This window comes from Rhyacophila brunnea, unplaced genomic scaffold (assembly GCF_057557595.1).
Source record: "Rhyacophila brunnea isolate RB1 unplaced genomic scaffold, BYU_Rbru_1.0 scaffold_1, whole genome shotgun sequence".
Taxonomy (NCBI): Eukaryota; Metazoa; Arthropoda; class Insecta; order Trichoptera; family Rhyacophilidae; genus Rhyacophila; species Rhyacophila brunnea.
The window spans coordinates 42929252-43001340 of record NW_028232751.1 but is presented as its reverse complement, the minus strand read 5'-3'; the positions used below and the strand labels follow the sequence as shown (position 1 = coordinate 43001340).

At 33.1% G+C, this 72089-nt stretch overlaps 2 protein-coding genes across 3 annotated transcripts in view; one reads left to right on the top strand and one right to left on the bottom strand.

Annotated features, from left to right (window-relative positions):
* The window catches only part of LOC147079807 (homeobox protein caupolican-like), a 263779-nt gene extending 249679 nt beyond the window's left edge, over positions 1-14100 (top strand). Inside the window, exons 5-7 of one of the 2 annotated variants that reach the window (XM_085944413.1) lie at positions 243-1005; positions 2300-2375; positions 13082-14100. In XM_085944413.1, the coding sequence (XP_085800539.1) occupies positions 243-1005; positions 2300-2339 (803 nt within the window). In that variant the 3' untranslated portion in view covers positions 2340-2375; positions 13082-14100. The remainder of the gene's footprint in view (positions 1-242; positions 1006-2299; positions 2376-13081) is intronic. The other variant, XM_085944401.1, reaches the window with a different exon arrangement.
* An 18524-nt stretch (positions 14101-32624) lies between these two features.
* LOC147079806 (uncharacterized) lies at positions 32625-70750 on the bottom strand. The gene is made up of 2 exons (XM_085945661.1): positions 69004-70750; positions 32625-32779 (listed from the first exon to the last, which is right to left on the bottom strand). The coding sequence occupies exons 1-2, from the start codon at positions 70748-70750 to the stop codon at positions 32625-32627; spliced, it is 1902 nt and encodes a 633-aa protein (XP_085801787.1).
* Positions 70751-72089: the final 1339 nt, after the last annotated feature.

The following is a 72089-nucleotide window of genomic DNA, read 5'->3' as shown; positions in this document are numbered from 1 at the left end:
TGCATATTTGAAATATTTTAATATTAGAAATAAAGTAATGGTTATTATTTTTTCAGATGCAAATAATATATTTTAATATTGTGTTATAAATTGAATTGCGCACTGCAAATACAATATAAATATAATTCGAATTTAATGATATCTACCAAAATGGTACTGAAGACTTACAATTTTCATGTCTGTGTGCGCGCGCTATTTTTGTAGTATAAAACATCCAATGTATGTTTTAATTCTCGATCCAGATACGATGCACCACGTCAAGTCTGAGCATCAGCAGCACAGCAGCAAGCATCTGGACGACGACGACGACCTGACTGATGACGAGCGCAAGTCCGACCACGACATGATGAGCCATCACGCCCACTCCCACGCGCACCCCATGCATCACCATCATCATCATCAGATGCTCGGCGGCTATGGCATGAAAGACGAGATGAAGCCCGGCGGGTCCGACTGCGGAGTCCCAATCCCCGCCACCAAACCGAAGATATGGTCCTTGGCAGACACCGCAGCCTGCAAAACGCCACCACCCCCTGTCGCTCAACAGGGATGGTCGCCGCACGCGGCAGCTCACTACCAGAGCCAAATGAACAGTGTAAACATAAACAATTTTGCGCTCCCTTCCGCCTCCATGAGCCCCAGCGCCGGAGGAGGTTACGGGAGGTACAGCTCGGGTCAGTTCCTCGGCGGTCAGTATCACTCTGTCCACCAGGGAAACGGGCAGCAGTCCTGCGCGCAAGTGGCGGGTTTTCCGGAGGTCCAGACGGATACCCCACCCCAGACGCCACCGAATATGAAACTGGCGAGCGTAGCGGGGAGCCTGGTGGTGCCCCACTCGTTCGGCAGCGGTGGCAGTAGCTCGCAGGGCTCTTCCTCTTCCTACGGATCACCCGCGCCCCCGCACCACCACCCCCTCCCGCCCCATTCGCATCCGCCCGCCAACGCAGGCCACTACAACACGCACCACCATGCCAACGATGCTGCCTTCAAACCCTTCTACAAGAGGTGCGTATAACACTTTTTCTCATTAACGATACTAACACAAAGATGTTATAGATAACTTTAATATTTTGTAAAAATGAAATTAAGGCAAATGTAGTCCTAGCAACTTATTGTAGGCAGTGCTCTAGCACACTCTCATTGTCATTCTTTGTATTTGGCAGAGGAAAGTAATGTGTTAGAAATTATACAACAACACTATGGCATTCAACACAACAAAGAAAATATATATCCAATCTCCTATCCATCGTGAAAATTACAAGTGTTGGAAGTATCCTCCAACAGCGCAAATAGTGTACTGCGTAACGGCTGGGGGGTTTTCCTCCTCAGCTTAAAGCGCGGGGATTTATGTTCTTTTTTCCTCACTGCTCGTGGTTAATTTTAACGACTTTCACATTCGCCGATTAGGCAAATAAAAATAGTAATGGTTATTGAAATCATATTATTATTTATTATCACTATTGAATATACTTACACATTTTTTTCAAATATATTTTAATGACTAATATCCATAAAACGATCGACGCGTTGGACATGTCTATCTAGTCCTTGTTAAAATGAATCCAAGTTATATATTCACATTTAAAAAAAAATATATATAGGTACCTATTTATAATGATATAGATACTTAGCATTTTTTTAAATGCTAAGTACATAGGTACTTTTCATAATATTTAGATTTTAAATTGACTTCCAACAGCTAGTCCTCATTTCCTGTAAGAAAATGAGGCATGTGTCATTTCGCTAACAATAATTATAAAAAATGTAGTGTCATTTTGAGAACATACCTACAATATATCTTGTCTTTACGTATATTCACTTCCACAATTTGATATATACCCTACCTACCGAAAATTATGAGTTGTAAAACACAGTAACTACCAAATTGTACTTAATAGATTTTTTAGAAATATTTTTATTACTTATCTGTTAATTTAACAGAAAACTCATTCATATTATTTTAAAAAAGCCGTGTTTCGGCTATCAACACTTTAGTTGTTGATGGATGGTCTTATTTATGGTTATATTAAATATTTTTGTTCAAACTAAGTTAGATTTTCTTTTACGTTTATTATTTCGCTTGTTATTTTTATTCACATTCAGCTGTTTTATCTGTTTATTTAAAACATGTTTTGAAATGCTTTAAATATTTCAATAATTTATTGTGATATAAGTCTGAGAATTTTGTTAACACGGAATTTACTTTTTTCAACAGCTCTTAATGATTTATGTCTGTGCGTCCGAATTAAAAATAATAAAATAATTCAAATTAATAATACAAAAATATTTTTACTTTCAGTTCCACACAGCTAACCAACGGTTTCGTATCGCCGGTCTGAACCAGTCGATCTAACTCTGAACCGATGTTTTCTAAGGTGAGATATCATGATAATAATATATTAACCCCTTATTACAAATAACGGTACAAGTATGTTTACTGAAAGCCAGGCGAGAACAGCGGCAATTTTCATGGCCGTTTTAGGCAAAATTTATGAATTCAAGAATGATAAATTAACCTACCCAATAATCCAGTATTTCAAAATGTGTTTACTGCTGGCTTCCAGTAAATAGACAAGAACTCAAATAACACATTCCCCCCATAAAATCAAATAAAAATATAAAAAAAACGAGTGTGTGTTGCGACAACTGCGACAGAAGTGAAACGTTTTGTTTTGCTCCCCATTGACGATTATTAGTAACTAGCCACTATAGTAAGCTGCTTATTATATTTATAGAACAAATCATAGTAAGTGCAATCTGTATTTTTATTTAAAAAATCCTTAATATATATCTACTGCTACATATTAATGCCTGTATAATATTTTTTTATATTGTCATCTGTTAATACTAACACAGCTTAAAAAATATAAGTATTTACTTAATTTTTTTTTTGTTTTCGTCTGCAATAATAGTTTTATTGTACGTTGTTGTGAAAGAAAATTAGACAGGTAAAATTGTCATTCACACGATAGTCGGAATAGCTTAATTGGCAGCGCGCGCGCTTCCTAAAAGTAAGGTGTATGAATCGATCCTTTGCTTTTTTCTTAGTTAATTGAGTAAAAACATATGGGTTATTATGAAAACTCAGCACGATTCTCTCTCGTGGTATTTACGGGAGATTACTCCAGGAGGATTTTCGTGACACTGTTCACTACAATAACTAAATTACTATTATTTTTTGAACCGATATATGTATATTATATCAATGAGTTACTCATGTTAGTCATGGTGCACATCTTTCCATATGATCCATGTGATCCTTAATTTGATTTATATATATATTCTGATCCATATAATGGAATTTATCCCAATATACTTTCATAGTGTGGGGTTCATGTGTTACGATTCGCATGGATAAGATTAAAAAATATGCCTGGCTAATTTATTTTTTATTAATATTAATTATTCTACTTCTCCACTGTGAAAAACTGCCAGTCTGGTTTGATTCTAAACGTCACAAAAGTAAAATTCTTCTAAGTATATTTTGTGTCTACATCCGTAAGAGAAAATAATATTATAGAAAAGCCAATAATTTAGATTTCTTTTAAATAGATTTATTCTATGGATGTGAAAACACGGTATTTCAGTCAGGATTGCAATAAAACCGGGGAAAATTAAAAGCGATCTGTAACAAAATGTGGCATCGGGAAAATAAGCATGTCAGCGACTCGCCTAATGAACACATCCTCTCCATACATTTTAATGCCACTCATTAGAGCCGAGAGACTCCACGATCGTTTCTTTGGAGAATAAAAATAAATACAATAAAAAAACTTTTAAAAAAAAACCAAGAGAGGAGTTTTTTGTAGACCCGCGTGAAGTTATTGTTTCCTGTTCTGCTCCAAAACTGGTACCATTATTTTACTCCGGCGTAAGAAATGGTGTCAGATTTTGTGTGTGTATAATCAGGGTTACCAACAATATATTGGAAAATTCTTCTCACACCCTATGAATGATTTTGCAATATTTTTTTCCTTATATACACTAATTGCACATATCATTACTAAAGTATTAATAAATTTAACAAAATCACTTTGGAAATTGACATATTCCACTTACGTGAGGATATATTTAGTTTGACGTTATTTTGTAATGGATATTATTAAAAAAGGTCTACTTAGCTCATTCGGCGTACCTACCTACTTTCATGTACCCTTTATACTGTCTTAATACTATTTATTTGTTTTTCGATCTCATATCTTTTATTATTTTTTTTTATTTAAATTATATCTATATTCAATGACTTATACCAAAATTTTTATTTATAATTATCTTATTAAAATGTCTCTTCTGTTTTCTTCTCTGCCACATTCGTTATGGATGTTGGCAATTATTTTACTGCAATTTTTCTTATAAACATGAATGGATGTAGTGCTAACCTCAAATCAGTCTCTTTCATAAGCTAAGGCTAAGTAATTCTGTAATTCTGGCACCAGAAATCTTCCCTTGAATTGATATCAATCACGAGTTGTTATCTGTACCCCTTTCATTTGAACGAAAGATTAATTACATTAATGTGATCTCCCAGAATGTAGGATACCGAAATAGCTACTCAAAAATGGTGTAGTTATATTTTGACACTTTATTGAATAGTAATTTGAACTAACATTCTTATTCGTTTCTTGTAACTAACTAGCACACTAAAAATAATAAATTGTAACTTCATCACGGAATAAATCTTGCTAAAACACTTTTGGGACACTCAGGATAAAATTATAAATAATCACAATGAAATAACGTTAAATTGTATACATACTCTTCCACCCACAAATAAATGCTCTCACTGTAGTGGGTACGGCGATGTTTGAAGAAAAAAATATATTTATGTAAAATAAATAGAAGAATATTATTATTATTTGCGACAACCCTGAGTAGCAGTCGAGAGGTACGAGCCCAGTTTGACCGGTCCGAGATTTCCTTCGAGATAAATCGCGTCGGTGCCTCACCTTCAAAATCATCACGCTCTTTCAAACCTTACTGAAAATTTACACAGTCTCTCAATAGTATCTACAAATTGTTTCAAACGCATTATTCTATTCGAAACGCAATAGAATCAGTTGTAGGTACTGTTTAATCTTACGGAAAAAACATGCTTTTATGAAAATATATATTTTTTATATTATGTATGTACCTACCTACTAAATACATAGGTATACTTATAGGTACATAGTATTAATTGATAAAATTCGTGTACATATTAGTGTTACATATCTAATTACATTGAACATCGTTATCCCTGGATAACTATCTAATGCAATATTATAATCGATACAATGTTATGTATAACGTATGACGTGTACTATTGGACTAATTTTGACGAGGCTTTACTGAAATGCAAAATAAAAATAAAACATTGAATTTCGAGCCACTTTTTACACATAACAAACGTTTAATGAATTAAACAATTAATTATACCTACTGAAAGATACTTTACTAAAATTAAAAAAATATTGCTAATTAGGTAGGTATCAAATTTAAAAGCAATGTCAAACGAAATATTAATAGTTTGAAGAAATTAAACCGGTAATCGACCTCTTATGAATGATGATCGTGTACATTCTGGTAAGGTACTGAATTGTACATTTTCCATATCTCTTGCAAGTCTTTGTGGTAGATCAGACGCGCACATAGAAAAATGGTGCGGGGAGAGCATTTTCAAAAAAATATCCATAATAATAATAATAAGGCGGGATTGCAGATGCCACTGACTCTACATTTACCACACCAATTGGATTCTCTTCACTTCAACCGCGGAATACCACACTTATATGTGTATATTCTCCATACCCTAGCACTGCACACTTTAAGTCTAGCGTTAAAAACCTGGCCTGCGGGTATAACTAAGGCTGTTTACCTACGAATTATTGCGAGCTGTCGCATCCATAAGTGGTTGTCAAAATAATTATTAGGATCGTTAGTGTCCATTTGTTTATTGTCTTTAACTCATTTAGTGCTAACAACGCGACTGGCGCGTTTGGAGTCGTTGGCCATTATATATAATTAACGTGTTATTTAAATGTGGTAATTAAAAGGTTGGCAATGATTGTGTTAAGACATACCATCGTATTATTAAAGCAAACGTTAGATGTTACAGACAGTCGCAAAACATTCTGAGTGCCACAGGTTTTCCAATGGCCGCAGGCTTTGCGTGTCGTAGAATGCCGAGAGGAGTGAGGGTCAACACGAATTTAGCTTAAGAATTTTGTTACATAATATTATTATGTTAAAGTATATTTTTTGCAGGCTAATTAGATGGAAGGTACTCCTCTACTACTTAATGATTAATTCAGTTAATTTTGAAACCTTCACTTGTTCCTTAGTGTTTTAATTTTATGTTATTCATTTTTAAAAATATAGACCCTCATAAGTGAGCATTTAAAAATATAGTTTATAATTAATATCTACAATCTAGGAAAAATTCAACATTATTGGTTTAGTAGTTTTTGAGTAATGGAATAAACAAACATAATGTCAAATCATGCTTGATAAAAAAAAAATATTTTTAAATCTTAGAGATACTTAAATTATTTATTATAAGTATACAAATTAAATATCTACATACTATTATTACGTAGTTTAAAGGCTTTTAAGTAGAGTCATATTCTACTCTTATTTTGTGTAGGTGTAATTTATAATTCGAAATGGCTAAAACATAATATGTAGATATAATGCGTTAATGTAAAGATAAAATATAGTTATTTTGATTAATATTTAGGTATGTTTAAATTCATGTCAAATGGTTAACAAGAATTCAAGATACAAGCCTTGATAGACTTAGGTAGGTATACACACTAGCGTCATATTTTTTTATCATGAATGAAAACAAGTTTGGGTGAGAAAATGCGGCGTATTAAAATGTGCTTCATTAACGATGGGTCCTCCATTCATGGACGTGTTCATTCATCCTCTCAAAATTGTCTCACAGATACTTGGATATTTCTTGGGGCGGGATCTGGCAAAACGACTGTCGCATTTAATCTTACGTTCTAAAATATTTAAATTTATTTACTGTAAAGATTTGCTTAATATTATTTGCTTTCATACCGGTCATTCATCAAGCCTTTGTGCTTCTGTGATTGTTTCACTGCTACTACTTGTTATAATACTAATTGACTATCGCTTGCTATGGATTGCCTGCTGTAGTGCTAAAAAGAAAAAGAAATGTTAGTTGATTTATTTTCCAGTATTTCAACTAAATATTCTAGATTTATACTGTAATTTAATATAACTCAAACGGGTATAACAATTATTATAAATAACTTCCTTAACATGTTTCAAACAGTAATATTTAAGTATGCATATTATATGCACTGTATAGATATAGGAATCACTAATTAATCTACTAAAAACTAAGTTTAGTGATTAAAACCAATATAGTTCTAGGAACGAACATTTTAATGTGGTCGAGAACCACTAGTGTTCTTTACGTGTGTGACCGTTGGAAATTTACTTAAAACAACGACTTGGTCGATACGATAGGGCGAAAGTGTCATCTTCACCTTTAAATTAACCTTACCTGGAATATATTATTATTGACAACGAACCGAGGGATAATCATAATTATCTAGCCAGGCATGTAATCGATTACTAAATTTTGCTCAATAGAGAGGTATTTTCTATCATTTCAATTAGGTATAATTTGAATTGGAATACATATAAGAAGTAATTTTTATGCAAGACTGGATTAATATCTCGCAGAACCAACATAAGTCCGCAAACTTTTTTTTTATTTTCATTTTATTTTATTACAATTATATGAAATCTGGATTAACATAAGCGTGAATTTCTCTTTTATCTATAAACAGACAAACAAATATTAGGGAATTTTACTGACGGATGCTTAGGTTTAGTCAGCTGTTATAAAGTATTATTAATATTATAAAGTATTATATAGATAAAGATAGGTACCTCTAAAGTATTTTTATAATAATATTTCTACAAATTTAATACTTTATTTGAATCCGATCTTTTTCATTCACAAGAATGACTTTCGAATAATATAAGAAATTTTTGTCAAAAATTAGGTATTTTTAACGACTATTTTTGTCGATCTAGAATACCTATTATGTTTTCTAAAGGTTTTAAAGGTCTAAAAGTGTATAAAATTAGTTCACTGCACACAGAAGATTTATTAATTTGGTAAAGTGGACACGTTAGTAGAATCAGTCATGAACGCGAATTAGTAATAAATAAAAATATTTCAACCCACATATAATTTGCAATGTGGGACATCTTATCTTTCGATATAATATGTACGTATAGCAGTCACATAAAATAGTGTAAAAATATGAATACAGATATTCAATATAGTCTCTTATTGCAATGTAGGTGGGGTTAATTATTTTCCCATCTGTTTCCGAAAGAATGAAATTTGTATGAGCACAATCATGAAATCTATGACCAGGGCCGTATACACTGGTCTTTATTCGGTTTACAATGCCCATAAGTCAAAGCATATTATTCTAATCAGTATTAATAAAATTAGTTTATAATGTATGAGACGTTCACGGTTGTTTGTCATCATAATAGATTTTTTGGTTTTCATCCCGTGTATTTCTTCCTTCTTTCCTCGACGTTTTGGGCTCTAAGAATGCCAATTTTAGCCAAGAATGCCATTCATACATCTACACTACACTATACTTCATCATAACATAATATCTTTTGATAATCACCTCTGTAAAGAGCTCTAAACGTCGAGGAAAGATGGAAGAAGTAGGTACACGCGGTGAAAACCTAAAAATCTATTATGAGAACAATTATTAGTGTCTGTACCATTTGAACTAGATCCATATTATGTAAGTCAATGCGGTAAACTGATTATTATTGATTGATTGATAGAACGTAGTTTGGCATAAATATGTACATCCACGTAAGTACGTGGTAACAAAAAAATAAGGACATAGTAAGTAGTCAAGTACCCATTATTTTATTTTATTATTTATATCTGAATTTGATGGCTTGATATTTTTTTTCAATTATCCTAAATTCGGGCTGAATAATATATAATTTTGTTTTAATTAATTATTTATTATGCGACATGTAGGTATGGGTAGGTACTGACTGTCCCAGTGGACCTAAAACCGAGTCGCGCAAATTGCGATGGTGTGTTGTTGTGGAAAGGAGTAAAGTCAGTAATGTTGCCTTTTATTCGGGCGGATGTTTCTCAGGTCGTTCCACGAGAGATCGAATCACCATCCATTTGTCATTGTCACCGAGGTGGCGATAGCTGGCCGAACACAACGCACATACAGGGTGGCGGGCCACATCACTCAAAACGCCTATTTTTTGTTGCGTTAGTTTTTTTATATCACAGAGCTTAAAAACGGATAAGCTGGAATATTGTTATTACCTCGTGATTAACAGCCCGAATAGAATCTTTTTATCGACGATAAATATTTTATTACGTAATAATTAATTAAAATATTCAAACTATGTATAATAAGCAATATTAAAAGCTTATTTTTATTATAATATGTAATTATATTATAAAACACATTTAACATTTTCAATCCTAAGCGGCGCATATGAATGTATTATTAACTGACTTTTATAATATATGGAAGAGTATATTAGCCATTATCCTCAATCCATCGCTTTGGATCTAACACACATAAAAAACTACATTTAATTACCTATTTCCTGCCGCAGGATTCTAATTTGTACTCTATTATATAGACAGGTAGGTACTATATTATGATATTAGTATTATTAAGCATCTTATATATAGCACACACTATGTTTGGTAGGTACATAATATAACACGAATTTAATTTAATAAAACGCAATATTTTTTGGTAGTACTTTTTCCACTTTTAATCAATAAATTAGGACCGGTTTCGTCGGCCTCAGAGGGACATTTTCAACTAAGCAGTTCCACCATGAATTGACAGTTAACAAAATAAAATGAATTTAATAATGATCATGACCAGTTTCGTCAGCTGAAGCAGATTTTTTTTGCTGACAAATACTGATAACTAATAAAAACCGATACTCATAGGTTCTAATAAATTTTAATTCATTTTTATTACAATATATAAATGTAAGTACATAATTAAATAGGTACTTATATAAATTATAAACGATATATATGGTTAAAAGTATGGGATGTAAATTATAATAATTACTGTATTTGACCAATCTAATAAGTTAATTTCTGCAAAACGTTGTCAGTTATATTAATATATTAACATTGGAGAAAAAATATTCTGTTATTATCATGGCAGGCTTGCAAATTATGTAAACCAATATTAAAGTTATTTTTTAGCTGGTCCCTTCATCTTATCAAAAAAATTCAAATGAAAATCTACGTTCTGTAATTTGAAATTAATTATTTAAAAAATTATAAAAAATATAGACAGATTTAACTATCACACAATGTTAAATGGATAGCCGTTAACATAAGTACTAAATTTTATTTTCATATAATAAATTTCTTCTTTTCGTAACACCTTTTATGCTCCGCAAAAAAAGACCACAATTCGTTCTTCGCGCGTTTTTTGTGTCTGAATAACTATTAATGCCATTTCGGTGGACTTAACCCTTTTTAGCTGTGAGCACTGTCAACACAGAAATGCATATTAGTCCACTTCTGAGAACGTCTGTCGAAGCTTTTCTCAGATTTGTGAACACTTTTCTGAGAAGTCGGCAATAATATCGCTTACGTTGTAATTAAGGAATTTTTATTGTTATATCCGGCACATCAACATATTATTGTTTTAATAACCTATCAACGAAACCGGTATTTTGAACTGTCGTCGTTTATTACTCCAGGTATTCAGTTTAGATACATATTAACTTAATATTGGTAATATACGATAAATTATGCATATGAGATAACTCCTTACTATCGACACTTTAGTCATTATGTTTTATGACTAATATTTAAATACCTATTGAAAGACAACATATAAATCCATTCAATTATTATTGTTAGCTTTGTCAAGTCTACCAGTTTTGATGTATGTAGTACATAGAGCGGTCGTCTTTAGATAAATACGAAGCAGTTCAAATAGTGTAAGTTGTCAATGTATCTAGTACAAGGATGAAGGCGTTTTACGTTTTACGAATGTTTGACAACTATTCATCGTATAAAATCTGTTGTTTCAACTTCCACTCTGTAGAGGCAAATGTACAATAATCATTAAAATGTGCATAACTTGAAATCGTTTTTATTTATAGTGATTATACTGCCCCAAAGCTCGATTTGATGTAAATTAAAAGAAAAGTTATATTTCCCTACACGTTTTTATTTTTTAATCAAATAAACTTAAAACTATATTTTTTTTTTAAAATCTTCTAAAGAATTTATCAAACTATATTTCAATAATAAAATTAGTCATATTATAATAGGGACGATTAAAATACTAATAAAAATCTGACATCCAAAAAGGCACATGTAAGTTGATGTTAACAAAAAATATACTTCCTAATATTTTTAGATGAGTTTTGATTATTCGAAATCAAAGTTATTCCAATTGCACTGTTTGCTAAAAATATTTATCTCATTTTAAATATCGATTTGGACCATAAATGCTTATCTGACTATCACTATTATCAAATTAGGTTACAAATCAATGTCAAATGATCCTCCTTAATCCTTATAGGACATTACTGTCTACAATACAAATAAACGGTACCCATGTGTTTTTAAATTAGTACAAATTACCGCTTAAAAAATAGTTCAAGAAGAAACTGTTAATACGGTTTCAATGTTTTCTGGTATCTGGGACGCTTGCAAATATTTTCGGCCTTAACGTATTCGTACATTTTACAGAATAGGTATTCTGAGTACATATTTTAAAATAATTGATATTTATTTTCATAATACTCTAAAACAAAAATAATTAGACCCGAAAAGTAAACAAGCTTTGAGGTGTGTTACCAGAGCTAACAGTTAATATAAACATATAGGTAGATATAGTTAAGCAGGTAGGTAGTGAAGTAGGCAAAGCAATATTTTACCGCAGGTGTGTACACTGACACTTTGGAGGCCCTTTATAAAAGAGAACATAATAAATTGGTCCTTCCACATGGAAAATGCTAATTTTAAGGTATTTTAAGAAGGTATAAAAGTTTCTCGTTTCCCGACGGTATCTGACCCGTAACTGGCTTAGTAATTTATTTTGAATAAATCTCACAGGACGAGATATAATGATATATATTGTAAAGGTAGCTCCCTTCTGGTCAAGAAACACCGTGCTTTGACCGCTATATTATAACTTATTACAAGCATAAATAATCATGATTCTTATTTTATATTATTATTATTGATATATCAAATACACTTTCATCCTTATTGTCACAACCAGTTTTGTTTATTTGTTTTTTTTATATTACTATTTATTTATAATACAGGTCGTACGTTGTTAATTTATATATATCGAGGGTTAATTTCTTAATTTTAATGTTATTATTATAAATATCACCTCACCTCCCACAATTATTGTTATCTCTTTTCTCTTTTCGTGCGTTATTTCCGGTTTGATTTTTCTATCCTATATAGGTACTTTGCATTTGGCTGCCTTTGAAAGATGTTTATTAGACGATGTTAGCCATTCAATTAATATCCGACTACTAGATCCATGGTTTAGGGTACAAACAGAAAATGCATTTATTTGAAGCCACGGCCAACTGCTTTACAACCGGATATTCTGTCAAGACAGACCAAAGCGGAATTTATTTATATTCGGATTGTAGCACGTGTCCGAATTTTTTTCAATTGATTCAAATATAATCAGAACACAATCAATTTTATCCCTGCACTTTTTTACAGTTACATTATTTATAATTAATGAAATATATAAGTAGGTACTATGTAGAAATAACATTTCTATTAGAACATGGTTATTATATTGTTTTATTGTTGGTTCAGTCAATTATATTAAAGCAATTAAAACTGAGTATGCTTTATTAAGTATCAATCGATTTATTCAGTATAAATTAAATAAAAACTAATGCTAATAAATTATTCCAAGTTTGATTACTACCATGTAGTTTTTTACATGTTATAACACTAAGTGTATTTTGTAAATTTAATATTATTTAAATCGTGTAATAATGTTATTATTTTTCTTTGTTACAGATTGAAAGTGCTCTCCAATGAATTCTTCGCGGTACAACCTAACTGGACCATTTACCTAACGCGGGAAACTTCCGCGAAGGAACATGGAGTAACCTGAACCTTTAATCAATTGAGGATCCTCGAAGAAAATGTTTTAAATGAACTCTGTTTTATTTGACAATTTATCTCCTATGTGTAATAATAAAATAGATGATATGTGCAATTCATCGTTTATAGAAATATTATATACCTACCTATATTAAAAAAATAATTTTTGATTTTAGTAGAAGTTATCAGTATTCACATAATAAAATGATTATCTATTGTAATTACGATCACAGAAATGAAATCATACGTATAGTTGAATTTTGGTCACGAAATGCTTATAGTTGTTAGTCTTAAGATGATTGTAAAAAGATAATGCCATGTTTTGAGAATGAAAGAGAGAGAGAGATGCATTAACATCGCAGAGACGATGAAATTTAAGTTAACATTATGTTGAAGTAATATTAATTGAAGTTTCATGTTTAGAATAAATTTTATTTTAGGCAACAATAAAGATATAATAATGAAACGATACGTAAATCGGCTGTTAGTTTTCATATTGCCGAACGTGAAGTGATTTTATTGAATAAAATTATGTAGTTAAATTAAAATTTAAGTGTTAAAATTAACGCATAAGCCGAGGCGTGTTACATCCCCCTCTTTATATGAATACAAAAAGCACACAAATAATGAAGTTATAGCTAAGATAGAATTAATACAATAGATAGGCTCGGTACTTACTTTAGAAACACATATTTATACAAAACATCCATAGGTACTGAATGTCTTCAAGCTTTCTGGTTCACAGTATTATTTGGCAATGCTATTCAAATTTTCTCAATGAAATTACAAATTAAAATTTGAACAAATTGATCAAAATAACTCATTAAGTTTCAGTTCGTTTGAGGCAAAGTTTAGTTAAAATTCTTTCATTTTTATTTTGAGGGGGCCGAGTTATCACTTAACCACTGAATTTGCGCCATCAAAATAATTCGAAACAAAAAAGATGAAAACCAAAATAGCATCGCCAAATAATATCGTCAATAATAATTTTGTGAATTATAATATAGAATAGTCTGATATATTGTGATCTTTTCATTTTTGTTTGTTTCATATTATTATATTTAAAAAAAATAATTGTTTTATTTACCAACGCTCTTTTAATTTTTTAAATATTATTTTAAAATGCCTAAAATATTATTTGAATAACGCTCATGTCATATTTTTTTTTATCAATTGACAGATAATAATTTTAATAAGTACATGTATGCAGTTCCCAGTATTTTTTTCTAAAATATATTTTTTACGTAAGTTCTTTGTGTTTTAATATGGTTTTCTATATAATTTTTTATTATTTTTTTCCAATTACAATTCCAACTTAACAAGTATGCCAATATTTTTACATAACTGTTGTTTTTTTTATTGTTAAAAAATGGTTTTATAAATTATATTTTGGTCATTAAATTAAATTTCATAATTTTTAGACACTTTAGGTATGTACAAAATGTAAGTTAAATAAATAATTGGTAAAAAATTACAAATTTTCGACTTGATATAGAGAAAATACGACTTACATTATAAAACATTATGAAATTAACATAAATGAGTCATACCTACATACATGGTTTTTGTGAAATTGGTAAATGATAATACTTAACAATTAATAATATTATTGTAAAATGAAGAAAAAATATGATTATACGTATTGGAAGGAAAAAATAATCGATCCATTTATTTTTCAAAACTGCTCAAATATTTGTAGATACTATGAATAGAGAAATCAATAAAAACATACATTGTTCATACACATAATAATATTATTATCAAAAATGACTTCTTAAAATATCATTTTTTCAAAGGATCTTATTAATCATAAATAAATCAAGATATACAAAGCCAACTCTGAATATATACATTCTGTGAATACTTTCGACCATTATTTTGTATGTCATTAGAGATACTGCTTATTACCTACATACGATTTTATAGTTTGAAAAAAACCTATGTATCTCTTGATTATGTAGTTGAAATTATATCTATTATAATTCTATATAGATATGTTTACAATTATTGCGTAAATAAAATAAAATATAATGAAGATTGAAGACGCTGTACGAAATAATATAAGTAAATATAGGGAAATTATATGGAAACAGGAATTATATTTTATTTAAAACCTTTGTGTACTAAAACTAAACCACATGTTTTGCTGTAAATTTTTTTTTTTCATGCAGTAACTTAATGTTATTTAATGGAAGATTACGTTCAGAGATTCAGAGAAAATTAAATAAGTATTTATGGATAAAAATAAATGTTTTGATTAATAACTAAACACAATTGTTGTCAATGTCAATTGTAAGCCCTTATACTAAGATATCATAAATTAAAAAAAAAATCAAAATTTTCTGGGACACAAAGGGTTAAACAATTTCTTTTTTTTATGATATTACAAGAATAATATTTTTATTTTAGATAGCAGATTATTTTATTGATGCAATTCTCTCAATCGACTTATTTTTCGTCTTTGTAAAAAGGTTAAAATTTATTATAAACTATTAATTAGAATTAACAGTGTTTTTAAAATGACAATGATGTATGTATCTACGTATTCTTGGAAAGCCGTTATGTATTTATAGAATATCACAAAAATTATGATTAAATACTATTATTTCTCGTTAATTGTTTTATTTTTTATTCACTACCAGATGACCCCCCTTAAGTGTAATAATATGCACCGGCTCTATTTAGCTATGTTGAAGGGTGGTGTGAGGCTGCGGAGATTCGACCTAAATAATGCACATGTAGCATTATCAAGACGTACTTATTTGTTTTCATTGAACTAAGAATACAAATTGAATATGATTTTGGTTAGTTTTTTAAATTTAAATAAACCTTATGCAAACCAAACTACACTACATGAAGAATATTTGTTATCTCTCATTTATTATAGTTTGGTTAGGCAGGGATTGTTTATTGGAAGCCAGTAGCAAACAAATATCCGATATATTGGATTATTTTGTTAGGTTAGATTATCATTCTTGAATTCATGAATTCTGCTAATAAATCGGCAATATAGATTGCTCAAAAACAACTAGCCAATGCCATCAACAGTTTGTTCAATGAAAACAAATCAGTACCTATCTATGATCAAGTTAAGTGAACAATATTTATGTCAGATTTCCACAGCTTACTTCCATCCTTCGCCACTGCTATTTAGGTACTTACTTTGACTTTGAAGTTTTATTCACAACACGATTTATTAAGTTTAAATTAATTTATTACAGGTAATTATAAAAATACATAATAATGGTAGTTTATATAAATGTGAAAAACACTTTTACAGTCACAGACTTTTATGTTGTCTCTATTGCAATTTGAATACAGTGTGAGTGATCATAAATATATTCGGTATGATGGAGCCAAAAATACTGACCTATGGTGGCTAGATGGATATATTTGCATTACTAAAAAAACTTTACAGAACCACATTCCATATGACGAATTCTTATCTGGTATGAGTCACTTATTAAAATTCTACATTTATGTATAATATAAAACTTGGAGACATCAAAATATTAACAAAAGAAATTAAAAACATGTTTGCAGACCTATAAAAATAAAACAGCCATCAAGTTAAAACTACTGCTAAAATCATTTGTCTATCAGAAGCATTTGATTAAAAGCTTTATTTATTATTTATATTTAATATTAAAACATAGGTATCTTTATTACAGTTTTCAAATATCTAACAAAACATTGAAGGGTAAGTAGGTATACAAAACTTCTTAAATTTAATATTGACTCCCCTATTAATTCTATTAGAGGTGTCAAACTCAGATGGGTCTACCAGATGCTCCCCTCGTTTACCCTTTAGCGGGAATTAGAAGTTTCCATTTTAATAGTTTATGCAAATGTAATTTATAGGAGCAGTTAGCAGTTGATTAATTTTATATTGGGGAAGTTAATATTTACAACTTTCGATTCAGAGTCTTGGTGCAGTTTGCTTAATCATGCTAATTCAAAAACAGTTGGAAGTAGTTATGAATATTCGCCTGTATTAAAATTGTAATTATTATTATTCAGGAGTCAAAACTTTAATTATCGTTTATTCGATTCTAATTTATTGTAAGGGAAGAATCACGTTTTTGTGAAAAATGCGTGTAGTTTTGGTCTGTCTTCAGTAGGCATTGTCATATTATTATCAGCTGACCTTAATCTTTGCTATCGATTGCTGTTGAAGAAAATCTTCTTCTATGAAAAAGATGCCTATCACACCGCAACTTGATTCGGCGATTTTAATACGAATACTAGTGAAGACAACATCTTCGGCGCATATATTTTGATTCCATCTACAACCTCCATTAACTCCAAACTAATAAATCTCATCTTCATAAGGAACCAACGTAACATATAATGCACCTATATAAGATGAATCAGTATTTAATGTATTTTTTTTACAGTAGTAGTACATAATATAGGTACCTACTTATTTTTTATTAAAATTCAATTCAATTCTATAATATAGTTACTTTTCGTATAACCATATTATTACAACAATAATTTAAAAGTTGTACATAATTATAATGTATATAATTATATATTTTGAATAAAAATTTAAAATGTACCTAACTTAAATGATTCACTATTAAAATTATTGGGAAAGAAAAATGTAAAGAATAGAAACACGCCACATGAATTTGGTTGATTTATAAGACGTTCTACTTTTATCTTGATGGACATTTTCAATTATGCTAAGTGTTTGTTTTTTTTATGAAGTATACACGTTGAAAAAAATCATTATAATTAGCCTATTTCAATCGACTTCTGGAAGAGGGCCTTCTTAATCTCTCCACTGTTCAAATTTCCTTGTTTCTTCCTGGCATGTTATTCCGTCGATCTTTAATATACATACAATCCAACTTACCTTGGAGTGGTCTTTCGGTCGTTTTATGTCCCTTGGATACCACTGGATTATTGCATTTTATGAATGTGAAAAAAAATAATATTGTTAAAAACATTCATGGCCTCCAAGAATCTCTATTGCTTTTGCTTGCAATTATTTTTGTGTCATTACACTATAGTTTAGCATAGCTTAGTCGTATGGCTGGTATTTAGGAACGCCGGTATCAGGTTGGTTTGAATTAAAGATACTCCAGGTTGAGTTTGTCTTTTGGTATCCTTAGCAGATGGTCTAACGTTGCATTATACGTGAGTAGATGCTACATGATCCTGCACGGTATAGAAACAGGTAAGTTATCAATTAAATTCACACTTAGGTAATTATAATATTAGTGATTTATAAATATACGAGCAGACCGTACTGGAAAAAAAATCCAGGTGACACTGACACCTGTCAACATTCTCAGTAATTTATCAAAGCAGGCGCGCATACAAGGGGAGGGTTATCGGGACCGTACGAGGGACGGAGAAAATACAAATTGCCGAGATGAATGGAATAATATATTATCTTCATCAGGACCTCATAACTGAGGACCGTGACCTGATTTATTTGGTTGTTGAACAGCCTTCTCAAAGAGTTGACTCCATTCTCCTTGGCACGCAAGGATTGTGTCAATAGAAGACCCTCGGCACTCATGATTGGTGCAATCATCAGGGGGTATCAACTGTTTGCTTTAATACTCTGACGCAGCGTGTCTGAAAGATAAGTCAGCGTGGACAATGAATGGACATTAACGATAACAAAACTCATAACTGTTTGGCCAAGTGCATTCGATAACTAATTGGTAGATGTGACAGGTTAAAATAACTCATATAGCAAGACTTGAAGTACGAAGAGTCTGGGTATGGGGTAAGTATGTACCCAGAAAATTGCGAAAGTGCGCAATATGGTCGGGTAATATGGATATTTTTTTCGAAATGGACCCCCTACCCATACTATTTTTCTATGTGTGCACCTGTGTCAAACTATTATGAGAGTGTCCTACCATTTGTTTTCTTTCATGACCCGATTAAAATAAATGATTCTTTTATTTTTCAAATTTAGAATTTCTGTTTATGTATAAGTTTTCTCTAACCTGATCTCTTTTAGTACGACTTCTTCCTGTCTCAATCTCTCGTACACATTTAAGTACATAAGATTTATCTCTGTGTTATGTTACAGTTATATACAAATATGTAAGTATTTAAAAAAATAGTATTCTAAGCGATTTTCAATTTTTATTATTTTTCCTTTGTGTGAAATCAGTAATTTTATTCAGGTTATCAAGGTTTCACCTACCTGAATCTCGATTCTTGATTGAACAAACAAAAAAAAATGTCGTTCCCGCCCACTCTCCTAATGACGTAAAGAATCAAGTTGTTCTTTTGATCGTGTATGAACTGCTCGATTAGATGCAAGGGATGCGTAATTAAAATTAAATTGGCTCTAAAAGTGAATATACCAAACAATAAAAAGAACACTTTGATAAGATGCTCATAATAAATAGCCGTAAATATCGCCATATTCATCATCATCAGCCTATTTCAATCCACTGCTAGATAGTTATAAAAATATGATAGACTTAAACAATAACTACCTTCTTATTTGTGTTCCACGACTAAATTCAGTGACGTCCCGAGGCAAAATGCCACCCCATTTTTTATACAGTATTGTTTATCATCTTTTCATGACTCAAATATCCAAAAAACATGTTGTATGGATACATTACTAACAAAATGTGTATGTATATACCTACCATTAAGACATACAAAATTAAATTTAGATATAAAAAGCGAATTAATATATTATAAGAATAAGTTAGACACTTATTTAAATCACCAGAGTTTGAGGTCCTATTTAGTTGATATTTCTGACACTTTACGTTAGTACCATTATGCAGTTTGTACATTTTGTTTCCAACCAGTGAGCTGATTTTTTAATGGAAAAATATTGTCGTTCTTACTTAAGTTTGGGTAGCTATTTATATATATATACCAAATGATTCTCCTCGATTTGCCACCCTTCGAGTAACTGCCGCCCCCAAGCGACGCTCACTCTGCCTACCCCCACGGGACGTCACTGACTAAATTGCAGCATCTACCTACATCTCCCCATCCTGAACCAGTTGTAACAGATCAACAATGCCTTGAACATTCACCGATGTTAAGTAGCCAAGAGAATCTTCTTCTGTCTACTCGTCTGCCGCCTTCTAAATTTCCCAGTATTATCATCATCACCATAAGCCTGTTTCAATCGACTGTTAGAGACCGAGAGTTAGACAATACCTTCTTATTTGGCTTTCGTCATCTAGGCTGGAGACTAAATTGCAGTATCTACCGACATCTCCCTATCCTTGGCCAGTTGTAACAAATCAACAACGCCTTGAACATTCACATAAGTTGGGTGTCAATAGAATCATCTTCTGTCTTCTACACCTATGCTGCTTTCAACATTACCCAGCATTATCATCATCATCAGCCTGTTTCATACCACTTTTGCCTCCTCAAGCTTTCTTATTTTTCGCTACCATGTAAGTCCACCTAATCTTATTATTTTGTCAATCCAGCATACCTCAGGGTTTCGGTCATCTTATATCCCTCGAGTACTGAATTGCATTATCGTACAGTGGCTATCCGGTGTGTTCGAATTAATTATGTATTGATTACGTCGCCTCGATCAATTCGATCCTTTTTCTATCTTTAAATATGATGTCTACCAAGAAAATCTAGCTAGCTATTTATTTTTAGTTTGCTCTAATAGATCAAGTTTATCATGCATACGTGAGCACATGAAGCACACATTGGTAAAACATCGTTAAATAAACGGTCAATATTTTTAAAATACGTACAAATAACGTGTCATCCTGCATCGCTAATCCGTCATAATATGTCATTAGATTATTCATGGCTATATAATGTATAGTACGTACAATTTACCGGACATGTCTTGGATTATCGACTAATCGGTATTTGAAAATAAACTCTTCGTATAAGTGTGATATTTGCATTCTATCACTGGGAAGGTTATATTCTGTTTAATTATATTTCTTGGGGGCCGTCCACATGGACTAATTAACATTTCGTTTGTGAGAAAGAGATACAAATGAAATAACACTCGTGTAAAGCCGGAAACCGCTTTTGAATAATTTAAATAAATCCTCTTTTAACAAGCTGCGCTCAGAAATAGCAAGTTTCCGCGTGACTCCATATTTGTCGGCAACAGACAATGCACTTCTTGTATGGGACTAAGCTCATACCACTTTATATAGTAGGTATCATATCAGCTAACGTTTATTAGCGTCCTGTAACTAAAATTCATCCTCGGTACAACAGGAAAAATCCAGGTAGGCAGAAGCATAATTGTAAATGAGAGAAATGAGTTTATATTACAAATCATAAGTGACGCCTGATTTAGGACAAGCTTAAAATCAAAAGAGATATTCATGGTATCTTGCCGTATTATGTTTATTATTTTTTTATTTCCATTTTAGCCGTCCAATATTCGATAAGATGATGCATTCAGTTTAATGTTTATTTGCATAATATAGGTATATGCAAATCGATCTGATCTTGCGCCACAGAAAGATTTAGGACTATATAATATGTACTTAAAGATTCATAGTCACGTCTCGGCAAACCGTGACTTCTAGTTAACTTATATATTATGTACCTAGGTATGCTGTTCTATTATTTACAATTTGATTGTTTTAAATGAGCTTGGACTTTTGTCACCCAACTAACGTTTCCATGTGTCGGAGAATTACAGGTAACAACCATGACTACTGTGAATGTATGAAAATGTATATAGAATGAGAAGAAATTCTCAAATCGGTCCAATGAGCTGTTGGGCCCGACAAACGCCACAAAGGCCAACTTGTATTTTGTATTTATTAATTGAAGCAAATTATGTTTTGTTAAATTACCGTACTCATCTCTCTCATGAGCACTTTTTATTAGAATGAGTTACAGTAAAATCAGTCAAAGCCCATTTGAGTTTGTGGCGACTCAGTCTTAAAAAGTTTTAAAGGGCGAAAAAACTGATGATGTTTCACACCAAAAGTAGGGCCTCGTAATACTCTCGACTAAGACCGAGTCTTAAGGGCGAGTTGTTATGGAGCGGTCTATGTTTGTGTTGTTCTAAGCAACTATGCACCAACGATGGTTGCGCAGCTTAAGTGTCGGCCTATAGCGTCGTGGGTCCCAGGTTCGAATCCTGGGTCTGGTAAATATACATATTATTTTTTGACATCCATTTCTCTCCAAAATCTGTTAATACAAACCTCCACCCTGTGGAGGCCCATATTATGGTCTTATTAGGATCGGACATGGTCGGGAAACAATGATGGTTAATATAAATTAAATAAAACTTATTTAATAGTTTTAACACGAGCGCATAAATCGTTTTTCCTTTTTTCGTGCAGTTTTTGTACATGTATTTTAAAGCATAAATCATGATGTTTCCTAAAATTAAAAAAAAAACAATCTAATCGATTAAACGCTTTGTCATGCCATTGTGGTATTATCAAGGGAGTGTAATAATATGTCAGTATTCAGAATGTTTCAGTGTAGTATGGCACTTTTAAACTTTATCTGGTAATATATACCATAATTTGGTTTTCATGCTTGATGTTAATCTACTGGTGGAGTATGCCAAGAAATGCAACTCGACTGAGAAACATTTTCCTTCATCGCACACTTGTAGAGCCCCGGTTAAATCAAAGACAGCGTCGATTCGTGCAATAGATAGGTACTATAAGATAGCCGATTGAATGAGTAGGTATGGTAAACCGTGGGTATCTTTTGCGTATAGTCGAGCGCAGGATGATAAAAACATCGATGTTCTTAGGAGTAACCATCTCATCTTCTGGTTCCACCATCGAGCAGCAGAAAGGTTCCACAACGTTGGTAAGTCATTTTTTTTTTAAAGAATATCGGAAATTCTGGTTGATAAGTAGGTATAACTTGAAGAGGTATTTTTTATGTAATGTAAGAAAAAAAAATTGTCCATATTTCTAGTAACTGACGCATTATTTCAGTGGTGGTTTTAGGTACCTATCAAGGTAGGTACTTATAGAGAGAGCTTGTGATTTCTCGACTTTTTCATTTTGAAAATACACGCCTCGTAGAATAATTGATATGTTGCCCCAAAAGTACACCATTTTCCGATTTTCGTTCATTGAAAAGATCTCAACAATAGTTTTATAGAATACATAATGAAAAGTGGGAAAAATACAATAAATCACGGTACAGTTTGCATACGTACAATTTTCCGGATACGGTGTACCTAGTAGGTAGTAAAAATGAAACTCGTAAATATGATCAGTAAAAATAGACATTGTTAACACAGGCTTTGCGAAAATTACATAAATGTGATATTATCTCACCGGCTCGAACCCGGAGCCCTCGAATAAGGAGCCATTCCAATACATACTGGACTAGTGGACTACGAGGGACATCCAATGTTGATGGCATTTTATATAGTATTCTCAATTAGTCATGATATTTAGCCACTAATACCTAGAGTATTTTTTCGGAATAATTGTCACTGTCTGGATAGAATGAGTTAAGTCATGCTAATAATACTAAATAAAAGTTATCTAATCTAGGTTGTTAAGGAATTCTTTCTTCTGTGACTGTCAGCATTATGAACGTTGAAAACAATTGATCGATAGTCAAAAAATATATGGGGGTTGTATTTACGTTGTAACATATTACCTCCTAGAAGTTTGCCAAAGAGGACGGTGGGGCTGGAGGGAAACGCGTGCCAGCGTCGCTAGCTGGCGCCTTCCCAACCCATTGTACGCAAATTAGTGAGACTTATAAGGAGGTCGGCAGGGCGGTTTCGGATCACCGATGTATCCTCATGCAGAGGTTTCGAATCAGAACCCAAAATATAAAAATAAAAAACCAAATATATTAAGTAGGTACACAATGATAATAGAGAGAGTCGTAGGTATAAAGGTAATATTATTACGACATTCGATAGCGATTCTAGAATATGTTTAGTATGGTTGAATTTGGTAACTATAGAAAAAAAAATTGTGTAAGTTAGCAGTATTGAATGCATTATTACTAAAAACTAGAAAAAATACCGGGTCGCAGTGCCACCTGTCAAATTTTTTGATATGGCTTAGTTCTGCGGCATAAATTATTTTTATTAACCAACGCCACCAGATACCATAATTCTTTATACCTTTCCGTCAATCTGTTACAAGTAATGTAGTTTAATACTTTCTATCAATGACATTAATATGGACGAAGCATCTAGAAAATAAAATGACACTCACTTTGTGTCGGGTCTGCCGGATGGCGAAATTCATATTTTAATATCGGTATCCTACGCTCAAATGAACATTCTGCTTGCAAGCGGTCTGGCGACACCGCTGGGTCTGCCCATACAAAATTTCTGACTGTCACGTTTCGACTCCACCGTTATTATTGTGTTACAAAATGCCAATGTGCCTAGTTAAAAATTGTAAAAAAAATCTACTAAACACTCCAAGAAAGATGGGATATCACTTTGCATGTGTTAGTATTATTTATTATTTATAAAATGCTATTTTAAGATAATGTTTATTCAATGCAATTGAATGACAGAAACCATTGGACAGTCGCCTGTGATGCGCTGGGCTCACTTGCGTCTAATCTCCGAGAAGTCGTAAGTAACCGAGAATCTGTTTCTAACGCAATGAGTCATGACACTAATACGCCAATACGAAGCTTGTATCGCATAATGGAAATGGATACGTCATATGGTCACGTGACATCTACCTATACATCTGTGAATGACTTTCATGCACAATTTCTCGTGCGCGCCGGTATGAAGTGAGTTGTCCATTTAATATGTCATTGCTTTCAATACACTTTGGCGCCACACCACAGACTGGACACTAAGCAACTAGAAAACGGGTAACTGGGCACCATAAAAATCAATGTAATGCGCGTATACCTCGGTATGGTACATAGTCTGATTTTATATTATAATATTGCACTGGACCACAGCAATATTGCGCTATAACCGATATCTAGAACCAAAACAATATTCTACGACCGTATTTCAACCAACTTTTGATTGGCTCAAATATTGCAAGAATTAAAAAAATATTACGCAATATTTTGATATTGACTCTAGACTGCAGAAAAAAACAACGTTATTTACAAAAGAAGAAAAGAGTATACATTTTGATATAGGTATGAGGTTGAAAAACACAGAAATTTGTCGTTTGTATGATACCTATATTATCTTCTCCACTCTGCCTGGTGGTGCGACGATATTCTGTGTGATGTCTATCAAACCATCTTATTAACATAAGTCTTGTTCCCCTAGTGGGTGTAAATTAGACTGCACCTTGCAGACCATTTGTTAAAAATATAATGACAGTACTATTAAGAAACCGCCAATCGTAATAATAATAATAATAATAGGTACATGAATTACCTATTGATAGTTTCTGAAAACCGATTAATTGTATCAGAAAGATGGTAGAGGTAGACATATAATAGTGTTCCTTTCAATTTAATTGGACCGTCCATATGAAATAAGAGTTAAAACAACTCAGTCAATTTGTGTTGGACTAATTTTTTGACAATGTGGCTGGTTTATATGGGGTCTAGGACGATTCGGCGCCGGGACAAATGTGTGCCTAGCAATCGAATGAAATTCGAAAATAAATAGACGTTGGTTAATTATAGCTATCTTTTTATGTTAGTTTATTTTTGTTAATTATAGCTATAAGTATTAAATTATCATATATTATTATTTAATACTTCGTGAGAATTAGAATGTGCACACGTAAATAATGATTTAATTATGAATATGTTTAAGTTCCAACGAGAAGAGAGTTCTTTTATTTTTATATAAAGCCTCACTCATGATAATTCTCAATCTACAATAAAAAATGAATTATATATATGAATTTAATTAAATAAAACGCAAATTTTTATCGTACTTCTTCCACTTTTATTTAAAATTTAGACCGGTTTCTTCCGCCTCAGAGGGAGATTTTCAACTCTTTTTAACTTTTAGTTTTCTACTTTTCAACTTGCAATGTCCATTCTTCTCGGTCTTTAGTCATGCATTGCCAGTAAAGTACCTTGGGGTAGGCAGGTCATGCGTTGCATAGGGATGGTAAATGAAGGAACGAATAGACAGATAAAACAATTTTTGAGAGCAGTTGCGGTTTTCAATGAAGCAGACGATACGGTCGCTTCATTATCGTATCGACATCATAGTTTAAAAATAATCAAAGTTTAAGAAAATCCGTCAATACAGGCTTTTGTTATATTGTACCTAGTACCCATTCATTGTAATACATACCTAATATCGTGATGGTTTATCGCACAGGATTTTTTTTCAAAATTTTCCAAATCTGTCAACGCCAGAGATCTCTATGTACCTAACACCACCACTATTTGAGAGTCGGTTTAGTATTTTTTTTTCTTATTTTTAGCATATGGTGCGTATCTATGTAAATTTAGAATCGTGATGTAGGTATATGTCTGTTTAAGATAAGTAGCCGAAAATAAATAACACTTACCACAGACCAACAAGCCCAATGAGAGCAGTGTATTTGGTAATAGAAGTGAAATAATCACAGATACCCAGGCTTTAATAAACATCACATAAATGTATTGTGACCTCACCGGAATCGAACCTGGAGCTCCCGGATTAAAGGCCAGCGCGTTACTCACTGCACCACGAGAGGCGCTTATAATAGGTAAGACGTACCTAACAAATTTGAAACTAAAAATAAAGAGAAATGGCATTCTAGGTTTGCTTAAGGGTGGTACTTTACCTAGAGGCATCGCTGTGCTTTGTCACGTTCTTTTGATAAATGTGATTATAACATTGATAATGAATAGCGGTCAATACTGGGCAATGGTCAATACAATACAAAGCTGGGTTGCCGTGAATATTATATCTTCAGATAATAATAGATCCTACTGATCATGTATCGGCTAATATGCCTAATATGATCTGAATGTATTATGTATTATAGCATTATGCGATAGAATTGTTTTTTGTGGCCCGGTCTCTCTATTGAGAATGAAATATACAAAAATTCCATCAGCGCGAACCAAGCGTCTTCGCATACCAGCCATTCCCAAGGTTTTATAAAAATAATCATTTATATCGTTTAGGGAAGCAGTTAAGCACCATCAAGGCAGACATATGGTTATCAAATAAGATATATCTCAATAATAATATGATTGTTTCACGAAATGTATGGCATCTTGTTGGAACCACATATCGTCCAAATCAAAACCATCTAATTCATGCCGGGAAAAAATTAGAAATCATGTTTCTGTAGCGTTCTACATTGACAGTAAATACATTGCCATTTTATTTTTCAAAAAATACGATCCAATTACACTTCCAGATCACAAACCACACCAAACTGTTAATTTTTGTGGAGGTGAGGGTCTTTTAAGAATAGCATGTAAGTTTTCATTACTTCAAATGCAACAATTGTGCTTATTTACTAAGCCAAATTTTAGTTTTAATTTTTTAATTTTAAGCCATTTAACCAAAAATGAGCTTCATCGCTGAAAATGATTTTTTCGTCATTTCAAAGTAATTGCTCTAAACGGGTTTAAGTTCTTATGTGAAGTGTATTTTATACGCCTTCAAATGCAAATCATTCCTAAGAATATTCCATGTAGTTCCCTATAAGAAAGTCTTTCTTAATTGATTGTTATGGATTTTCATCCAGACTTTGATTCACAGCATCGATTTCTTTCAGCAGTACGCTTACGTTTTTGACGGGTTTGATTCTTAACTTATTCAACTTAAACTTTTCATATTATTGATATTATTGAAATATCATATATTGAAATTCTCCTATCTTGATAGATTGATAGATTTTTAATAGCACAGATTTCCAATACGCCATAATAAATCAAATTATATACAGTGTTGCCGTACAGTATATTATATAATGTTGTCGGCAAGCTTAGGATATCTCATCTTAATCAATATAATATGTTAAAAATGATTGGGTGACTAGGTACAACGAAATAATGACCTAATTTAACCTAACCTAAATAGATTCCAAACAAATTAATGTTTCATTTTCCCCCTGGCTGTTCTGTTTTATCATGTTCTGTTTGTCACTGATCTGTTTTGTCATGTTCTGTTTTGTCCGGTTACCTAGAACGTAAATATTTCAATTGTATATTATAGAGCCCTGCCAATTAATTAGGTAATTAAGAAGGTGCTTATATAAATTTTATACCTGTATCAATAAAATATTCCCAAATATAAGTTCTAGTGTAGGTACTTGTACTGCCTAATAGTTTTTTTTTTATTAATTCCGAATATAAGTAAGTTTGCAAAAAATTGGAATGTAATGTTAATTAATTTTACATAATTTAAAAAAAGGTTAGAAACATAGATACTATAAAACATAATATATTAATTCTTGTTTAAGTGACTGCTGAGATAAGAATAAGGATTTTGCCAAATAGTACTGTCAGATATCCTCATCGGGCCGACCCTATCATGTGGGACGGATTCATGCAGTGGCGGGTATAGAGACTCGTAGACCGAGACAATGCTGATTTTGAGCCCCCCCCCAATAAAAAATAAAAAATAAAAAAACATAAATTCCATATCAGTGAATCTCTTTCCAAAAATCATCTTTGGTAAATAAACATAATTATTATTGGAGGAGACTGACGGCACACCTAATAATATTAGTCGTTTTTTTTGTACAAGTATATATCTGTTTGATTGGTTATGTTATAGTTTTTTATGCTTTTTGTTATATTAATATCGTATGATAATCAGTTTTGGAGAAATACACATTTTTTTAAAATATTCAATAGTTATATGACAGATTTCAATTGTTACGAGGTCCCCTTTAAATCTTCTAACGAATCGATTGCGTAATCTGCGTCAAAGAAACTCGCCGTTGGATGGATTTTTTTTTGAATTATTAATAACCATGTCCTTGCTTTTTCGTACAAGGTGGTTGTTAGTAATTTTGAACCATCACAAACACCCAGGCTTTGAGAAAAACACATAAATTCTTTTTGTCATGACCGGGAATCGAACCCAGAACTCTCGGGTGGAAGGCCAGCGCCTTACCCACTGCACCACGAGAGCCGCCTAATGGATGGATGGATTAAAACTAGTGATGTTTTGTCGCAGATTATTCAGAATGATTCTTAGCCTACGGAATCTATAAAAATACAGTGCGTATCTGTGATAAGCTGGATATCGTGAATTTATTATAACTGCATTGATTGGTAACTGCATAATAAAAAAAATCGATGGGTCATCGTCGATATGACAAAGCCGGACGAACGACAACTTCGGTGGTTGGACGGATTGGAAAACGACTTCTACAGTATCAATCTATCAAATTAGATTATGGAAAGAAAAACAGAGATGATTGTGAAAAATGATACTGGAAGCTGCCAGGGCATACCTCTAGGTGTAGGAATGGCTTATTTTGAATGAAAAAATATTGTTTGATTTTTAATAACGATAATGATAATAACGATACTAAAAATAATTATGACCGTTAGGCCACGCGCATTCGATAACCACTTGTGGATGTGCGAAGTGTCTTAATATGGCGTATGTATACGGAAATTTGCGGGAGTCAGTGGCACTAAATATTAATCCCGCTAAATAAAAAAAATCTATTATGGATATTTTTTTCGAAATGGACCCCACCCTCGTATAATTTTTGTTCTGTGCGCCTGAATTATGTATAACTATGGCATTCAGCGACCAACTCTTTCCATTTTTATTTTATAGGCCATCAGCTGAAGCATGCGAGAGGTACTTTGGAGGACGCGCTGAAACTGCAGATGTACGGCTTTGCCATGACACGCGTCTCACGAGTACGTTTCGGATTATCACGTACATACTGCGCTATACCGCGTGGAAAATTGCTCCACTTTGAGTGAAAACCGTCATCTGCTCGATGCGAAATAATATCGCATGTCTAGAAGTATAAATATTGTGCGATAATTGAAAAATATTTTTTTTTTGTAGAGATAAAAAATTAAATCTTAATTTGGAACAGTCACAAAACATTAACCAAAAAGTCATTGAAAATAATTGGAATTAACAGGACGAGATAATAAAACTACAGACTCGAAAATTATTATAGTCGATATTTTCTAACAGATATGCATCGAAGCATTCTTAAATCCATCGATAATCGAAACAAATGTATTTTTTTTTTTTTTAAATAAATGCATGAACATTATTACAATCATTTTAATATAATTTTTTACATTGAAAATGGTATTATTTAATTATATCGTAAATATAGAAATGAATAATAAGAATATAGTTGAAAAATTAACTCAAACCACATTATTAATGTTTGCAGTTGCTAGCATAATATTCGACTGTGGAAAGGAAAAATGGCGTAATCCACACAAATCAAATTTTACAGAAGGCACAAAAACGTATTTGTTATGGTTGTCGGTCAAAGTTAAAATACAAAATAGACATAACGTTGAAGTGCATGTTGATTAAGGGGGGACATGCTCGTCGAAGGTCAAAATTGAGTTTTTATTGTATATTCAAACCATGATCCTGGACACTCCTTAAACGTTGTAGATGATCTATTTATATAATTTTGAAGCCTTATTATCCTTTATAGTTATTTTAAACATTTGATGACTGCATGAAGTATTTTTGTTACATAAAATAGTATTCTTTTAAACCTCTCGCTCTAATGTTTTAGAATATAGTCATATTTCGGTACATAACTGTGCAGTGGTGTTAAGATTTTTTACATTTATTAATTTTTAAACGCATTTATAAAACCATTAGCATAATTTATTACGAGATAATTTTTGTAAAATATTCACGATAAAAAATTATATTGATAATCTCTGTGATCCCAAATTTGACAAGAATTAGGCATTTTATTATTCAAAAAATCGTCAAGATTAACACATTTCAAGATAATTCTAAAGATATTTATTATAAGCTATGTCTTTGACCATTCAAGTGTGATAAACATCCTACGAATAATGATTGCTTTATAATAATTATTGACCTAAGAATAAGGTAGTGTTTTTTTGAAATACGCCATTTCTTTTGTCATTCCCTAGTGGTTAAGCTACAACATACGGCCGTAGCCATAAATTGACAAACTATAATTGAAGTAGGGAGTAAAATGATATTGACGCGCGTGTTTGAACATGTACCGTTTAAAAAAAAATAAAAAAAAATTCGGTTAGGTACATGTTCAAACACGCGCGTTAACATAATTTTACTCCTTACTTTAATTATAGTTTGTCGTTTTATGGCTACGGCCGTATGTTGTAGCTTAACTACTAGGGAATGACAAAAGAAATGGCGTATTTCAAAAAAACACTACCTTATTCTTAGGTCAATAATTCTTATAAAGCAATCATTATTCATAAAATTTTTATCACACTTGAATGGTCAAAGACATAGCTTATAATAAATATCTTTAGAATTATCTTCAAATGTGTTAATCTTGCCGATTTTTTGAATAATAAAATGCCTAATTCTTGTCAAATTTGGGATCACAGAGATTATCAAAATAATTTTTTATCGTGAATATTTTACAAAAATTATCTCGTAATAAATTATACTAATGGTTTTATAAATGCGTTTAAAAATTAATAAATGTAAAAAATCTTAACACCACTGCACAGTTTTGTACCGAAATATGACTATATTCTAAAACATTAGAGCGAGAGGTTTAAAAGAATACTATTTTATGTAACAAAAATACTTCATGCAGTCATCAAATGTTTAAAATAACAATAAAGGATAATAAGGCTTCAAAATTATATAAATAGATTATCTACAACGTTTAAGGAGTGTCCAGGATCATGGTTTGAAAATACAATAAAAACTCAATTTTGACCTTCGACGAGCATGTCCCCCCTTAATAATTTGATTCTTACATTCTCAATCTGATATTAATTATTGAGTTAATTAAAAGAAAACCAACAAAAAATATGGTTAGGTCGTTTTTCCCACGTCACGTCACTTCCTTTTTTTTTTTTTTAATTGTTAGCTAAATTTAGATAATAAATCGAAATTTGCAACACATTTTAAAAACAACTTTTATTTAGTCGTGTTAAACGTTATTATACAATAAAACCTATTGTGAAAAAACTGAGGTTACGCCCTATTCCATTTCCACAGTCGTATGTAGTCACGTATTTGGCCTATTCTGCTAACGCGTCCACTTTAATAATGAGATTTTGAAATTGAAAAAGAGTATAAGTGTGTATTATTTATTGATTTTTAATTGATGAACGGTACTAGGTATGATTTGACGGGTATTAATTATAGATTATAGATACATCATATTTATAATATAAAGTATAATTACATACCGTAACAAATTATAGTCTTGCCAATGTAAATTATTCTTTGCCAAATACGTGAATTGCAATTTAAAATTCACAAAGAATAATTTAACATTTGCATCGAAAACGTTGCGCGTTTCATTTATGTCACCTTACCTCTCGAATCCAGATAATATAACGCGTCATTCCGGATATGAACACACACACCCCATAATAATAACAATATTTCGTATTAGATTATATTGTTATTCTCTTGTGTTCAAAGCGTGAGACAATATTTTCCATCATTTGGATAGAACAATTCAATAATATCACTGGTGAGAGCATCACCGCACGTGACTACCATCGTTCTATTGGAGAACATGTGAACCAATTTTGTGATGACGGTATTTTTCTTAAGGGCACAGGTGCTGTCTGAAGATCAAAAATGAAGAATTTAGGGTATATTTACAATCTTAGCCTAAATCATCTGTAGACTTTATAGGAAAAATGTAATACTCATGCCATTATCAAATCAGATAAAATCAAATTAACCTAATTATGTTATACTTATATAGTAAACTTTACAAATTATTCATTTAAGACGTTCACAACACGATATTTAAAAATAAAGAAATATTATTAAAACAGTACCTATATAAAAAAAATAGATGCGGTATTAAGTTATTAAACAGTAGGTAGAGTGCAAATACAAAATTTATAAATTAGATAGACCGGATGAGCTAAGCAGATCCTATTTTAAGAATTTAAAAAACAATGCCCACCTATACTCATCTTCGCGTAGGTGGAATGTGTCAATAATGAACGCGGTTGTTGTCCTCCCAATTGGCATTAACAATCAATGGTAGGTTAATTCTGCACCTTGGGAGAATAAACAACTCTGATGGTCCCGAATTTAAGATAGTTATCAGGGTCACACAGGTCAATGGTATCAATAATGGCAGAATTTTCACTTACACGCGTACCTAGTCGGAAAAAATACGTGGCCAAATATAATTAACGTCTAGTGTTTATCTATACCTTGTCCTTTCTCATCACATAAATTAACATTTCACGATCATATAGCATTATATAAATGTCATAAAAGAGTATTGTTGTAAAACATCTTCGTGTTACAGAATAAGAATAAAATCATATTTGGTGAGTACATAATAATATGTCCATGGATATTATATATATCACTTTTTCCAATTATTATTTTGTTAAGGCTATACCTCAGTTGAGGCACGGTCTAAAAAGATCGTGGCTAGGCGATGGGCGGATTGCGGGTCGCGGGTGCAAATGACGCATGCCGAACGAAATATAATTTGTCATATAAATCCAACATGCGTCCATTTAATGTTTTGTTTGTTCTATTAGTAACAATAATAATATATTCATTGACATGTTTTCTTTTTCAAGTAAATGGGTAACGTTTTTAGTCATCTTTACACGATTTAAGAATTAATACCCCCGTTGCCATCACGAAACAAATTTACGTGTTCCCAGCTCGACGTTCGGTCTCCGAATGCCAGCGAGTCCAAAATTTCGTCGCGCCTATAGTTGAAAATTATTTGCCGTTTCACTGATGTACCTACCTATCGCCTTAAGGCGTGCATAATATCTTAGCAGTACCTAAGTACTTACTTATGTATTCAGTATTAATCTAATTTAACATTATATTATTGATAGTCCAATTTTATTATTCACATACTGTTAGTAGAGTTTCCAATTCCTTAATTGATAAAAACGTAAAATTTGACATTTTTGAAAACCTTTCAAAAACATTTTTTTTAAATAACAGACATAGAATACCTTTATGAAAAAAGTGGAATATACTCAGAATAATTGTCACATATACAGTACACACTCAGTAATCCGCCGCTCGAGTATCCGACAACTACTATAATCCGCCGTTATTTTTACTAGTTGAAAGCACAAAACAGCTCTATAATTCGCCGGTATTCGCTTGTCAAATTCAGTAGTCCGCCGCGTACAAGTATACAACGCAGATGAGACGGGTTTATTTTGGAAACTTCTCCTTCATAAAACGTATGTTCATCGCGAAGAAAGTAATGTACCAGGGAGGAAAGTGCCCAAGGACCGCATCACAATAAATACGCCGTGCTCAATTGCAACGGAGACACACAAATGAAGCTTTTGGTCATAGGGAAAGCCAGGAATCCTAAGCCATTCAAGAATATCTGCCTCACTGAACAACTGTTTGTGTCAAGTGATTTACTGTTGAATATGTAGTTAATAAACTTAGTTTATAAATATGTATAATTTGGCAAATACTTGATTTTGATTAAATATAAATAAAACCGTAATTTACTACTACAAATTTCTCAAAAAAACTATTTTTACGAAATACTTGTTTTAATTTTTACCATAGTTTGTATGTATGCACTATAATCCGCCGCTTTCACTAAATGGACACTTGTCTGGTTTTTGGGGTGGCGGTTTACTGAGAGAGTACTGTGTAGGATCTAGGACGATTTGGCACCGGGACAACTGGACGCCGCGGAATTCGAAAATAAATAGACGTTAGGTACTTATAGGTACTATAATATCATTAATTATATTTAAATGATTATATTATGATTTAATAGTTGGTGAGAATGTAAATATGCAGACGTAAATAATGATTTAATCGTGCATATGTTTAAGTTCCAACGAAAAAAGAGTTTTTTATTTTATATACAGCCTCAGGCATGGTAATTCTCAATCCGCAATAGAGCATACATTATGTTAAGAGTAAAATGAATTAAAACTACTATGTAGTAGATAGAAACTGACTAAAATACCTCGTCTACGTTCTGTATACGTGTCTACGACAGTGCGGCGTACAATTGTCCGGAGTCCAGTTGTCCCATTCCCTACTGTGTATGTATCATCATCATCAGCCTGAATCTATCCACTGCTGGATGAAGGCCTCTTCAAGTTGCTTCCACTTCTCTCGGTCCTGTGCATTGCGTTGCCACGTACTTCCGCAGAACTTTATCATTTCATCGATCCAGCGGCCTCTAGGTCTACCTTGTGGACGTTTTGTACTTCTTGGATACCACTGGATGACTAGATTTGTCCAACGATTGTCTCTTCTTCGAGCTATGTGTCCAGCCCATCTCCATTTAAGGCTTTTAATAAACTCTATTACATCGCAAACCCTTGTCTGCTTCCTTATCCACTCATTCCTCTTTTTGTCCTTTCGCGTTATGCCCAGCATGCACCTCTCCATACCACGTTGTGCTACTCTAAGTTTCTGGATCTCTCTTTTACTTAGGGTCCATGTTTCACACGCATATGTCATCACGGGAAGCACACACTGGTTGAACACTTTGCGCTTTAGGCACAGTGGAAGGTCACTTTTGAAGACATTATTCAGGCGGCCAAAAGCACTCCAGCCTAGCTTTACTCTGCGAACAATTTCATCAAATATACATCCATCTATAGATACTTGTTGTCCCAGATAGATGTAGCTTTTCACCTGTTCGAGCTGAGTGCCATTGATGAGGATCTCTTTTTGGCCTGCAAAGCAGTTGAACATGACTTTCGTCTTTGTTACATTTATTTTCAAACCTACTTTGTTGCTTACTTCAGCGAGTTCCTGCATTCTGCTTTGGAGGTCTTCTGAGTCTTGCGAGAAAATTACTATGTCATCGGCAAAGCGCAGATGACTCAGGTATTCTCCATTTATGGGGATCCCTTTGTCATTCCAGTCAAGTTGCCTGAATAAGTCTTCAAGGGTAGCTGTAAATAGTTTAGGTGAGATTGTATCACCTTGTCGAACTCCTTTGCTGATAGGAAATCTGCGCGATGGGGAACTGGTTGATTCCTTTATGTTACCTGTAGGTGCCTACACACATTTTGATTCAAAAATACGTTATTCCGGATGGAATTTATATTAGGTATGTAAACAAATTATTTGCTTAATATAAATATATTATTGAGCGGATCTAAGCAAGGCTACAATCACTAGATGTTATATTATGTGTCTATCTACCAGTGGCGAATACTCCATACTAGGCGATTATTTAAAGCCTACCTTCTTAACTTAAGAAAAATAATTTTTATTTTCATTTTGACGTATTTATATAATCACAAATAATAATATATTCAATATGCCCAAAGACATATATCGTATAATTGTCATAATTTTACGATCTTTTCCTATATTTCAATAACCACCATCTATGGCATCTCTCGAAAGTTTAAAAAAAATAGAACACAACACCGCGTTCGCTTCACATATTGTATAGGATTATTTTCGCGTGAATCGACGGGTTTTTCAATATGAAGTTTTTTTCTCATTATTTCAAAATGTCTAGCGTCCCGCATACAAATGTACAAGCTGTTTCGTTAGAGCGAGAGCACATTTATTCAAAATAATTAATAAGAAGATAATTTAAAAAATAGTTTCTATGGGATTCAATCACATAAATATGTATTGATTGTTGTTAAAAATATAAAATAATTTATCTCGTGATTTTTATTTATTTATTAGTTTACTCATTAGACAATTTAGATATCTGATAATGTACATACCTAAGTCTGTGTTTTAAATATAGAAGTATTTTAAAATGTCTAATTTTACGGGTTAAATTATAAATTGTTATGGAGCACAATACATATACAACAACGGATATTGTCATAGATGATAGGTAATATATTTTGAGCGTATATTACGTTTATAAATATTTAGGAAAATACATTAGTAATTCAAACTAATTGCTTATTTTTATGAACTAATTATAACAAACCAATTAAGCTTTTGAAATTTCTTCGTTTTAGCGTACCTATTCATCAGTAGTAATATTGGGTTATCTTCTTATTTCCCGCAAATATATCTGACAAGCATGGTTACTCCCACAGCCTATCTCTTTCGAAAAGTCACCCTTCGCCACTGCTATCTACCCATTTAGATGCACTTTCTTGAAGTATATTATTTTGTCCTCAATTTCGTCGTCCTTCTTTTCGTTTATTGAAAATTTAGTGAACAAATTCTCGCAAATAAAGCTATTATAAAATTCGTCCACATTGAGTCCTATTTGACAGTTTTTACTGTCAAATTATGTCGGGAAATTCCAAAACGAATTATTTCATTATTCAAGAAAGGTTTGATAATATACAAAGCAAGTTTACAGCTAGTCGGGTACTCTCAATCATGATCCAGCAGGTTACCAAAGACGTCGGAAGGGCATCCCGGGATATCCTGCATAGAATGCGGAGGTTCGGAATGGAGGGCCGTGGTCCATGTAAATTCCGTTAGGCCGCAATGACACGAGACTTGGCGCCATCCACTTGGCTGAGAATGCGCTCCCCGCATTCTTCGCCGCACCCCTGGATATGTTAGATTCAGGGCTACTAGCATGATCAATGAAAAAATGACCTCTGTGTCTTGAGTCTTGTATATTAAAAAATATAAACAGTCGATGATAAGCTGGGTCACATAAATATATTTTATTATTTAAATTTAGTATACTTAGGCAATAATGTTTTATGAAAATATTTATTTTAAGACTTACAATAAGTTACATTGAAAGTGGTTACACGTAAATTTTACGTATTACATTTCACCCTAGCACAGTTCGCTGTGAGCTTTCTTATCGGAAAGAGATGACTGTATACTATACGATCATCTATAATTTTGGCAAAATTTCCTAACATAGCCATAATTAATAATCCAGTATATCGGGTATTTTCAAAAATTGTTTGCCGCTGGCTTCCTGTAAACCGACAAGAACCATGTTTTATTTAGACATGAATTTTATCCCCCCAAAAGAGGCTAGACGGTATTTAATGTACGACCGTATATTTCCGATACCTACAACATTTCACGGTAAAGTGTGATACGGAAAACTGCATACACACAAATTTCCGGTACACGTAAAAAATAGAATATGGACAGTGCGATTTGAATATAAATTCCCGCCCCCCGCATTTACTTTCCCCGCTACTAAATACCCTGCGATCAATCGCCGATAATTCAGTGTGAGTTCGATATCGCGTGAAGTTTTAAAATTAAAAGTTAAAATTCCTAAACTTTTGCGGAAGCATACGTAGAGCATTGTTTCGAATGAAGAAGTATAGAAAATAAAAAGAGAGCCTTTAATTCATCTCCACCGTGCCAGAAAGAGGGTACTTATTTACTACAACAAGTCAACACGCAAAGAGCACGTGACGTAGAAGAGTTGACAATATAAAAGTCGCACTTAGGCATTCTATTTCAGGATCATATGGGGAGAAATGGATGACCCCAAACAGACATTTAAAAACAATATGTGAATTTGTCATACGCGGAATTTGAACGCGGCACTCATGGCACTATAAGTCAGCACGTAACCCACTCTGTCACCGTGCGCGTCCAGGGCATCTATACTAATAATAAAATGAAAGTATCTGTATTCTGTAAGTAGTAGATTTGATGACATTTGCACAACTTTAAATCAATATTTTTTTTATAAAATAATTTTATTTTAAGATCAATATCTCAAATGATTAAAAGTTACAAGATAATGATACTCGGTGAAAATAACACACTGCGGTTCCATGACAAAACAGAACAGCCAGGGGAAAAATAAAATATTCATTTTTGTGAAATCTATTTATTAATTAAATACTTATAAAAACTTAACTTATAAATTAAATATAATATACTTAGGTATAAACATTTAAAATTTTAAAAAAATCAATTTTTAAGTGAAATCATCAACTCTTCATTTTTTTATATAGATATACAATTCTATAATGTAATCACTGCCATTAGGCGTACAAACCTCAATTTATCTGTTTGGTTTTGATAATCATGACGTACACTATTGCCACTCGATTTAATCGAGGGATTGAGAAGGGAAGGAGGGAGAATCATTAAAGGTTTCATACTTTTTCTTTACAACTTCAAGGTGACTTGTATGAGTGCTATTAAAAAAAGCTATTAAAAAATGCATTATTTTCAAAATAACGGTTTTGTAAAAAAAATATATAAGTATACTTACCTAATAGATTTTACCTAAAAATTTTAAAATAATAAATATATTTATATAAATTTGTTTACTTATAAACTTAAGTTTTATAAGTATTTTATCAATAAATAGATTCCACAAAAATGAATGTTTTATTTTTCCCCTGGCTGTTCTGTTTTGTCACGTTCTGTACATATTATATTTGACTTACCAAACGAATACGTTATCACTTAGGATATAGGTACATACGTTCATAAAAAAAAAAGTATTCCGAACTGGAGAGGCTTGTTAGTAGTAGTAATACTTGTACAGTTGTACAAGCTGGTGTGACGTTTGTAATTTTGCCCTGCTAAGGAAAAAGACAGTATTTTTTGTTTTAGTGAAAGAAATACCCAAGTTTTAATCTACTTACTATACGATGGCATTTGTCACATTATGTCAAAACAATCCAATAATATTTTTTACATAATATAAGAGAAAAGGTAGTTTAAAAATTGGGTTCTCATTTCACTAAAACCAAAAACACTGTATTTTTACTTAGCAAGGCAGAATTGTCCTCAAAGTGATGGAGTACAGAATAGCAAAGTATCATCGAGAATAATGGATGTGTTCCCGTTTCCAGTCAATGGATGTCATGACTTTTATTGATGGATAATAACGATTAGAAGAAGAAGGAGAATTTGCCAACATTCCTAATGTTGTCTCTTCGTAATGTTATTAGAGTCGGTATTTGATCGTGCAATTAAGCTTAAGCACACGTTAGATCAGGGGGGGGCAAACTGCGGCCCGCGGGCCGCATGTGGCTCGCCGGGTATTTTTTTGCGGCCCGCCATCATTAATTGTACTTTTGATTACGAATAACTTTTTTTATATATTTTTTTTTAAATATTGACAATAGATTAAAATTTGTTTAGCAATAGTACGCGATCCATTTTAAATAGATATTGATAGTGTACCGACAGAGCTACAACTTGAGATTATTGATCTGCAGTGTGACACTGATTTAAGAGAATTGCAGCGTCGTGAAGAAATCTCCAATTTTACAATGCCCTTAATTCAGACAAATTCGACCAACTTAAAGATTATGTATGAAAAATGTTCGTTATTTTTGGATCAACCTATATAATAATATATTTGTTCACATATTATGTGAACAAACATTTTCGATCATGAACCTCAATTAAAATTCGTTACTATCAAATATCTCTGATGCCCATTTACAAGCAGTTTTGAGAATATCAACTACAAAATTAACACCTGAATTTAAAAAAAATGTACAACAGTTTCATTCTTCTCATTATTTTTTTTGTAATGTTTATTTTTCGTGATAATAAATAGTGTATATCTAAAAATGATATTTTACTTGCGGCCCGCCGCTCATTTTGAATTCTTGAATTTGGCCCTCCATCCAAAAAGTTTGCCTGCCCCTGCGTTAGATACTATTTTAGTTTTTGTGGTGACGGTATGAAAAATAGTTATTTAACAACGAGCTCGCAAACCAGTTGAATGGCACTACTGGATACACCTTCCTGCGTCACGATGTGAAATATATTTTCGAGAAGTGCCAACACTCATTACGATATATAAAAATCCTATCGAAATACCATTTACGGGTATAGCCAAATATATCAATAAACCCAATCGGTATATGTACCAGTGTATAAGGATGGAGATGGGCTGTTAAGATCTGACATAAATAGTACACGCTAAACTTTGTCAGTCATAGTACATACCTACTATAAACTGCATTATTTTAGGTATTTTATAGATAAGAGAATATTTTTTTATCTCTTATGGTTTGGTTAGCAGGGGTTATTGAATTTTAAAAAAATCTGTCCGCCACAAAGGCAAAGTTTAATTGATGTTCAAAAACTAGCCACCTCTGCAATTTGTATTCAATATACAAAGTTTAGTGTGCATTCATTTATGTCGGATGTTAACAGCCTAGCTCCACCCTCGCCACTGATATGTACTCTATTTATTGAGTACCTACATATTTCGGGATACATTTTTTTTGAGAAATATGCATATTTTTATTATTTTGATATAATTTATTACTTAGTTGTATAACCAGTTTGAACCGTTTTAGGGCCCCTTTTAAATCTTCTGACGAATCGAATGCGTCATCTGCGTCAAAGAAAATCACCGCTGACTTTAACTGTGATTTGTTTCTTGTTTTGTTCTATCTACAGGCCAAATACCACAAAAAGTCATATAACTATTGATTTTGCATTAAGAAAACAGCAATAAATTCTATTATTGAGTGATAACAATGAACTGGTTTGTGGAGGAAACCATAAATAAAGAACAACAAAGTAACATGCACAAAAATTTGTTTTAATAAAACGAAATCTAATGGTAATATTGATAACATAATAAATCCAACATTCTTCAAATGTTTGTTGTAGCCATTGACTTTCTTGTGGACGTAGCATCTGACAGTTCGAATTTGATACTATTGAGATGAATAAAATGCAACCGGTACAATTTTATTTACAATAATTTAATTGTCAATGGTGTTTTAATACATATACCTAAAGTTGCCTAGTCCGTGATGCATGGAATGTCGAGTTCCATTAAATTTAAATAAAGTAAAATAAGATGCATAGAACAAAATATAACGAAAGCTTTTTTCTCTTCTTTTGACCATGTCCGATCCTAATAGGATCAAATGGGCCTCCACGGAGGGGAGGTTTGTAGGTATATAATAAATTTTTGTTTTTACGAGAAATGGATGTTATTATTAAGTCCATACTCTGACTCTAAACACAAATTGAACAACAATTCATGTATTTTCCCTGGGTCTGAACCTGGATTACAGGATATTGTAAGCAGACGCATAAGCTGTCCGGCCATCGTGGGCGTTTCCAATCCGTTTGTTTTATTTAAACAAACGGGGATGACAGACTTAATAAGTCATGTTGTAATTGTTGCCATCTTTTTAAATTCTGATTTTATGATAATTATTAAAATATTTTATTTTATTTATCGTACAATAGTGACCGTGTGACAATTGTACAATATCAATTAAATAGTTATACCTACATAATTAATTTTTAATATAAACTTAAAATCATTGATTTATCAGAAGGTATCCTGCGTGCCCATTAGACGGCCCGTCGGTGCAACTAGACCCGACGACCGTGGCTGACCACAACTACACGCAGTCCGGGTATATTGTGTACTTTTTGGGTATTTTAAAGTGATGAAGCGGGGTAAAGCGGGAGCAATAAGGTGAAGTTAGAGAAGACTACTTGCATCGAGAACGTCTGGTGGTTAGTCCATTACGTCGCATTGCACAGTCCAGCCATATGATGGGCGCGCAGGCTTAACTGAATCAATCGACGTATTGCGGAAACAGTATACCTACCTACATAAAGACCTATAATACCGGATTCGTTTATTTTTTTAAAATAAAATGGCAATAGAATTCTTATTTTACCCCTAATAAGACCAAGGCCCCGATTGCAATGTGTTGCAAATTTGTATTTATATATTATTTAATCTATTTTGCATACTTCCATGTTTATTTTAACGATTAAAATTATAACATAATAATTACAAGATTAAAAGAAGTTTTTATATACAACGTTTTTAAATTTTCTGTTGAATCATATAAACTTGCCTTGACTAGCTTAAACGATCAAAAAAAATTGTACTTGATAGAAATAATACTGAAATGTCATTTTGACATTCATATTGATTTCCATAGTAACGCACGTATATATAAAGTAATAATTTAGTTGCTAGGACCATCCGCTTAGCAACCAATAATGGCGTCAAAATAACTTTTCATACAAAACAGAATTAACTGAAAATGAATTCAATTCTACTTAAAGATGGCTAAAAGTATTTAAAAAATGCATTGGCATCTTGTTCTGATATATTCTAAAAGTTTTAAATGTCTAGCTAGTCCGAAAATTAGTTAAAAATTGATTGCAAGATTTGTACCGGACAAAGAACCACCGGACAAATATGAATACGAGCTAAGAAAAACGTTGTAAAAAAAATATGTAAATGTGTGTCTTGTATAAAATCAATGGTTGTAAAATGTAGATGTTTGTCATAGCAGTGTCTTGTTCACATGAATATTATCCCGGTTATCCAAAGAATAGAATTAAATTAGTATCCCGAAGTATTTTTGGAGATAAATCTAAAACACGTGTAACGGCTTGTGTGTTGTTTTGGTTTAAAAAAACAACTATATATTATTGCGGAACATTTGTTTCAGAAAAAATATGTTTTGTACTATCGCAAGGTAAATCACGGTACCTTGCCGAGCAGTCTCCAATCTTTTTACCGCGGGGAGCTACAACTCTGTGGCACAGGGGTTAATTATTATTTATTTCATTAAATAAAAAGGGAAAAACTCTTAGTAACCGAAACACAAAAAAAAAGTTGTCGCTGTATTTATTTACTTTGGTACAATTGGAGTGAATGAATCACTTATTTATAATATTATAATGTATGCTATCTAAAAGTATTTTACAAGGTTTCCGTGTAAGTCATTTCCATTATTTTATTCAACTTAATATCATTTATAATATATCGTCTCTGTTCTGGCAGAACACACTAACTGGAGAATACTAGTTTTAAGTACTTTGAATTTGAAGTTGTTAAAATGTTTGAAATGGTCTATCATGTGAATTTATTAAAAAGGATGACTTTAAAATAAAGACTGTTTATTTATTAAGAAGGTTTCCAGACGGTAATGTTTGAAATAAGGAACATTTTGGTATAACTAACTCAATATGTCATTTTTTCGAATTAGTGTCTTCTGCCAGAACAGTGACGATATATCGCACCCTCGCAACTAAACCGCCAGAAGTCCAAATTTACGTGTTTTGAGTTAATTACTACGTTTCATTGTCTATTGTTCATAGTACATGTACCGAAAATTTCATATCTCTAAGTCATTAAATTCAAGTTAAAACTTCATTCAATATCTAAACATATTTCAAAAACACAGTACAAAAATGCGAAAGGTAAAAACTTCAAAGCTGATTTTCTCTGTTTATGTTTTTTGGATTGTGGCAGTTTAGTTGCGAGGGTGCGATATATTGTCAACAAAACTAAACTGTCATATCCAGGGAAACTCAGTTTTGACATGTTTATCTGACAACATTATGAAATTATGTCCCATCTAAAAAGCCATATTTATTATCTTGCCGTTTAGTATAGTGTCAATTCATCGACATATTGGTAAATACTATAAATAATGGACTTGTGGCAGTTTAATTACGAAACTACGATGTTTTAGATTTCCGCGAGATTTTGTGTTTTCGAAGAAGAGAAAAACTCACCAATTCCGCACCACTAACCAGCACTTCCATAATGCATAGCAATTTCAACTAGAATTATTTTCGAGTCATGATTGTTAGCCATTCCCTCAACTGATTACATGCGATGAGTCCTAATATCCATGATCGATCGCGGAGTTACTATGATTGATTACCTCTACTCCTCGCTGGGAGTTATAGAGAGTCAAGATTTAAATTGTTTGTCGCCCACGGTGGAGTAGGCAATTGACTAGATGTCCACCACTATAAAATATTCCAAATGGGTTAAACAAATTACTAACAACCAATTCTCGTTCGAGTCTCGAAGCGAAAGCAGTAATTTTACTTTTTGTACATACATAAAACTATTAGGTAATATTATAGTCGAAATATGAAATATTACAGCAATTAATATAGTATGGGTTGGTTGCAGATTTGAAAAATAGTAAATTCAAGAAAATAATCACGATTGTGTAACTATTGATAATTCATTTGTCATTAGTCCACCACGTATGTTAAAATCTGCAGTTCATACTACAATATAAAATATGATAATTTAAAGTTGAAATTATTGAACAATTTCCTACCGATAAATGATGACATTATATAAAAATGTTTCTCTTATATTGTTCGAACAAAAGAACAGAAATATTACAATCGTAAATTTAGTATTATATACATAAGTATAGTGCGGATCATATGGTGCAGATACATTCGCTCTTATTATGATTCTATTTGCTTATGAGTAAAATACAGTGTGTATAATATTTATATAAATGGCATTCCATTTTGAAAGCAGATAAATCTTGTGTTGCCCACTAGGGGTCTCACGATTCCACCGAGCCTATTCCTTATTGCACTACAAGGGAAAGTCTGGTGAAGTGGAATAGTGGTAACGAATATCGTATTTTTTTATTATAAATATGTAAATATTGTTAATATAATGTAAGACTGTAAGTAATGTAAATACAGTTGTTAGAAAATGAACTACAGCACAGAACAGGTATTAAAAAATTAACCATAAAAACAGTAATATAATATTAATACTTTTATTTTTTGTTATTCTTTGGTGTAAATACACAACAGTTTAAAGTTATAACAACAAATTTATTAAAAATATGTTCGTTAAATTTTTTTCATGTGCATATATGGTAATTAATTTTCTAACAATTCTAATACTGTTTCGTTTTACGACATTATCAACTTAACATTTTTTTTGTCAAATTTGTACCGTTTTCTAAATAACCGCTGTTCACCGATTGACTATTTCTGCTACGCTAACTAACAAAACAACGATCTTTTAATAGCCAATCCACACGGCCCTGAAAATACGAAAATGTTTGCCATATAATATTGCAATGAAGATTTATAAATGAAAACAATCCATACAAATCACACTGAAAGGAAAATATTCGATTATCAGTTCTGAAGATATTTATAATAAAAAAATCTGTGATACCCAAAACAGTACTAATAATGTGCATGACGACAATGCAAATTACCTATAATTATTTATGGACATATTATTGAGGGATAAAATGAAAATTTTTGAAACTCACTCACCATTAAAAAAAAATACCCTATCTATCGTTCAGTCGCGAAGAATGCCTGTCAAAGAGAGGTAGGTTATGGTTAACCGAAAAACAGTTCTAGAATAGTTATAGGTATATACTCGTACTTAAGAAATTTCGTTTCAGCAGTAATTATTTACAATAAAATTATCTACTGAATATAAAAAATACACATTTTAAACGCTATGGCTACTTTCATGGCCTTCTTATCCACTGAGCTATTAAATTAAACGCTTGCAAAACAGGCAAAAAATAATATTATGTAAGTATATGAACAAAACTGAAATTGGTAGTCAAAAAGTTTTTGATAAACATTTTCCTGTCGTCTATACCATCTGAAATATTATTTATGACATGATCGTCGTATTTTATTTAGGCACAAACCAATTTTCATATTTCCTGTGGATAAGCTGCAATAATCGACATTTTACTGCATAATTTCATGTAAATTAGTAAATATTAGCATTGTATCTATCGCCTATTAGGTAGTTATCTACATAATCATAATACTATATATAGATATATAATAAATTCTCGTATGTAGTTAAATGATATCTGTACAAGTCAACGTATATATCAAATTGTAAATTACCATTTTTTGCTATCGAGTATTTCCCATTATACGCTAAATCTAAAGATTTATTTTTATTAATGCAGGTAACTAAATAATCGAAATGTAAGGAGATTCGCCATTGTTATATACAATTTTATATAAACTGTCAATCTATTTGAACAATGTATGATTTATTAACATCCGCTGGAAAGCGAGACCGAATTCATTCAGGTAATTGCAATACGGTAACTTGCTCGTAAATTTACCATTAGTAATACTAATTGTTTATGCCCACGATAGTCGAGTGGCTTAAGCGTCGGCTTATAACGTCGTAGGTCCAAGGTTTGAATCCTGGATCTGGAAAATACACATATTCTTTTTCAATTTATGTTTGAAGTCAGAGTATGGACCTAATAGGTTGAGAAAGTGGCTAACATCCATTTTTCATAAAAACAAAAATCTCTTAATACAAACCTCCACTCCGTGGAGGTCCATATGCTCATATTAGAATCGAATATGGCTAAAATAAAGAAAGAAGAAGAATAGTTTACCATATTGTATTCTAAGTATGAGATATATATAACTGGCACTACCATCGAAGTTTGAATTTTTGTGTTACGGTCGGACTATAGTGGGCCTAGAGCTAGAAGTCTATAAATGCTCATAAATTAGAGAAATATATAACATAATAAATAATATTGGAAAAATTTAAATACATTTTTTTCATAAAATCGAAGCCTAATTCACGACTTTCCCCTTTGAAGAACAATGTATGTGTGTATTTAGTTGAGTCGAGTTGATGGCAAGAAACAATAGTGGTTGGGCCAGGCCGTCTCTAAGCATTGACATCACACATGTAATACTTAATATGTTTTTTTTTATATTATTTTAATATTTATTATTCATAACCTCAAACAAATAATAATTATTATTATAAAATATTGACAACAAAAGAGAGAGGCCTGATTTAATGACGTCCCCCGTGCCGCGCTTGTATGACAATACTAGGAATAAATTACACATAGTATTTTATAATTCTTATTGAAAGTTGATAATATTGTAATGATAAACATACTTACGTATTTATTTTTCTGTCTTCTTTTTATATACCTACTTATACTTATAATAGCATATAAATGATAAGATATAGAGAGCTATAATAAAAATAGATTGCGATATTTTGAACGATGATACTATACGATTATAAAAAATTCACACTTTCACACAAAAAATCAGCATTAGAGTGGACATATTTTCTGTAAAAATCTGTAAGAATTACTTTATTACAATATACCTATGTAGAGTTAATTTTTTTACTGCATACATAGCTTAGCCTTAGAACATAATATGTATTTTCACAGTAAAAATCAGTTGTAAGCGCGTTAACAAAAGAACAACAATGGAAATGAACGTGTGTTTAGAAATTGACTCTTATTATGTTCTTATTTTTTATGGTCACTGTTATTAACCCTTACTTGCATGGTGTTGCTTTTTAGCAACACGCTGGATAACTCGTTATAATTTTTGTGTGAATAGAATTCTATTTAAAGGCTTGCAGTTCTCTGCAGTTAATAAAATGTGCTGACGAAATAGTAATAGCTTTTTTCACGGATGTCACTGTTAATTTATAATTTATAATAACATTAAACATAGAATGATATTGCGGTCGATTAGAAAAGTAATAGATAGGTATATAAATTTAAGGGTACCTATCACAGAACAGATAATAAATAGAATACCAATAGGCTATATTCAATACGCCGGCATGGTGAAGCAGGCTTTTGAATGTGTGAGTGTCCTACTAAAATGAAGCACGCATTATGCACGTGCAATAGTGTGTGTTAATACACCATGCATAAACCGAGAGCAGTTTTCAGTATTCGACGTTAAACGTATTCTAAACACGTGTGTAAGTTTAACCCGGATTCATCCTTACTCGAGTCGGTTACCTGCTATCGCCTTACCCGTTGTGTATTTCAGTTCCCATTATTTCTGAGTTCCCTGGTACCCATCATGCATTTGAGGGTTTTCACACACTGTCTCTATTAAATGTGTTTATGATTTATTTTCAAATAATATAATCTGATGGGTACTGACCCTAATGTTTTTTCTTCCTGTAAAGTGAGGAATCCTGGACCTCAAACTACTGGAGGTCTTTAAAATGTGATTTTCTCGACGACTTTTAATGTTATCATAAACGTTTAAAAAAAATTGCTTTGACACCGCAGGAATTGGTAACAATTGGTGAAAAATTACGTATTTTTGTGCCTGTGTCGTATTGTAATTAATGGTTTTCTTTGGACACTGGAAGCCATGATATGTGCTTTGCTGGGAAGAATGCTTGGTAAAAATATCAGGCTGGAAAAGGAGGATCAAGAATTTATTAAGGAAAGATGGAGAAACCGCATTCAGAATTCGGCAGAGTCTTTCAGAGAGAGTCCTTATAAATAAAATTAGATCTAAAGACTAAGTGATGTACCTATTAGTGAAAGCTGAGCTAATCGTCATTCAAATTTTGACTATCTGTGTTTATTTATAAAACTAAAAATCTAAAACTATAATTAATTATTTCTATAGTTCAATAGCTGTCATGAATGAAACTCAGTAGACATTTAGACGCTGGTACACCCCCAGAGGTGATAGTCGGTAAATTTAAAGAGGGATGTAAAGAATCTGGTTTTAATTTATGCCTAAAGCTTAAAGTGTCCAACCAAATTGCGCTACCAATACTTAATGTATGAGAAATTCAAAAACTAAAACTGGTATGAAAAGATGTAGGTGTATTAAGGTTAAGTACAAAAAATCATAAAATATACTAATGAATAATCAGACGGTCTTGTACGTGATGTGATGAAAATTCGATAAGTTGGTGAAAATAGGAGTGAGTCGGAAATATCTCTCGGCGTGTAGACAGACACTTAAAAATTCAATCATTCACATACCAAAGTGGAATTAAACAATGTGGGTACCTAGTGGTAGGTAGGTGTGAATAGGGATTGCAATACGTATATTTCAAAACCGATATCCCAGTATTTTTCCATACTGAAATAGCGGTTTTAAAAATCAGATAATACTGATATATTTGGTATTGAAAGTGGAAACAAAATGTATTAATTATTAACGTAGAAGGTTTAAGTTTTTTTTTGTCGGGCCTTCGACGCCCTTGAAGACCAGCAATGGCACGTGCTATAAAAAGATTTATAATATATATTTATTGGTAGATACTTCTTTTTTTCATACATTTCACGAATAGCGGTATTAAAATTTTCATTCGATATTAAAATCCCTCGGTGTGAAGAACTAGGACAGAAAACTAGGATGGAAACTACGGTAGGCCTTCATTTAAAAATGTGTCGGCCCCTGATCACTGATGATTATGAATTAAAGAATATTCAGGTAGGTACCTAGGTTTATATTAGCAATAATTATTACAATACATTAAACCAATCGTTTAATATATTCTCGATTATTTAAAAAATCAACGCGACATGAATAGGTACCAACTTTCACGGCCCACGCAACGTTTGAATGAAGTCAGTTATAGTACACATACCCAAAAGGATGTTAGCGCACATCTAGATCATTATAAGGAGTGTGAGAACCCGGATTGGGTCTTCATAATTCATAACATTATCCCCATCCTGCTTTTCCATCTGATCATTTACTTATGCCCGATTGGATTATTCTAAAGTACACACTGGTTTATTGTGTTCATACTGGTTTTCCAATACTAATTATTTGAACGCGCTGGAATCTTTGTAAGGATCTTCAAACTTTTGATCCTAAGCTCACAGTTTTTCGAAGGTGGACGTGCGAAAACCTGAATGTCTGTATGCTTTAAAAAAAATCTTACATAAATATAAATTAAAAATATAATTGAACCGCAACTGCAAACTATTGTCAACAGAATGGTACAGATTCACAATTCTCATTAATAGACTATTTTTATTTAAATTAATTTATTGTAGACTTATACTATTTAAATATATTTTTAATTTGCTTATCCAGACACGTGAATGGATAATTATCTATACTTATTTTGGATTTTTGTTGTAACTAATAAATTTAATATTAAAAATATTTTTCCAATTTGTATTTGTGTATTTTTTAAGAACTAAAATTTCGATAAGAATTAAAACTAAGTAAAGATTAAAACAAAATATGTTGGTCGCGGGCTGGATTTTGTGTGCTTGCGGGACGCATTTGGCCTGCAGGTTGTAGTTTGGAGACCCCTGGTTACAGACTGTAGAGCATTGGTGGCCAACCTTTTCAGCAGCCGGGCCAGATTCTAAAAATGAGATTTCCTTCCGGGCCGCACAATCGATTTTTTATTATACAAAACAAAAAAGAAATGTATATTAATAAAATAAAACATAAATGAGAATCAAACATATTTTTTAGATTAGGCTTTTTTAAATAATAAAAAATAAACAAAATAATATAGAAATAAGAAATTTTAGTGAGAAGTTTGATTTTGTGTGGCAGAACTAAGTGCATCAATATCGAGTGAGGTTGTTCCTACATGCAAACAGTTTTCCAAATGCACATCAGTGATTTGTGTTCTCACTCGGGATTTGATATGCTTCATCCGACTAAAAAGCTATTCACACGTGTAACTGTTTCCAAATAGCGAAGTCATCATAAGAGCATGTTTGTAAAATGCAGGATATTTCTCCTTCTCCAAATATGTTTTGTAAAACTCTTCCAAACCAACCTGATGGAGTTTCTCCTTTAACTGTTCATGGCACCATATTTCACAATGTTCTATTTGTAAATTCCCCGGTTATAAATTCACGTATACGGAGAATGGCGTTGCAAATGCAACAAAAACCATACGTGCTTTTTAAAATCTTGAGCCAATACTTGATCCCAACTTGATTACAATTAACTCCGCCACAGGAATACTGCGTATCTTTCTATAGTACAGTCCAACCACCTTAACTAAGGTTATATTAAAAAAATAATATTCTATTCAATACCTACCTATATAAAGACCGATAATTCCAGGCTAAATGAATTAAACACCTCTAAATGTCTTTTGCTGTGTGGGCGCCTAATGTCTTAATACGAACTGAGGGTCGTTTATTTTATTTATATGCTACATGTAAGGAATAAAAAAACCAAAATGTAAATAATGAAAGATGTTAATGTTCTCTTGTACAAACAAAATATATCAAAATATCAAATGTTTTTAAATTATTGCAACATTTGCAAACCCATCTACAAGGGAATCAGATTCGATTTTTAGAATAACATTTAAACAGCGATACCTATATGCTTTACAATGTTTCGAAACTTGTGACCTACAATAAAGATAGTCTTTTGTGAATCGAGTTTTGTCGTTATGCATCTTTAAGCCTCAGTGGCATGCAAATACGTAATACACTTGACATAATAAAAATATTTACGACCCTAAATAGTATGGTTCTAGTTTCATAATGTTATGATGTTTTCACTTTCATTACACAAATTTGTGACCTATTTTTAGTGATTAAGTCAGCTTGGCTTAATTGAATTTCCGACTTGCTTATGTGGCTAATTGTAGAATGCAGTCACGTCCTCCAGGAATGTCCTCATATGTCGCTGGAAAGGGAAGAGTAAATGGAAGTCGGTCTGACCTTTAGTTGGACTGGGCGGTCACTGCGACTTGGTACCTATCTACGAAGAAAAAATTCTCAGCTTTCAAAAAGTTTGCGGCATTTTGCGGAGAGCGAGAAGGTCTTTTCAAATCGAGAATTGACCGTAATTTACTATATCAAAATATGAATCACACACATTCTAGTGCACGCCAACCAAGGTCTTGGGAAGTTGCTCCTGGGACAATCTTAACATAACTCTGAAGAGGGCACAACGTTCATTACGCCACGATATACGCTTTTATAACAGATGTACGTGGCGGATGGTGGAGGGAAAATAAAGTCTTTTATTGCCGCATTTTCAGTTTGTTCAAATTATACCTACCTACTCTAATAATATTAAGGTTTCTACCCTCAAATAGGAAGTTCTGGCTCATAATAATATAAACATACGTCATAAACCATCATCGGTAGCTGATGTATCTTAATTGAAAACTCATCCTTATTTGTGTCGGAATCTTCAGCTGCTAAGTACAAGACGTCACTCCAGAAGTTGGCAGAAACATCCCAGTTTTCCTCAATTTGTAGGATTTTGTTGAAGTTGCATTTCAGTGGGCATGCATTGCATAATTATAAGAACAGGTGTTCAATACTTTGAACTAGCTGCATATTCAGGATGGGTCATCAGAGATCACACAGTTCATCGTATTATTTACAGAGCGAAATATACGTGACTTAAAATTACATATTTTCTTCTAAATATCGCGGTGTTAAAACCATCTGAATAATCTTCACCGTTTTAATAACATAATTATAACAAAATAGCCCCATTTTATTATTATAATTAGGACGTTAATAAATAATTCATTTATGTGCATATCACAAAATTAGCAGAATCGGAGTAAATAACTTCTACGCGTCTGCAATATTATTATAAGCAGTTATCGCATATTATTATGGATATAATGACGTCACTTTTGACATCGAGTGCATGATAATTGCATATCAAATAACGTGACACCTAGTTTGTATAATGGTTCGATCAGTCCGTGAACAAGATGATATGTCCCATGTAGATTTTCCCAAATAATTAATAATAAAAAAATGTTAACACCGTTTCTTTGATCACAAAAAAATTGACATCAAAAACATGAAATTAATACCTATTACATATAACATGGTGTTTAGAAAACTGAATGGATATACCTACAAGTAAGCACAGCACAGTAATTCTTTTTCCGATAATATAATATATTGGGAAAATACTATTGATTCTGACATACTTTTTAAAATTAAAAAATATATATAATATAACACTTATCAAACACAATTTTATATAACAGGTAACAAACGCCCACGGTGGCCGTGCGGCATAAGCGTTGGACTATAAAGCCGTGGGTCCCACGTTCGAATCCTGGGTCTGGCAAGTACACATATTGTTTTTCAATTCGTGTGTGTCAGGGTATGGACCTAATAGGTTGAGCAAGTGGCTGACATCCATTTCTCGTAAAAAACAAAATCTGTCAATACAAACCTCCACTCTGTGGAGGCCCATATTATGATCCTATCAGGATCGGACATGGTCGAAAAAAAAAACCAATGGAGCTATTTATAGTATTTATTTATCTATATATTATATTGTGTTTTATTTTATTCCATGATATTATCAAGTCTTTCTGTAAAGAATTATTGATAGTTGACTTCATTTAAGTGATCACTGCTTCTTATGAAAAAAAGTTAAAAGTTAGGTAGTTAGTGTCCGTATGTTAGTTTAATTAGTACCTAGAGAATATTGTTTACTTTAAAAAAGTAAGAATGTAGATATTTAGCATGTATTTTATATTTAGAGTGACAATTTGGAGTTACCCTTTGTTACAAAAAAATATTTTGCCTTATTGCGACATTTTGAAGCATTGGAAATGCAACCACATAGCTTGTAATAAAATTGAGGAAAATGAATGCAAAAATAAAATATAAAAATATTTACATATTATTACACTCATTGGATACTTACTTACGCTAGCGCTACAGACCATTTAACCATTATCCAGGATCTCTATCCCGAGCTCTCTCCAGTCGGTTACACTGAGCATATCTGCGCCTCTTTTGGTGTTATCTGCTCACCTCCTCAGTTGGCAACCCAGTGGCCAAGTGCCATAAATAGTATGGATACTTTAGACTCGTTGGAGTGCAACCATAATAATAATTGTATATTTTATCAACAAAAAATACTGTCATGTAAAAACTGAATGCAGATTTCCTATACTCTTCATCATGTGAAAATTATAATTAATATGGAATGGTACTTTATAATAAAGTATTCATATGGAATTTGTAATTTTGGTACAAGTCGGTTATGGGGAAGCCAGCGGCAAACACATTTTGATATAGCCGATATACTGGATTATTTATTTTGTTAGATTGGGTTAGTTTAGGTTAGGTTAGGTTTTCATTCTTGAATTCATGAATTTTGCCAAAATCGGCTATGAAAATAAAATTAGCGCCGTTCCCGCCTGGCTTCCCCATAACCGACTTGTACATACTGTAATTTCTTTTAATTATGATATAGATATTCGTAATATATGATGCTATAATATATAGTGAAAAGACTAATGGGTAAATATATATATATTTTTTTTAAATCATAAATTGTTTAAAGCGAATTGCGACGAGATGGATTGTTGCCAGCAGGTTTTCCGTGGTCCACGAAGTTCTGTTCTGCCCCATGTAGGTTTTGTTTGTTTTTCGTTCCCCAGGGGAGGTCAAGTTTCGACCCCCGCGGAGACTTCCTTCCTTCAACATCGTTTTTAACAAAAAACACAATGCTGCAGAGCGGGATGGAGCAGTGTTTCCGCTTGCGAGTGAGCGGGAGGCGAGACGCTCGATTTTATACGACAGGTGCTCGCGGTGATAACTGATTATTATTATTGCATTGTGATTTCGACAAGTTTAAAAGAATCGACACCCCCTTTTTAATTGTAATACCTGAACATGGCGAAAGTACTCGTGTTAAATGATTCTATCATGATACAATATACTAGAGTGAAAGTAATAAAAATACTTTTCACTTTAAGCTATTTTTTTTTTTAAATATTTAGGATATTATTTTCATATTGGATCGAGAGTACAACTAGCATTGTGTTTTATTTGGTACATTATCGGTTAACCATTTCCAAATTTTAATTACCCTAATCTATAAAGAACTAACCAAATGGAGATTCTTTTAAGTATAAAACAATTTGTTCAATCATATTAATAAACAATACTGATACATTGCCAATAAGCTTCTAGGATTCACCATGCAACAATTCAAACCATTCAATAATCCAAATAGCTTACGTACACTCTACTCTAGGTCTTATTTATAAGTGCGTAGCATTTTTAAGTACTGGTCGATTAGTTGGTGTCATTATGAGGTTTCCTATAAGCTTATTTTAGAACGCGCCCAGAAGAAATTTCTTCGATGTCTTTATTGTAACTATTTTCCTTTTGATAATTCGTTAAATGATTATTTTCCGACTGCCTTTCTACAAGGTATGTTTACTTTTCACTCTCTTGAATCTTGCAAGTCTCTTCTGCTCTTGAAACACTTTTTCCTGATATCGCGGGGGGTAGTTTCCAATCCTGGTGTCCTAATGATTTTGAATTTGCATGCATCTATCGATTACTTACGTGGTCGCAGCCATGATTTATTCTGGATCGGAACCGTTTCCTCGTGTCAAGCCTTTCAGGCACCATTAGGGAGGGGTGCAAGACTAATCAATGCGCTACCCAAAGACGTAGGGTGACGTGCTATGTATTTCGTATTCAAAATTTATTTTTCTGTAAGTATACAATTGTAGGTTTTTTGTTTTCAAAATTTTATTTTTCTGAATAAAATTGTAAAAAGCATGTTTTTTTTAATCATTATTATTATTATTATTAACTATTCTCTTCTTCTCTCTTGTGAGGGTAATATTTGTTATAATGTAAATCTCATATTGTGGACTTCTTGAATTTAGATTTGTTATGTCCACAATGTTTTGTTTTCTTAAATAATTAAAATAATTAATCACCCCCAATAAAAAAAAATATTCGTTTTTAATGGTTCATTGGTCATTGATAAATTAAAATACTTACTTTAAAATGTAAATCGTCATTAAATTGCTCTTCTCGAATATGTATTATTGTCAAAATGTACCTAAGTATTTGGTTATAAATAGTTCACAGTTTAATTTGAAATTTCCCAGTGTTTACCTAAGTACCTATATAGTAAAGTAGGCCTATAATTATTCAAGCACAACTTATTTTGGTACTCTTAAGTCTGTTTACTGGAAGCCAGGCGGGAACAGCGGCAATTCGTTTTGCTGATTTCGGCAAAATTCATGAATTCAAGAATTATAACCTAACCTAACAAATAAACCAGTATATCGGCTATTTAAAAAAATGCCGCTGGCTTCCACCTACACACAAAATAGAAAAGAACACTTTTTTTTTAAATAAGTTCGCACGTAGGTACCTATTCTACTTTGTTGAATGCAGGTTTCCGAACCTACTTTGTCGGGATAACTAGAACCGATTGCGAAATCCATTTCGCAAAAATGAATGCTTTAGAAATGATAAGTACTTATATAAAATTAAGATAAATTAAATTGTTATCTAAATCTAAATCCATAGTGTGTATTAGTTCAAATAAATTTAATACAAACATTGTAAGCGCTGTATTAAATTAGAAATGGTTTTATTTGTGTAACTACGTGTATTCTCAGCGAGCCACGCAACCAGTGGGGGTCACTTAGACCCCAAGACAGCGAACGTAGGCCTTTCATTGTGAATTAAGTGAAAAGGGACGCACTTATGTATAAAACGATGCCATAAAAAGAGAAGCGAACAGGGTTCCTACTGTGCGTGGAATTCAAGAAAGAATTTCTTTGGACCCCCTCGTGGCTTCGAAAATTCAACTCTCACCACCTTACCAAAATATTAGTATAATATTCCAGAAAAAAAGGCAGTCACACACGTATATTTCATTGCACGCTGTGTTCCTGTTGCCTATATACACATGTAACAGCAGATCGATGCCGTGCGATAGGAAAGGTACCTAAGTTTAATTGTGGACATAATAAATTTAAAAGATTCCGAATGCGACACTGAATGCTTACACGATTAAGTAATGCGTTTACATGGGTATAAACTTATCGAAACTATTTCATTACTAACTCATTTATCATTAGGATCTTTTTGCCTTATCAAAATTATAATGTTAGCAATAACTACAGCCTGTGTCAGCGATGTTATACCTTTTTATTACACATTGAACCCGGCGTAAAAATTGTCACAGATAAATCGAAAAATGTCAAAACATATCTAATATCAAAATAGAAATTCCAACGCCGTTTTCCGCAATAGAAATTATCGTATTTTTTTTAATTGGCAAAATCAGTAGTGAAGTAATTTGTGAGTTAATAATTAATGAGTGGATAATTATTGAATCATCATTATCAGCCGGAGTTCATTTGTCGATGTACTGCTAAATGAAAGCCTCCCCTAGGTCCCTTCTTTTTCATATGGGTATTTGTACGCGTGGCAGGAAATTTGTACGTATGCAGTTTGTCGTATCACACTTCACCTTGAAATTTTATCGGAAATATAATATGGTCGAATGTTAAAGACCGTCCAACCACTTTGGGTCGTTTAGTACCTACCTACTGAGATAAAATCATATCAAAATAAAACACGGTACTTATTGGTTTACACTAGTTCACAGGAAGCCAGCGGCAAACAAATTTTGAAAATAGCCGATATACTAGATTATCTGTTAGGTTAGGTTAGGTAAGGACCTAATAAAATTGGAACATTATTGACTGCAATGGTCCACGAACAACGCGTATTTTTTTCATCTCGGTGCTATAGAGATTACCGTATAAGCTCACGGCAAACTGTGCTACGGTGAAATGTAATACTTACAATTTACATGTAACCATTTGTACGTAGCATACAAAACTGTCCGGGCAGGCAGGTTGGTGTGTAATTTTCGGTTAGGGTTTTTCCTTCCCGTAGTCAAATGTCTCCCGTTTTGAGGCACCAGTATTTCGTCTTTCGATCTTTTCCATTAGTTATAGGTAAAGTGCATTGTCCCAAGACACTCCATCTACATTACCCGTTGATGCTGCGTGGAGACTAAAGGTAGGATTTGCTGGTTTTAATAATTATATAATATTTTATAGAAGTACCTATATCAATAATTAGCATTTATTAGTATATTTCATTGAACCAACCAACGTTTCATCACCTTCGCGTAAATTTAATAAAGGACCGTATCTCGGATAAGTAGATACAGTATAATTATCTACAATGTCTATATTTTTAAAATGTCGTTTGTTTACACTTTACATGATATCTAATACTGCTAGTCTTTTGTGTTTGCGAATATAATCGGTACTTACTGAAAACAATTTTCCTTCGTCAGAAAAATTAAACCACATTAAAATTGGATTTACTTATTTAATTAATGATATACTTAACAAAAACTGCTGTCAGATTTGGTGGTTTATCCGCAACGCGTGCATTTATTAAACACTAGCTATAATATATTTTCCCGAACAACGGATATGTAGGTACTTATTGTTTAGTGATTAGCGATATTTTATGCATCTCAGGTTTAGGTTGATTCTAAATTTTCGAATAAAATTGACCGAAACTATAAGGCCTACTAAAAAATAGCAGAAAATCTTATCTCTTAATCCATTAACTGTCAACCGATACAACAGTCGATTGTCTAAATCTAAAAGGTAAGTAAGTAAGACCCGCCGTAATCGTTATCAAATATTTATTTTGAGGGTTGAAAGTTACCAAAAGGGAAAAGGAGATTTGATTTACCCCATCTCCACCTGTCATTTATAATATTATGCAGCCATTAAACTGAGGTAGTTGGACTGTATAGAAAAAGACACAACATCCCTGTGAGTCCTGTGACAGTGGTCAGAGGGGAGTGGAGTAGTTTCCTGGAGGTAGCCAAGATCCACAATGAGTATTGGCACCCATGATAATGATTAAAAATGATTTGTTATTTACTATGATCATTATTTAGTTTCACAAAATAATATAGGTACCTGATACTTATATTTTTTATGCTTGTCCGAATCGATAAACACGGTCTTTTACATGAGTTTTTTTTTATGTTTATTATTTATATGAAAAGAGCATCGGCGCAAATGTATATTATAATATAAGCCTGTCGCCACAGGGTTTGATAAATAGATGACATATTTTGAAATATGTACCCAAAGTCGAAATAATACAACGGGTTCCAGAAAAAAAAATATCACAAATAAATGAAATTGGTCGCCGATATCTCTTATTATGAAAACATTATTTATTAGTCTTGTGACTAATTAAATAAAACACTAAACACATAGCATTTTGCAAATAAAATATATATCTACTTGTACATTTATAAAACAGATATGTAATTTTGTTTATACTAAGGTATATCATTTCTAGGCATTTTACTGGATGACAAATTATCATTTCTGTATTACGCCAAGACATCGATGGCTAAAGTCAAAGCAGCTTACTATCGGGTCTTCTGGCTCACTGAAAGTAATTGGGGCCTGAAGTTCAGATCTCTTAGAATAGCTTACAATGCAATCTTTATGAGTATCACCGGCTATGCCATCAGCACGTGGTATCATAGATGTAAGGTATTGTCCATCCGGAAAATTCTTCGCAGCGGTCAATGCTCAGCATTACTTGCCCTCACTGAGGCTTATAAGACGACTTCTGCCGACGCGTTGCCTGTCCTTGCTGGAGAACTTCTATTAGACTTCTGAGGTCGGAGGTCTGCGAGCGGAGGTTGTCGGTTTCATAATATATCGCCACCCTCAGATCTTGGAATCATAGCGCCCGGTACGCTCGAAAAGTTATTGTACGCGATCTGGCGTATGACACTGCGATGCTTGCATGACTTGCAGGTCTTAATATGACGTGGTACATGGAGATAACCAGATTGACTCCAGACCATTAGACTTCTCAGTTCTTAACCAGACACGGTGGTTTTGCCTCCACGCTCTGTCAGCTTGGCCTAATGGAATCTCCGACTTGCTTATGTGGCGAATTACAGGATGCCGATCACATCCTCTGGCAGTGTCCCAATATGTCGGTTGAAAGGAAAGAGCTGCTCAAGTCGGTTCGAGCCTCAGTTGGACCAGTCGGTCATTGCGACTTGGTGTGTATGTGTATAACAGAAAATTTCTCAGCCTTTACAAAGTTTGCAGCATTTTACGGCGAGCGAGAAGGTCTTTTCTCATCGAGAATTGACCGTAATAAGTAGGAATCACGCACACTCTAGTGCATGCCAACCAAGGTCTTGGGATATTGCTACTGGGATACTTTCGGCATAACTTTGAAGAGCGCCCAACGTTCGTTACGCCATGGTATACGCCTGAATAACTAGTGTGGAGACGTGGCGGGTGTTAGAAGGAAAAGCAAGTATAATTTTATTTTTCATTTTAAAATAATTATTAACAGGTACAGAAATTTTCAATGACATTTCGTATTTAGGTACACATATAAAGCGTCTAGTTCCAAATCTCCCTAAAACGGTTTTTGAATTTTTTTAAGTCAGATACCTATGTATCAAGATGGATATTTTTGTTACCTGTATGCCAAAGATTAAACTTAAAAAACCGCCAAAAACCGTCAAACGTATGATAAAAAATTCGGATAAATTTTTCAAAACCCGCCAAAATGGTTGGATGTGCTTTTAAAATAGCCCTTAAATGGATAAGCCAAAATACTCTTTAGAATGAACGAATTAAAAAATAAATAGGTAGGTACATACAGTTCACAGATTTAATAGATAGGTATGAGTTTTTCTCATTGTTCTCAAAATTCCGTAAAATCGTTTTACTGGGTTTTGAAACTAACCGCTTCATATTTAAATTTTTCCTTCTCGTGGGTCGGTACAGTAACTACTAGGGAATCCAATCCCGAGCTAAAATTCTGATCCCGGATTTCGGGATTACAATTTGACAATCCCGGGATTGGCATTTTTTTCCATTGTTAATATATTTTTTTTATATTTACAAATAACATTGATAAGATCGGTCAAAAATAAATCTAGTATAATTTATAGATACTACCTATTTAAGACATTTATTGTTAATATTGTATATCTACGTTCAATCTTTGAAATACATAAGTTTAATGGAGTAAATAATATTGTAATATAAATAATAAAGTGAATTTAATATGAGATTGCTGTTTCTGATAGTAAAGCCTTAATGAATGGATTAGCGAGATTTAAAATAGTAAAGCAAATAATCATGGTGTACTTATGGCCTTTCCGCTTCATAAATCGTATTATTAGTCAGCCAAATATGACACTGCCGTAAAACGTATGAGATCATGGTCCAATTACTTTGTTAAAAGTGCGAAGCATTGTTTTTTTCCAATCTTTCACATTTTTATTAATTTATATGAAAAAATAAAAATGAATCAACTTACACATGGGTATAAACCAAACTTCATTCCAATTCAGTTTATTTCTAATGTAGTGATTTGTTATTAAAATTATTTTTTCTGTTATGTTTTTGTTTTTATTTTATTTTCCATAAAAATTGATAAAAAATCAATCCCGAAAGTTTCGGGATTATGTTTATCAATCCCGGGATTCATAGGTATCGAAAATAGCTCGGGATCCCGGGATTGGAATCCCTAGTACCTACCTACCTAATCGATAATAATATTGATTTCATTCTTAGACGCAGCAGCTCTAAGCATATTTTCTGTAGTAGTTGTTAACCTACATTTACTATGTACTTACCTACTAGGTATTAAATTTAAATATGTAGGTAGGTACGTTATAGATTTCATACCCAATAAACTGGTATGAAAATGCGTGTCCGAAATATTTTTTTTATGCAGTTGGGCATATCATAAGTTCATCCACGGAATACAAGGGAAAACAAAAGAAAATAATAAATTTGGGTAAGTAAATTAAAAATGTAATCATTATAGTAGGTATATATTTATTAATGTCATTGATATTTATACACAATTCTCGTAGATGCTAGGAAGTATAAAATCGTACCTATCAAAATCAAATATCAGATTAGTTATATTATTGAATATTATAGTATTTAAAGATTTGCAATAATCCGCAAACAACGCGTTTTTGTATCAATGCTATACGGCCATCTCTTTACAACAAGGCAGCTCACGGTGAAGTATTACACCAACATACAATTATTTACATGTAACCGTAAAAATGCGATAAAGTAGGTAATTCATTTCCGAAGTAAATATGGTGACAAGTAGGTACCTACTTATAGTCTTTCCTTCAAGCGCTTTATAGGATTTGATCATTCACATGTAGGTACCGAATGGTTGTTTTGTAGGATAGCACAGTATTATGGTAAAAAAGAACTGTTTTGTGTACAAATCCTTGTGTACAAATCAAACGCTCCGATGGGCCTAAACCCTGGGCAGCGTTTTCCTTTTTAGGACATTCCCAGAGTGTGTGGTTTGTTCTCTCCCCACGGATATGTTGAACGGGTAACAAGACCAAACTCATGGAGCCTCCCTGTGAAGCCACTGTGTCCAGCTAAGAATTGAATTCCAAAATCATTCATAATTCATAACGATTCCTCGGGAACCCCAAAAAACCGTGGCCATTAATATCCCAGCTGACAGCAAGTTTTCGTCTTCTTCGATGCAGTTTCATCAGCCGTTGTCCTGTCTGCCTGGATGCAAGTTTTGTCAACATTGACTAATTAACGCAAAAAAGTTTCCGCACTTCAAAAAAGATGCTCGGTGGATTCCAAGTGAGGAAGTGACGGTAGGAAGACCGAGATTGAATGATCTTGGCTCGATTTGGGATATAGCCCCATCGTCCAACGAAGAAGAAGAAAAGTAGATTCTGAAATAAAATATTTTAATACCAACCTATCGTGTTACTAAATAAAGTCTGACAGTTGCATTTTGCAAAATGCCCCAAGTCGGTAGATACATAATTATACAAGTCTTTTTTCTGTCAGTATATGTATATTATAATATATTATACCTACATATATGTGAGGTAGGGTATACGCGTGGGTAATATATTATTAAGAACAGTATCGGAGTCTTGTTAAAGGATATAAAATAAAATAATGAAATGAGCATACTTAGCGTTGGCCGACACTAACACAAGAAAATTTAACACGAACACATAAACACGAATAAATCGGCTCCGTATGAATGAAAATAATCGATGAATGAACTGTGAGTGTAGCGGAAAAGGAGAGACTTATTTACGCTGCTGCCTATCTCACAACGGACCCAGAAAATTATATCAAATGTTATTGAAGGAAACAGGTCCGAGTAACATAAAATGTATTTTATCTTTTAACATGTAATTAATTACATGAATGAATTCATAATAATTATTAAACTCACTTTCTCAAAGGAGAGCAATTTGACATAAAAAAATATTGAATTCTTTATAAGTATATTTAAGAATAAAAGCCCCACCAAAAATAGTTGTTACTTGACACACTTTTAGGACACAAACCAACCGCCCCGCACCAGCGTTATAATCAAGTATATCACGAGGCTCCACGTTTAGTTGTGAAGCATCTACAGTTTTTTTTCTGCCTGGTAGTATCTCAGGACTCATGTGTGTTTTGGCTGAGCTACATGACTTTAAGATAAGCATTGCCTTTCGGTATATATTTCATTCTGTACTTGTCCGTCACATGAAAATGTTTCACAATATATTCTAACCCAATAATTAATTCATGCCTAATCATCCATTATGCTTTTTACCCCTCAACTCCCTTAGTTTTTCAGGTCTCACATTTCAAAAGTTATAAGTGCCCGAACACACAAATGGACAACCAAGTCGGAAGATGCGAGAAATATTTCTTTATGGGGTTAATGAAAACTCCAATCAACCCTTATATCGTCCACGCAAGAGATCGACGGATGATACGGTATGCACAAGGGTGAAGAAAGGCTCAATGTGTCATCGTAGAGAGGGAATGTCCAGGTCAAAGGCTCCCGTATTATATGGAGGGATCTAATTGCCAGGTATATCGTCACTCGAGTTCGACGTTTTTGTAAGAAAAAAATTACTTGTTTGAATCATTTATTACATACAAAATTGTATAGTTTTGATAGGAATTGTCATAATTTATTAATTTACGTGTCTATTCTGAATACCCTACCACATAAATCAACTTCTTCCAACATTATATATTTGGGTTGTAGTATTTTTGTATGAAAATAATGGAACGTATTCGAAGTTTATATAAAAATTTGTGAGTAATCCTTTTAGCTATCCCATTTATGGCTACATGTAAATTGTACGTATTATATTTCACAGTAATCCAGTTCGCCGTGAGCTTTCTTATCAGATGACCGTATACTATACGGTCATCTCTACAGCACCAAGATGAAAAAAAAATTCGGTACTGTTCGGTTAAAGCGGATACAGCGGAAAACGCATTTTGAAAATAGCCGATAAACTGGATTATTTGTTAGGTTAACCTAACCAAACCTAACCTAACCTAACCTAACATAACCCAACCTAACCTAACCTAAATTAACCCAAACTAACAAATAATCCAGTTTATCGGCTATTTTCAAAATGCGTTTTCCGCTGTATCCGCTTTAACCGAACAGTACCAAAAATTCGCCTTGTTCGTGGAGCATTGCACACAATAATGTTCCTTCAAGAATAAAAACCTAACCTAACCTAACAAATAATCCAGTATATCGGCTATTTTAAAAAAATTGTTTGCTGCTGGCTTCTTGTAAACCGACAAGACCCGTGTTTTATTTAGACATGAATTTTATCTCAGTACTATACGACCCAAAGAGGTTGGACGGTCTTTAATATACGACTATATATTTCCGATACAATATTTCACGGTGAAATGTGATACGGCGAACTGCATACGTACAAATTTTCTGACATGTTTAGACTCTTATTTCCATACAATAATTTTAGCAAAATTATAAAGTTTCATAGATTTTATTGAATACAAATGTATAGATACTTAAGTATATTGATATTTTTATTATCGCAACACTTGTGCGTCATGTCATTTTATAGATATACATGTCACGGCATTTCTGAGCAAGATTAAAATAATAAAAATTTGTAATATATTGAAAATATTAAAATTCACTTGTTAGAATTGCATATTTTAGATATAAAAATTGGAAACTTTACAATATTATGATATGTGGCATTCGTCGATTGTTGAAAAGACATGAAATATGGCAGATGCATAAATATTTCATTTTATTAACAAAAAATATTTTTAAAACAGAAATTAAATTTGCATACAATTTGACATGGGAATTTTAATGTTTGCGTTGGAATATGAAAATAATGACAGTTAGGGACAGGTTCACTTATTATTATGACTTAATTTGATTGGCCATTTTTCTCGGCGGGATGTCAACAGAATAAAATAACTTGCGAGGAGCGTTTTATGCCTTAAGTGATCAGAAAGCAGCGTGAAATTATGTGGAATTTTGTATTTTATTGTTATTTCAGTTGATATTAAGTACCGATGGAACGTGTGGAATATTTCATTAGGTACATTTTTCTTATTGATTTCAAAATAATAATATACCCAGTGGAATTTATATTGTAACAGCTAGGTACATAATTTGTCTTATGGTCACTTCGTTAAGGGAGGGAGTGCTGTGTGAAAGTCGAAAATGAAGAATAATTATTTGGGATATCTTTAGAGGAAATTCGCCGACATAATCATTATGATAATAATATCTTCTCTTAGAATTAGAAATTAACATTATTAATGACCACATAAAATAATATTGTCATAGAACAAATTAATAAAATAATAGACATGTGAAAGCTATCGCCATGGACCATGGTTTTGGAGCAAGGTATTTTTATAACGGCCAGGCCATAAAACCCAAATATAACAAAGCATAGGTACTGGCAGCCCTCATTATTGAATATACGTTAAATTTACGTGACAAACTTTAATGCATATTATTATCATACAGACTTAATTATTGAAAATAACATATTATTTAAAACGTGTTTAAGTTTATTCCATATTTCTCCACATTCGACAATCGTAGCCTGTTATACCACACCTAGTAGAAGTAGAGTAAGACAGTTTCCATTAATTTTGTATTCCCTGAGTATTCTTGTAAAGGTAGACGTGTTAAAATTGGGAATAAAAAAGAAAATGTCTTATTCAAATTATTATTTTGTCAATACACGCATTGTGATACATTATATCTTGGGCGGCGCGGAGAGACTAGTAGCTTTGGGTAGCCTCCAGGGAAGGTGACGCAGATGAGAGCGTTGGCGCACTGGAGCGACCATGTGATGGAGCCGACTGAGGACAGCTTTCACTCTGGCTTTAGAGAAGCAGAGAATCGAGAGAAGTGGTAAGTCTTAGTTTACTCAAAAGATAAAAAAATCCAAGATGGTCATCTTTAGCCATGAAGGAACGACCGAGAAGAATGCAAAAACCACCAATCCAAAATGCACAAAAATCTTCATTTATTTTTCAACTTGCACACAACAATTCCGCCCTTAATATAGATAGGTATACCAACGAATTTGAACTAGGTAATGAAATTAATTTGATTTTTGTATTCTTTCTAATTATTGTTTTTGTAAAAATGTATTATGTGTACACGCGTATAGATAAATAATTATTATACAATGGCATAATGTGCATGGTAAAAGCGACTTTCAGTTGTAGTGATATCGTTTGCTAGCATTGAAAAAGCTATCACAGCAAATCCAATACATCTACGAATCGCCTATAGTGCCACTATGGCCCGCAGACGGGGGGGGGGGGCTGACAGGGCTCTGGCCTGGGGGCCCGGCGTGGCAAGTTGGTCAGTTAAATGAGAAAAACACACACCACAAATTTGCTCTAATAAAAAAAGTCGCCTGCTGCGCTATTTTCCTTAATGATTATTAATATTTCAAAATAATATGTCGCTGTGCGATGTAATTTGATGTGATATGATGACTGATATGTAATTAAATGATAATTCACTTTTATTTTATAGGTAATTATTTTTAGTGTGCTTCCAGACTCAGACTTACAAAATGGCTTTTTATCCAATATGGTGAAGGATTCCATATTACTTGGGTACCACAAATAAAAGAAGATCACGATCAGTGCTTCATAATATGCTGAGTGCCGACAACTCAATAAAACAATCGCTTTATTTAAAAATCGTTAAAAATACACGAAATAACCTTAACCCTGGTGTTCCCTGGAAACCACTTGGGGAACACTACTGTAGAAAATCGGATTGCCCTTAACTTCTCATCTCGAATCTTCGAAAATTCTCATCCAGTACCTAAATTAGTTGAGATTATTACATTAAAGTGGACAAAACCGGCTTTGGTCACTATTACATGGTATTATTCCGTTTCAATTTATTTGATACTCCTTATTGTAAATAGGTATAAAAATAACTAAAATTTATTGAATTTTAATAATTGAAGGTCACTTTAATTAATATTATGTTATTATTATTATTAAACTGGCGCTAGGGGCCGTTCAGGTCCATGGCCGACTGCACAACGTTTTTCCAGGCATCTCTGTCCAGCGCTCTCTCTTCCCAGTTGACTATCCCCAGCCTTTCCGCATCCCTTTGAATGTTGTCCGCCCATCTCCGTCGAGGGCGGCCAAGAGGTCGAGTGCCAGCTGGTGTGCCTTTGTAAATCCTATAGAGAGTTCTAGATCGTTCAGATCGTACAACGTGGCCCGCCCATCTGAGCCTTCTTGACCTCAGAATATTAGTGATTCTAGGTTGGTATCGGTCGAAAAGCTCAGCGTTTGTGCGGATGCGCCACCGGTGGTTCTCATTGACGGGTCCAAGTATTCTCCGGAGGATTCTGTTTTCAAACACTTGGAGCGCCTTTTCTTGTTTTTCTGTTAAACCCCACGTTTCACATCCATACATGACGATTGGCTTGATGACCACGTTATACACCCGGAATTTCGTTTTGATGGACAGCATTTTGGACCTGAACAGACGACTCAGCGCGAAGTACGCTGCATTTCCACTTCTCAGTCGGTCAGAGAGCTCTAGGGACATTTCATTTTTAGAGGTAATGTTGGAGCCCAAGTACTTGAAGAGAGAGGTTCTCTCGAACGAGGAGTTTCTTATTCCAATGTTTCCAGAGGGTTCAATGCCTCTTGTCATTTTCAAATACTTGGTCTTTCCCACATTTACTCGTAGGTTCAACCTTTTCGCTGTGTCCTCCAGAGGAGTAAAAATATCTCTGACTTCTTCTTCAGATTCTCCGAGCACCACCAAATCATCTGCGTAGCCCAATATTTTATGGGACCCATTCAGGGTAACTCCACCTTCTGCTTTCAGAGCTTCTCTAACGGCTTTCTCTAAAGCTAAGTTGAACAGCATTGGTGATAAGGAGTCGCCTTGTTTTAGTCCTGCTGTCACCTTAAAAGATTCTGATATACTACCTTGCATATGAATTCTACTTCTGGATCCGTCCATGCATACTTTTATTATATTTATAAGTTTTGACGGTATTTCAAATTCTTTCAATATATTCCAGAGAGCTTCTCTATCAATAGAGTCATATGCGGTTTTAAAATCTACAAAGAGACAGTGTACATCTTGGGCGTATTCCCATTTCTTTTCAAAGATTTGGCGCAGTGTAAAGATTTGATCGGTAGTACTGCGGTTTCGTCTAAAGCCGCATTGGTAGTCACCAAGAATGTTTTCGGCATATGGTAGAATTCTTTCGAGAATAATGTTCGACAGAACTTTGTATGCAGTAGGAAGAAGAGAGATGCCACGGTAGTTTGCACAGTTGAGTTTGTCCCCTTTCTTGAAGATAGGACAGACCAGTGATTCTTTCCATTCTTCAGGAATCTTTTCTTCCTCCCATATTTGTTGCAGTAGCTCAAGCATGGCACTAAGAAAGGTTTCTCCTCCATGCTTGAGAAGCTCCGATGGAATATTATCGTTTCCTGCCGATTTGTTATTCTTTAAATAACTCAGTGCTCCCATCAACTCTGCCTTATTTGGTGGCGGTATAAGAGGTTCTGCTGTCGCGATTTCTGGCGATTCCAAAGGTTCATCTGGTACAGAGCGTTGAAGTAAGTTTTCAAAATGGGACTTCCATACGTTTAGCACTTGCTCTTTGTTTGCCACTATCTGACCCTGTTGATCTTTGATTTGTAGCGTGCTAGGTTGAAAGCCTCTTTTTTCAAAGCTCACTTTCGAGAAGAATGATCGAGTTTTATTTCGTTTTGCTTCTTCTTCCATCTGCTCAAAATTACTTTTGATGAAGCTTCGTTTGCACTTTCTCAGATGCTTTCGGACATTTTTGCACGTCTCGCTATATCGTTTCTGTGCTTCTTCGCTCTGCGTATTTTTCAGATAGAGCGCTCTTTCTGCTCTTCTCTCCTCCACCATTTGTCGGCAAGTGTCGTCGTACCAAGGGCACTTTACTTTCTTGGGTGCCAGTCCTATCGAGACTTCCGCAGCTTTTACCATTCCTTCTTTTAGTCTCTTCCACCTCTCATCGATACTCCAGGCTTCTCCTTCGGTGAGTTTTCCGATTTGGTTTTTTAACTCTTTTCTGTAGCTATCTCTTCCGTTTGGAGTTGTCAGCTTTTCTATATGGTACTTCACTCTCGTCTTCGCATTTGCGTGGGCTGTCTTTTTAAGTTTTTCCCTAAAGGTTGCTATCGATAAGTTGTGGTCCGTATCACAGTCAGCGCCTCTGTAGCTTCGAATGTTTTCAATAGCTTTATGGTGTCGTCTATCAATTAGAAAATGGTCAATCTGGTTAAAGGTCTTCCTGTCCCTTGAATTCCAAGTCACTTTATGTATATTTTTACGAGGGAAAGTGGTACTTCGGGCGATTAAGTTTTTGGCGCTGCAGAAGAGAGCCACTTTTTTACCATTTTCGTTAGAATGATCATGTAGGCTCTCTTTTCCAATAAAGGGTCTGAATACAGCTTCCTTCCCTATTTTCGCATTGAAGTCTCCTAGCACACATTTGATATCATGTCCCGGTAGCCTGTCAAAAGTCGCTTCAAGGAGATCATAGAAATTATCCTTTTCGGCCTCTTCTGAAGTCTCTGTCGGGGCATGTACATTCACAAGTGATATATTAAACCATCTTCCTTTGATTCTGAGCACACATATGCGCTCGTTTACGGGTTCAAAAGAAAGTATAGCATCTGCTACTTCTCTGGCGACCACAAAACCTGTTCCAAAAACATGTTTCCCCTCTGTGTTTCCGCTATAGTAGATAACATGCTGTCCGACTATAAGTTCTCCGCTATCCGGCCAACGGGTTTCCTGGATGGCGGTAATTTGGACCTTATATTTTGACAGTTCTTCCACTAGGTTTTGAGCTGCGCCAGCTCGGTATAGGCTGAGTACGTTCCAAAATCCTATTCGTAGTCCATTTTTCGGTCCGGGTCGTCTAGAAGCGGTTGCCATATGTCCGAGGCATTGTGTAGTATTAGTAACCTTTGGTGATTTCACGGGAGAGAGTGGTTAACCCTCTGCCCAACCCCCAACCTGGAGGGCCAGGTCTGTTGGTCCGCGGGAGATATTTTATTTTTCTCCTACCCTTGATTAGGGCATTCTCCTATCCGCCACCTGGAGACGCGCTCTCTAGGGGTTACAGACTCCCCCGAGAGATTAATATTATGGGTTGGTAATATAGGTAGGTACTAAGCAGGAATCTTTTAGCTTCTTTGTAGGTATATGCATTATTGCAAAATGCCGAATAAGTTTTTGAATGATTTGTATGTTCCTACTTATTTACTTCCGTAATATTTATTCAGTACCTAAGTACCTATTGTATTAAATGCATTAATATAATTATTCCGATAATCAATACCAATGACATGATTGCATTAGTTTTTGCAAACCAATGGTCGACGAACGTTTTTTTTTATTACAATTAAATTAATTAATAACCATAATTATAAAGCTTCTGTGTTATTTTCATCATCAAATAAAATAATTAATTTTGATTGTATTTGCTAAGTAGATTTCCATTTTAAAATATCATTATACTGTTATATAAATATAGATACCTAATTATGTGGTGACAATCAAAGAAGACATCGATAGAAAAAACCAGCCCTACCTAAGTGAAATTTTAATAAATTAATATTATTTTGCTTGTAGCAATTACTGTTATATTTAATTTAGATGAAAATGATTTTGTTTTGTACTAATAATGTTAACAATTTACCTTGAAGTTTACCTACATCGGTGTTAAAACGGTGTTAAAATGCACGAAATACGCCTGACTAATAATTGTGAAATATTACCAATATTGAATGCAGGTTTCGATTACGTGACAAACTTTAATGTACATTATGGCTACAGACGTAACTGTCGAAAAAAACTTTAACACGAAGATGAATTTATCCCATACCTTCTTACAGCCACACCCAAAAGGTCACTATTTTTTGTGTTCCCTGTCCATTGCAAATAACGGGGAATTAGAGTTATGAAACCGAAATTTTTCGATTCTAGATGATTAAAAGTTGTCACAATATTTTTTTCTTACAGATAAGAAAGGGGTGGTTTTAGGTTTTAGGATATTTGCAAGGGGGTCAGCGTCGTCAGTCGTGACGCACTGACAGGAATACGTGTATTAATTAAGGCTCTAAGTACCAAAAACAAAAAAACTGACATTTTTATAGAAAAGTGTTCTACATACTAACGCCAATAACTTCAACTATGGTCTAAGTGCCTCAAGCAAGTCAAAAAAATACAGCAAAATATTTAAACCTGTCGACGTTGTAAGTCCGTTGGCCTG

Bases quoted from the DNA above. Each gene is read 5' to 3' on its own strand.
- LOC147079806 (XM_085945661.1), bottom strand. From the start codon at position 70,750: ATGGCAACCGCTTCTAGACGACCCGGACCGAAAAATGGACTACGAATA. The intron at 32,780-69,003 runs GTGACTACCAAT...TTTGATCTTCAG, and splicing joins ATATGCCGAAAACATTCTTG to ACAGCACCTGTGCCCTTAAG.